This window comes from Rhinopithecus roxellana, chromosome 17 (assembly GCF_007565055.1).
Source record: "Rhinopithecus roxellana isolate Shanxi Qingling chromosome 17, ASM756505v1, whole genome shotgun sequence".
Taxonomy (NCBI): domain Eukaryota; kingdom Metazoa; phylum Chordata; class Mammalia; order Primates; family Cercopithecidae; genus Rhinopithecus; species Rhinopithecus roxellana.
Window position 1 is genome coordinate 81,904,184 of NC_044565.1, and position 72,089 is coordinate 81,976,272.

A 72,089-nucleotide genomic window follows, 5' to 3' on the forward strand; every position below is an offset into this window, starting at 1 on the left:
TGTCTCCTCTCCATTTATCATACCTCACATCTTACACATCAGCAGATCCTTCTGGTTCTACTTTCAAAATACATCCAGAATCCATGTGCATCCTACCAACACTACTGTTACCATCCTGGGGCAAGCTACCATTTTCTTTTGCCTGAATTATTGCAAAAAACTCCCAACTGATCTCTTCACTTTCACCCTTCTGTTACTACAATCAATTTGTAATATGGCAGCTACAGTATCATTTAAACATAGTTAGGTGACATCACCTATTCAAAACTCTTTCAGTGGTTTTGAGTAAAAGCTAAAGCCCTTAAAATAGTCTTCAAGGCCCCATCTGATTTAATATACCACCTCTACTTGCCATTCATTACCTTGTTAACCTAATCTCTCATCCTCTATCTGCTGTATCCACTAGATGCCAGGAGTATCTCTCTTCTCTCTCAAGTTGTGGTAATCAAAAATGTCTGCAGACGTTACCATATGTGACCAAAAGTCGCCCCTGACTGAGACCCTTGCTTTAACCCAAGGAGTAAGGACTACAGGAATCTTGCTTTTTCTTTGAGTTGTGAAGTTCTACCAAAAGCAGACAGCCCACCCCATAGTGCTTGTATTCCTCAGGTTTTTGGTGTTTCCCAGAGCGTCAGGTAAGCACAGGCATTATGAACTGTTTCACCATCACATGCCATTCACTTTCTGTAACACTAGCTGTATCCTCACTGCCTTTAACCCAACCAGGCCAGATAACGAATAACGAATTCACATTATTGGGGGCCTGTTGCTTGAAACCCCTCAGAGTATCAGTCGCCATTATCAGAGTCCCAGCTGTTAACAACACAACCAAATTTACTTAGTTTTCGCACAAATGAAATGCATTCAAGATTAGTAGGTGGCTCTCAGAATTTCCTAGGAAGGCAAGAGAGGGAAGCTGAGTGGTGGCTACATAGCCAAGAGCAGTGCTGAAACCTCAGGAGAGGAATGTCCTGGTGAAGACCACTTTGTGCTGCCACTGGGTACAAATGCCATAGCTTGTACGTGGGTGCACCTGATACCAGGGGCCCAGGTTTCCACACCCTAGCTGGAAAACAGATTTTATGACTTCTGCTTTGGAGAGGTGATTCACAGGGTGGAAAATTTCCCAAACATAGGAAAGTTGTTCAAATACCACTAAAGCTGCCAAGAAGTTGAACAATTGTATCAGACTACTGAAAAAATTAAACCAGAGCATATATTTTCCTTAACTTACTGTTTCTTTTTCTCAGGTAGTGAACATAAGAAACAAACTGAATTTCTACAAATAAGGGTGAGGTGACAATCTATGAATGCTTTTACAAAAAAAGCAAATTTCATTTTCCATCATGTTTTGAAGGATACTGGCTTAATTTTAATTCAGTTATTATTCTCACTGTTGGTTTACATAATAAACATATAAAATGTATTGCAAATACAAATTATTTTCATTCCAATGGAGAAGAAAATTACAGGCTCAAAAATCAATTTTAATATCAAAAGAAGTTACATATAAAGGTTTTTACATTTCCGAAAATCTGATAGTTAAATATCCCCAGTCTGGTATTGATTGTGATACACTTAGGTGAACCCCTGAAAACTTTTATTTTGAAATTGAAGTTTTTGCTCAGAAACTGGGCAGAACTTTTCACATTCTGACAGAATATAAAACTTAAGTCTAAAAAATATTCGGTAACTTTTTTGTCAAAAACATTAGGCACTTTAGAATATAAAGCAGAAACTCTTACCAAGTACGTGTACCCAACAGCCACACCTCCTGTCTTTGGGGGAATTTGGTTACCTGGAGCTCTGTGGGTACTATATGAATCCTAGAGACAGCAAACTTCTGCTGTACAGCTAACTTACAAGGGCCTGAACCCCGCTGATGGCAGCAAGCCTGCTATAGTCCAGGAGAGTGCGACTTCTTATATTTACATATGAACGCATCTGTCTTTCCAAGGCTAACTTTGTAGCATTCCACTGGTAGCAAGGAGCCAAATGGTGACATTCTGTCTAAGAACTCATGGTTCCTGGCTTCGAATGAAGTTGACACTGTCTTGGATGCACCAGTTTTTTCTTCAGGATTCAAGCACTTTTTAATTCCAGGTTCATCTGTGTGACTGTCCTTGGAATTGAAAGGGATGCTGCTCTCTTTACAATCTGTAAGGCGCCTGTGGTGATCTTCACTAAGCAACAATACAATGGTTCCGCCAACATGAAGCACTCTGTGACAAAAAAAAAAATGGTAATTGCTATCTTTCTCCCTTTCTAGACAACAAACAATCCCACTTCATTTAAAATATTTCGTGTTTTTAATTTGAAATTTAATTTCATCCATTTAAATACAAGGATTTTTGATAATTAGGTAGTATCTTCTATAATGTATATTCATTATAGTAATTATGAAATCCCTAGTACAAATCTGCTTTAATTATCTATTTTTACTCCACTTAAAAGGCAAGCCTCAAAGTAATTTGTAGTCACAGTCTAATAAATGATTATACAAAGGAAAAGGCGAATGACAGAATCTGAAAGACTGCATGTATTAAAAGCAGTAGGCTGACAGCAGAAGAAAGTTAACAGGAAAGAGTTAGGACACGAACAAAGAAATGGCAAAGGAAAAATCAGAAAAAGAAGGGCAGATCTTGAAATGTCAGCTTTTTGAGGAGAATGCATTTACTCATTATCAAACTCTGTGTAGCACTTATGTGGAAAAAGTGATGAAAACACTTGCCTGTGTCCCGCACACAGCCCTGGAAGTTGCTAAGAGATCACTGAACATCTCTTTGGAAGACAGAGGCAACTAAAGGGAGTGAAATGCTACAATCAAGGCAGGCACGAGGGGCTTGGGAACATGAGGTGGGTCCCAAACCCGGGCATGGGAGAAAGGGGAGCATTTCCCAGAGGAAGATACCTGTGCTGTGAGTTAAAAGATAAGCAGGAATGAGCCAGGCAAAGCGACGGCAAGCGGCTGCAGCAAGGGAGGATGCTGGAAGCAGAAAAAGCAGCAAAGATGGGAGGAAGTGGAGAGGAGGCAGCTCTGAAAGCAGCTCAGTGGGTGGGTGAGTCAGAGCGGGTGGGAGGTGGAGGGAGGAGGGGAGTAAGGAGTTCAGCTTGGAATTTGCTGATGTACCTAAGGAACATATAAGTGTGGATTCCACCAGACAGCTGGATACACAGCCTGGAGTAATGGAAAAGACCAGGCCTTGAGGTAAATGGTAGCTAAAGCCATAATGGTGGATGGGATCATTTGGGGTGGCAGTACAGGTTGAGAAGAGAAAATGGGACAAGAAGCAGAGATTTCACGTTTCAAAAGTGACAGAGGAGAAGACCCATGAAATAGACATCATCAGAGAAAATCTGGACAACAGTGATGTCACGGAAGCCAAAGAAGTACAGTTTCAAGAAGGAAACAGTTTCAACAGTGTTAAATGCTATAGGGCCGGCATGGTGGCTCATGCCTGTAATCCCAGCATTTTGGGAGGCTGAGGCAGGAGGATCGCTTGAGCCCAGGAGTTTGAGACCAGTCTGGGCAACATGGCAAAACATGTCTCTACTAAAAAAACACAAAATCAGTGAGGTGTGGTGACGTGTGCCTGTAGTCCCAGCTACTTGGGAGGCTGGGATGGGAGGACTGCTTGAGCCCAGGGGGCAGAGGTTGCAGTGAGGTGAGATTGCACCACTGCACTCTAGTCTGAGCAACAGAGAGAGACTCTGTCTTTAAAATAAAATAAAAAATATATAAATAAAATAAAATAACAAATGCTATAGGACTAATAGGTGATCAGGATTATGAGAAATCATCAGTGACCCCAGGGACAGCAATCCTAGCTGAAGGCAGGAGCAGATGCTCATCTGCCAGGGTGGAGTGGGACTGGAAAGTGAGGAAGCAGAGGTGTCAAGTGTGGACTATTATTTCAAGAAGTTCAGCTGTACAGGAGAAGAAACAGTGGCAGCTAAAGGACCAAGAGTTAAGTGGAATCTGCCTCATGCCCAGCAAAAATCTAAGAAGCTTAGGTAGCATTCCCTAGTCTAATCCATCAGCAAAGCTACACAATTCTGTCTCTAAATTGTATCACATATTTGTCTACTTCATTCACAGTTTGCCGGGACCACAGCAACAATCTGGTAGACAGGTCTTGTTTCCATTCTTGTCGCCCCTCCCACTCTGTCTTCCATTTCCACACAGAAGACAAATGTAAATTCTCTGCTAACTCCTCAGTTGCTCGCACTGTACTTCAAATACATTCTAACCCCCTTACTCTGGCAACCAAGGTTCCTATACAATCTGACCCTCACCTACCTTTCTGATGTCACAGCCTGCTTTCTTTGCTTACTGACCTCCTTCAGCTGCTCAAACTCACCAAGCTGCTTCTCACCGTAGGACATTTGGACTTGCTGTTCACCCCGCATTTATCACTTATGCTCATCATTCACGTCCCACAGTCAAATATCACTTTCCCAGAGAGGCCTTTCCTGACTACCTAGCTAGGGTAACCACTACTTTTCTCTCACTCTAAAGCAAAACATTTTGTTTTATGTCCATCACAGTACCAGTCATGATTTGATATTATCCAGTTTGTTTACTGATTAACCATCTGTCTTCTCACAATGAATGGGCAGAGACCTTGCCTGTCCTATTCACTGCTGTAATCCGCAGGGCCAAGTACATGGAAGTGCATAGGAGATGCAAAGACTTCCAAACGTGTCTGGGGAAGGGATAAATGAATCTCCTGGAAAGAACCAGATGAGTAGGCAGATGATTTTTAAAAATGAGAAGTGGGCAGAGTGTGATCCTTGGAGGAAGGAACTGAGAGGATAAACTCTCGCAGGAAGAGGGAAACCTCTTCTACTGAGCAAGGAGGAAGTGGATGGGAAAATGAGTACTCCTGAAGACATCAACTGAAATAACTTTTTGGGGCAACAGTTTAGCAATAATGTATCAAAAATATGAAATGTGCATAACCTTTGACCCAGCAATCTCACTTCTAGGAAATTATCCTAAGAAGACGTAATAGTAGAAGTGGTAGTAGAATAATAGCGATAATAATGGTGATATAGCTAATATTTATTGAGGATTTAATATGTGCCAGTCAGTTGGAAATGCTCTGTATTATATATCATTTAACCTTCAGAATTATCTAAGTATGTTCTATAGCATTGTCATTTTGCAGATGAAGAAACTGTGGTACTGTGGTGCTTGGTCGTACAGTTAAGTTTGAAAAACCATGCAAGGATGTTCAAAGAATAGTTTTTTATTAAAATAAAAAACTGAGGATTATCTAAATATTAATCCATAAGCACTGGTTGCATAATGGTACATACATATAATGTGGCAACCACTGAAAATTATAATGTATATGATAACAAATGATCAGAAAGGAGATTCATGACACTGCTGAGTAGAAAAACAGCAATGTTACAGTATAGTAAGTTAATGATAATCCTATTTATGTACAGTAGAAAACATGTATCTTTTTGTACATATATACATGGCAAGATGCCTAGAATTTTCTCTATCTAAAACACATGGCTCATATTTTAAATTGGTGACCCATTATTTACACAGCAGGCTCTTGACATGTTATCAAATGCCCAGCTAAACAATTTAATATCAACTGAACTCTTATATTCATGTTCATTCATAACTATATGCATTCTAGGTTCTCTTCACCAATTTAGACGATCAGAAAAATGCATATCCATGCCTCATTGTTTCAGCCTCTCAAAGAAATGCTTCCATTGAATTATATTCCCTTACATCATTAGAAACCATAAGATGAATACTTTCACATTTTCATTTCACAGCTGCTATAGTTTGGATGTTTGTCCCACTATACCTCATGTTGAAATTTGACCCCCAGTGTTGGAGATGGGGCCTAATGGGAAGTGTTTGGGTTACGTGGGCAGATATCTCATGAATAGAGTAATGCCCTCCCTGTGAGGGGCGATGAGTGAGTTCTCACTCTATTAGTTCTAGGGAAAGCTGGCTGTTAAAAAGAGCCTGGCACCTCCCCCTTCTCCCTCTTGCTTCCTCTCTTGTCACGTGATCTCTGCACACTGGGCTTGCCTTCTGACATGAGTGGAAGCAGCCTCGGGCCCTCATCACAAACTGAGCAGATGCTGGCACTGTGCTTCTTTTACAGACTGCAGAATCAGTAATCAGTGCAGTAAACCTGTTTTCTTTACAAACTGTCCAGCCTCCAGTACTCCTTCATAGCAACAGAAAATGGACAAAGACAACAATAAATAATAAAGGTGTTGCCCATTCTATGTTATGGAAGGTTCCTTATGTAACAGAATTTTGTTCTGTTGTTTAGTAGCTGAGTGATCATAAGAAAGTTAATCTTTCTGTGCCCCAGATTCTCATCTGTTACGTGTGGTGGATTAACACACAGAAGGCAGGTTTTTTTTTTGTGAGAGATGGAAGCAAATACATAAAATTTTGCTTCGGACCACTGAAATATAGGTCACGATTTCATACATTCAAATCTCAGTACATAATAGAAAATTAGTATTTTTTCTGAATAAAATTTATAAGATGATATGGATAACATTTATTTCAATTATAAACTTCTGACTTAAAACCCTTAGAAAATTAAGCTACAAAAACTCTGGGAAATGACTACAAGGCCATCAGACCTTAACTGAAGAGCTATGATGTATTTCGGTTAAATGCCCAGTAGCTAAAAAAATTACGAAAATAAATTCAGTAACTTACCTTTCCATTTCTTGTAGAATGCTTTTGATGTCTCTTCCTAACTTAAACTTTTTCCCAAATGGAATGTCAGAAATAATAATATCAACACTTTCTGAAGGCAATGGCAATTCTGAAATACAGAAATCAGAGAATCCTATTACAGTAAGGTCAAATATTTACAACCTAAATAATGAGAAAACTGAAGTACACAGGATTATTTTTGCATAATAAAATTTAAGGTTGCTAATACTGTTTTAAAGTAATTACAAGATCCCAAAATGCTTTCATAATCACTAATGATAAATGATAGTTATTGTCGTCTGTTCGTCAAAGATTGGTTTTTCAGATACAATAAAATGTTAAGTTAAGCAGAATTTTAAATTAACCAGAAAACTCAATTCTCTAAATATACAGCTTATATAGAAAGCTGCTAGCTTCACTAAGTTGCCTAGAAAAATCTTCTACAAAATTATATTCTACAACTTTCATTTCCTGTTTTAAAACTGTACATTTAGATCTACTTGTTTTTGAGGGAGATGATCCATAGCTATGATTGTATTTTTAAAGGAGAACTTGGAAGGTTAAGAGTATCTATTAAGTCCTAAGACTAGAGAAAAGGCTATATAATCAATAATCAACACAATGATTTATCACTAAAAATTATAGTGTCTGATTATTCTAAATTGCTTTATTATCTTAATGTTTTCTTCTCAGAAGTTACATTATCAGAAGGTTACAAAGACTCTACCTTAACATCCACATCTTCTGGATGTACTTTCCACTTTATTTTACTTCTCATCCATCTCCTAAATTAAGTTAAATACTCATAAGACGGATGTCCCAGTTTTCCTTTTGAATAGTACCTAATTTTGCAGAAATGTAATGAAATTTAAATAATCTTCACTAAATATCAAAAGTTTCTGTTGGTAGGAAATTCAATAAAAAATGCTTTGTAATCTGGGAAAGTCTAATGACTACTTGCTAGATCTCTCCTAGTTCTAACCCTTATGTGGGGTTAACAGAAGAAGAGTAGATTGTTCAAAAAAAAGTAAGAGGATAATATTCTTTTAAGCTGAGACAGGAATTCCTTTTTTCCAAGTTATGTTTTAACCTCATGGTTTTAGGGTGTTGATATAGTACACATCCATTTACAAAATGATTAAAGACATATATGGACAATGAAGGCAACCATAGTTCTCAAATGTTTTATTTATGAGGAAGCATGTAGTAATTTACTTTTGAATTTAATCCCAAGTCTGTCTTTTGCCTTACACTACACAGAAATACAGTACCTACATATGAGTTAGCTGCCCATTATGTCCAGGTTTAGTAACACTAATTTTTTTCTTCTGAGTCTCCATTTTTATTGGGAACTTTGCTGCTCTATATTATATAATATGCTAAACTGCTTTAAATAATTTTAGAAGTTGAATACATAAACTTCATATAGATAGAAGAGAATAATTTTTAAAAAAAATCTCCAGAACTAAGTTGTGTCATCTTCCAATAGAGCATAACATAAAGCTTTTGTTGATGTGGTTGAGAGCATAAGCTCTGGTGTCAGACAGCTTGCATTTGGCTCTGCTGTTCACGAGCTCTGGGACTTTGGGAAATTACTGCTTCAATTTCTTCATCTGTAAAATGGAATAAGAATATGTACCTCAGCAGTCAATAAAAGAGGTAATATATGGAAGACATGTAACAGGGCCTGGCACAAAGTGAGCACTCAGTAACTGTTAGCTGCTTTGTGGTCATTATTTATAATGTCCCTCTCTGATGTCAATGGGAGATGACAGCCAGGTGGAAACCAGTGCACCATCCTTCAAAAAAGCTTTGCAGAACACAGTATCCCCTTCTCTCTCATTCTTGGGCATCCAAGGTTGAGGTAAGGCAACTACTTCCAGGTGGGCCTCTCTCCTACTCTCCTCTCCTCTAGCAGTGGTTCTCAAAATGTGGTCCCCACGGCAGCAGCATCAGTATCGTCTGGAAAGTACAACTTAGTGCGTATTAGAATCAACTGAAAGGTCTTTATAAAACAGATTGTTGTCCCCACCTCCATAGGTGTAGATGCAGATACTCCTAGAATCGTGAGCACCTGACCCATATGACTCAACATACAGTAAAATCTTTTAAATTATTAGATGCTCTGAATACTGCTCGTGAACAAAAAATTTGCTTGTAACTAATGAGCTAAGATTCTGAAATAGAAACATAGCTCAAAACAAGTAAAAATCATCTCTTTTTTACATCTCTGCAGGATGATTCAAGAACATGAAAAAAAATTTAGTTTTAAAATACCAGTTGTTTTGAAGAAAAAAAACCTGCCCTATTTTTCCTACTTCCAGGAGAAAAATGGGTAAAAATTCCCTAAAACTCAAGATTATGGCCCCAAGATACTTTCTTCCAAAGGGATTTATGGGCCTTCAAGATGTCTTTTCATGCATATATTTAAACTAAAGACCAGGTTCACTGAGCACTTTTATAAAATTGAGCATATCCTTCTTCCTATTTTTGTTTCTTGTTCTTTCTGCTGTTTATTCTTTCTATTGTCCAGGTTTATAATATATTCATATTCTGTCTCCTAGCAGTAATTCCCATAATTGTTTAAACTTAGTTCTACAGTTAATTTCATCCTTATCACTAATCATTTTGCCTTTATTTTCTCCATTTCTCAGCTGATTAATCTCTTCATCCCTGGATTAAATACTATTCCCCATAAGGGCTTAGTTGTGAAATGTTGTCTGAACTTTTTCATATTTCAAAATGTTTGGCTTTAAGATGATGTTTTGGTTAGGCATAATATTTTTGGGTCACACTTTGCTTTGGTAACTTTGTAAATAACCACTCTTCTATTGTCAAATGCTCTGTAACATCTTCTTTCCATTGTGGCCAAAATATATTTTGAGGTTTATTGCATTAGATTATGACCTTCTCTTGTTTGGTTGTTGAATTTGTTTTTTTGATGATTACTATCCTTTTTCTCATTTCAGTAAGTACAAGAGGGCGTAAAGCTTTCAATGAAATTTCGATCTGCCGTCTTAAGTAGTCCATAAACATTAGTCTTAAACATGTAAAATGTAGTCTGGCATCTGGATTGAGTCACCATACAATTTACAGACCCAATGAACATTTCTGAGAAGCGAATGCTAGAAATAACTATGCTATTTTATATGAAAATCATATGCTTGAAATATTTGAAATATTTACTATCCAATAAACTGGCTTATTATGGTGGCCCTAAAAACATCTGTGCAAAATGAAATTTTTAAGTTTAACAAAAGACTATTTTTTTTTGAGAAAAAATAATTTGCCTACAGTGCTAATATCTGAACAAGTTCTGGTAAATGAAGTATACTTTCAGTTCAATTTTTTCATATGGGAAGGGCAAATATTTCAGCCCTCCAGTTCAGTCCCTCCACTGACAGTGCCTTTGACAAATATGTTCACAATACAAAACGCAAATTACCTCTATTATTTTTTTAATTGTTTTACCAAATTTAGATGATACAAAGTTAAGGCCTTCACAATTTCATTCCATTCCATTCTAGACAACAAATTTACCCAATTACAATAAGGAAAGTCATCAGGAGATTCTTTCCATACCATATCCAAAGTAAATTTACAGAATTTCATAATTAAGTCTTCTGCATTGTTGAGCTTTCAATAATTTGTTCATTTCTTCCTTTGGGTTTTTAGGAAAAGATGATCAATGTCTTCCTGCTGCCAGCTTTGTTTTTAACAACTGTAATTCACCAAAAAATTCAAACCTAATGTATTTTGACACTTCATTTGTTGAATCCTTTGATTACAGATTTCTAGTATATTCTGAATAAAATGCCATCAAAATTAGGCAACTTTTTTTTGGTAAAGTTTACAGCACTATCCTAGGACACTTTGGCTGATTTATAGAGCAATTCTTTGAAGGCTTACACTTTAAAATCCAACTGATGGACAAGCAAAGAAAGTGTACTGCTATGCAGAAGTATTTTTTTGCATTCAGTCATCTTCATCACAAATAGGTTGCAGTTCAGCTATTCTGTGTATATTTTAAAAAGAAGGCCGGGTGCAGTGGTTCACGCCTGTAATCCCAGCACTTTGGGAGGCCAAGGCAGGTGGATCATGAGGTCAAGAGATCAAGACCATCCTGGCCAACATGGTGAAACCCTGTCTCTACTAAAAATACAAAAATTAGTTGGGCGTGGTGGCATGCGCCTGTAGTCCCAGCTACTCGGGTGGCTGAGGTGGGAGAATTGCTTGAAGCCAGGAGGCGAAGGTTTCAGTGAGCTAGATTGCGCCACTGTACTCCAGTCTGGCGATAGAGTGAGAGTCCGTCTCAAAAAAAAAAAAAAAAAAAGTGGCCAGGTATGGGGTGGCTCACACCTGTAATCCCAGCACTCTGGGAGGCTGAGCTGGGAGGATCAATTAAGACCAACCTGGGCAATACAGTGAGACCCCATCTCTATTTTTTAAAAAAAGAACATTAGCCAGACATGGTGGTAAGCGCTTCCTACAGTCCCAGCTACTTGGGAAGCTGAGATGGGAGGACTGCCTGAGCCCAAGAGTTCGTTCAAGGCTGCAGTAAGCTATAATCAGACCACTGCACTCTAGTGGGTGACAGAGCAAGTCCCTGTCTTAAAAAAAAAAACAAAATTCAATTATTTTGACAAATGTCTATTTCAATGGACACTGCAGCCTGTTGGGAGATAATTATGATTTATACAGGTGTAACATTAAATTTCAAGTGCCTTTCTGCTCCATAGGTTTTAGTAAGAATATTAATTTTTAGCATGATGTTGTGGCCCACCACAGTAATGCATAAACACACAGATGGGCAATGCCAAACTGAATTTACAGTAGCATTCACAAAGAAGTTACATCTGACAGAAAAAAACCCTATGAAATTTCTAAGAATTAGGGTAAAAAGGAAACAAAGCTACTACTGGAATTGACTTAACTGATTATCTTTCTAAATCATGTGATGATATTGATACAAAACTGGCAACACTTAACTGTCTGCAAAGATCTTCTGCGAATGAAGCCAGCACACTAACAGTACCAGCTTCATTTTGCTTAGGTACATAACAAAAGTCACAATTGAATGTGAGCAAAATAAATTTACAAGAAGAGCCATTTGATCTAAAAGGAAAGTCATACTTCACAGAGTGATATTTTAAGTGCATTTTCTTCAGTTGCATGTGATAAATAGTTGGCTTTGGGCCTAGCATTCTTAGAATTACTAAGTTTTTATTTTTTTCCTTCAACTTTTAAGTACCAGGGTATATGTGCAGGGTGCATGAGTTTGCTACAGATCAACCCATCACCTTGGTAATAAGCCCAGCATCCATTAGCTAATCTTCCTAATGCTCTCCCTCCCCTCCGGTCCTCCCCGACAGACCCCTGTGTGTGTTGTCCCCCACCCATGTGTCCATGTGTTCTCATCGTTTAGCTCCCACTTATAAGTGAGAATATGCAGTGTTTGGTTTTCTGTTCCTGCGTTAGTTTGCTGAGAATAACAGCTTCAAGAGCCATCCATGTCCCTGCAAAGGACAATATCTTGTTCCTTTTTATGTTTACATAGTATTTCATGGTATATATGTACTACATTTTCTTTATCCAGTCTATCATTGATGGGCATTTGGGTTGATTCCATGTCTTTGCTATCATGAATAGTGCTCAAGTGAACATACGTGTGCATGTATCTTTATAACAGAATGATTTATATTCCTTTGGATATATACACTGTAATGGAATTGCTGGGTCAAATGGTATTTCTGCCTCCGGATCTTTGAGGAATCACCACACTGTCTTCCCAACGGTTGAACTCATTTATACTCCCACCAACAGTGTAAAGGCATTCCCTTTTATCCACAACCTCACCACCATCTGTTTCTGGACTTTTTAATAACCGCCATTCTGACTGGCATGAGATGGTATCTCATTGTGGTTTTGATTCGCATTTCTCTAATGATCAGTGATGCTGAGCTTTTCTTAGTATGTTAGTTGGCCTCATGAATGTCTTCTTTTGAGAAGTGTCTGCTCATGTCTTTTGCTCACTTTTTAATGGGGTTGCTTTTTTCTTGTAAATTTGTTAGGCCAAGGTGGGTGGATTGCCTGAGCTCAGGAGTTTGAGACCAGCCTGGGTAACAAGGTGAAACCCTGTTTTTACTAAAAATACAAAAATTAGCTGGGGGTGATGGCGTGTGCCTGGAATCCCAGCTACTTGGGAGGCTGAGGCAGGAGAATTGCTTGACCCTGGGAGGCGGAGGTTACAGTGAGCCGAGATTGCACACTGCACTCCAGCCTGGGCGACAGGGCAAGACTGTCTCAAAAAATAACAACAAAAAATTTGTTTAAGAAACTGAGTTTTAAGGTAAATGCTTGATGCCTCTATAAACAGACTTGTTTCATTTGGTCAGTGATATCACCATGGTCTTCACAGTAGGACTGTAAATATCGACAAATATTGACTCAATTATATGTTCATCAGCTGTCTTAAGAAATAGAAACTCAACGCTTTTTCATTAAAAATGCATTTTTAAAACCTTATTGCTTCTGAGTTTGTTATAAAATAGAAGTGTTACCAAACAATAAAAAAGGACTTATACCATATAATAAATGATAAAGCTTTTGCAGCAAGAACATGTGAACTACTCTCTATGTTGAACTTATCCCCTATTTTCTACATATATTTCATATACACCTACCCCATCACTTTCCACATTTCCCTCTGATTTCCCAAATGGGCAGCCTGGCAGCTTCATGAATCTTGCAGTATATGGCACGGGCCATAAGACACCTGGCTAGAACACCAAGGCCAAGCCAGCAGAGGCAGGACAGGCAGCACAGGAGAAAACACACCAGTATGAGAGAAAATGCAAACACCACATTATGGGGTGCTTATGGGTGTCCTGAAAAAAGCATGCCATCTTACTACAAGAATGGAAACACTTGAGAACAAAGCACAACTGTTGCCAATAACCTTGTTATAAATCTACACTTAAGTGATGTGTGACAGGCTACAGAATGCCTAACCGGAAGGAAAGAAAATATTTCCTGTTAGCTATAATTTTGCCATTTTAATTAAATCATAAATGTGTTTCTTTTGCTCAAATATGTTTATGTTATAGTTTCTTATACTGAGAATGTATACATATCTGCAGATTTAAAAAAGCCTAATGACTAATTGCTATTTCCTAAGATAACTTATAATTCATTTGATTCCAAATTTTCATAATGACTAAAACTTAGGAATAAATACATACGATTTCTTCATGTTGAAAGATTGTCTCAAAAAAAAAAAAAAAAAGGAGTCTCACCATGTCACCTAGGCTGAAGTGCACTGGCACAATCTAGGGTCACTGCAACCTTCACCTCTTGGGTTCAAGCGATTCTGCGATTCTTCTGGCTCACCCTCCCGAGTAGGTGGGACTACAGCCACCAAGCCTGGCTAATTTTTTTGTTTCTGTATTTTTAGTAGAGACAGGGTTTCACCATGTTGGGCAGGCTGGTCTCAAACTCCTGAGCTCAACTGATCCGCCTGCCTCAGTCTTCCAAAGTGTTGGGATTACAGGCATAAAGTCCCTGCACCCGGCTAAGATCGTTTCTTTTTATATTAGTTGAGGGTTATAAAACAAAGTGAATGCTTATTAAAAAGGTAGAAAAAATAAAGTCATTAAAGCACACAGAAGGTGAAGATTGTGATTTTGCAGAAATGTAAGTCATAATGGGAATGAATATTACTAACTTCCTAGATATACCAACATACCAATGCTTACAGATGTCTTACTAATTCACGCTGTGTGTTAGACACTGTACTCTGTGTGTTTACGTAATAAATCCTCATCACAGCTTTATGGAGTGGCATTATAATCTTCATATTACAGATGAGAAAATAAAGAGAGGTCCGGTTTTTCTGCTGAAGGCCACACAGTGGAAAAATGATGGTGGAGCTAGGATTTATACTTGGTGTGACTCTTAAAGTCAGTAAGTGTTCTTAATTCCTACAGTAAAAAGGCATGAGATCCCTTAAGGGATTCGTAGATCTCAACACTCTAAATTGTATTTATAATTAGAGCTTTTAAAAACCAAATTAATGAAGAAAATAAATGCTTTTATCTAGCCTGAATGTCTACCTCTAAAGTAGGTGCAATAAAGGGCTAATTATTAGTTAAAATTGGCCCCTGTATTAGCAAGACATATAGTTCCTCCGAGACTGAAACTTAAAGAGGTGATGATGAAATAACCTGAAACCGGTGTTTTATTCTTTCCTTCAGAAAGTTATCCTAAAAACAATTCACAGAAGAATCATCTACAAATGATGTAATATGAAAAAGTTTCTCTCAGTAGTAAAGAAAGGTAAATTTAAGCAAACCTATCAAATGTGTACAGTTGAAAAAATTGTAATAAAAATTATAATGTGTGACCTGTTTTAAGGTCCATTCTCCTCCCTCTGCCTTCCCCTGCTCCTAGAAGTGCATGCTCAACCGCTCAGGCACTGGATCCCATCCTTTCTTAGGGCCTGGATATAGCAGACAAGTGATTCTCCTCTCTCCTCCGTAATGCCAAATTTCTCCTTTTCATTTGATTTTTCTTGTTAGTGAGATCAAACATTCTAGATACAAAAAAATTCTAATTTCTATCTTCAAAAAATTCCCTGCTTGATCCCCAATATCCTTTCTTTCAGTTACCGCCCCATTTCTATGCTCTCCTTATTAGCCAAACTGCTCAACAGAATGCTCTCAACTAGTTGTCTTCAAGTTATCTCCTCCCATTCTCTCAAGAGCCCCTCCAGGGAAGCTGCCCTTGACTTCTGCAGTCATCAGGCCTCATCGTACTTCAACAATGAGAAGCAGCTGACACAGCTGATCTTTCTTTCTTCCCCGGATTCTTACACTCTTACATCACTGGCTGTTCCTTTACCAGATGCTCACCTTCCCGAAGTCCAAGCATCTGAGTACTCCAAGGTTCAGTCCCCTTTCCCTTCTCTACTTAAACTCACTCCCTAGGAGATCTCATGAAACTAAATGTTCTCTATACCGGTGATGCTCAACCTCTCCCCTAAACTCCAGATTTGGATACTGAGGTACTAACTTGACATCTTCATTTAGAGTCTAATAATTGTGTGAAATTTAACAGGTCCTAAACTCTAACTTGATCCACCATCCGTCTTCCCCACCTCAGTAATGACAACTCCATCCTCTAGCTGCTCAAGCCAGAAAGCCTAGAATGTTCTCTCTCATACTCCACATCCAATCCGACAACAAATCCTGTTGGCTGTCTGCCAAATATGTATCTGACCTTCTCTCAACACCTCCTTGAATACCACCTTGGACCAGGCCACTGTCATTTCTTACCTGGATTATAACTAGAGTTGCAACCGTATCCTAACTAGTCTCTTTGTTTCCATCCTTCCCTCACTAAAGTCTAAGAGAAATCCTTTCAAAAACGAAGATTTATGCAGTTATCTGGTGCCACAGAGAACCTTTAAAACACATACACAAACAGTGGAGAACTTCCATTTTTTAAATGAAATCTTATAGAAAATGCCCCCTAAAGTGAAAATACATAAAAGTGGAGCTGGGAGTGCAACAGCGGTCCAATGGCCAACTCAGTACTCCCTCCCTCATGCCTACAAGGTGCTTTGGAGAACGTAAAGGGATTGAAAACTCACTGCTCTGGAACAACTTATGAAGCAATTTCAGTTTTCTTAAAGGTTTCAAAGAAATAGCATTCTTAAAGAAATTAGGGATCATGAAAGCCTGCAGTCTAGTCACCCCTTAGTTTGCTCTAGAAACTTGTGTCTCCTGCACAGAGTCCTATTAAAAATCTTAGCAGAACAGTAAACAACTATGAGATCTCAATCAACAAGACAATTTCTTCTTTGTGGATGCTTTTCTGTGCTTTTATGCAAGTTATCGTAGTATTTTCTTCTGTTGATACTCATCTTTACTACTTTTCCCCTACAACAAAATTTTTAAAATAATATTATATTCCTCCTGATTATAGGTTTGATATTGAGAACTATCTACTACCTATCACTGTCAACAGAATACAATGTTCTTAACTGGGAATTAAATGCACTCATGATTTAAGGGAGAGATATATACTTGGGGAACAGGGAATAAAACAAGGAATAGTTTTTAAAAATAGTCTAAATACCATGGACCTCAGGAAGATATTATTATTATTATTATTATTATTATTATTTGAGATGGAGTCTTGCTCTGTCGCCCAGGCTGGAATATGGTGGCACGATCTCAGCTCACTGCAAGCTCTGCCTCCCAGGTTCATGCCATTCTCCTGCCTCAGCCTCCCGAGTAGCTGGGACTACAGGCGCCCGCCACCACGCCCAGCTAATTTTTTGTCTTTTTAGTACAGACGGGGTTTCACCATGTTAGCCAGGATGGTCTAGATTTCCTGACCTTGTGATCCGCCCTCCTTGGCCTCCCAAAGTGCTGGGATTACAGGTGTGAGCCACTGCACCTGGCTGAAAATACTATTTTGATTGGCCTCAGTAGACTTGATTCCTAGTCACGTGTGTCACTGCTGGACTCCCCTTCATTAAACAGGGGGTAATACTTTCCCTCTACCTCACAGGGTGACCAACTGTCCTGGTTTACTCTAGACTTTGCTGATTTTAGCACTGAAAGTCCTGGTTTAGCAAATTGGGATGGGTAGTTAGCTTACTCCTATGTATCTCAGGGATACTGTCTAATGTGAGGCAATAATATTTCATATAGTTTATTCAAAAGAAATTCAAAGAATTATTACACTGCTTATTTTATGGCTATCTTAATTGATCACTGGTTCTGATATGAGAAATGGTTCAGATGCAACAAATACTTTTTTTTTCTTTAACAAACACATTTTAAGTCATGCTTTACATGCTTATTGTTTCGCTTCCCAATTATGAACCCTTTGAAAATAAAACAGTTACACTATTAGAAGTAAACTGAGTATTAGTCCCACAGATACATTACAGGGTAAAACCAACCTTTACATAGTGAGTCTAGTTTTGTATGATTCTAAATATATTTACATTGTTCATTTTCTCAATTGTTTTGCATTTTTAGTAGCTTACCTATAACAGAGACTTTAAGTAATTCGATTTTATCCTCAAGGCCTGCAGCTTTCAGATTGTCCCAAGTACCTAGTAACTGTGAGTCGCTGACATCAGCACCTACATAATACACATCCTATGGGGAAAGAAAGACTATTTTAAGCATAAATAAAATTATTACACATTTTATGTAGTTAAGAAAATCAACCTGCATTTTCTCAAATGATGGAAGTGAAATTAGTAGATTTTAAATTAAGGTCAAAACACATTTAGGGTATTCTTTTAAAATGATAATATCAAAAAATGTAAAGTTTTTGTTAAAATTTTTAAAATCTGTGAATATTTTACAATGACAAATGTGTAAAGAATTTGAGGATTAGTATAACCTAGGTCATGACTAATGATTAGAATTCTGTCATATTTTCCTAAATTCATAGTATTTAAATAAATAACATAGCAATATAATTAATCCTTCACAATCTATTTTGAGTATAGTGAATAACTCAAATAATTAAAAAGAATAATCCCAAAATAGACACTCTACTTGTAAATTATTGGTGATTATACTATATATACGGACTAAAGTAGATAAATTGCTTGCTTTACCAAACTTCAGAACTCACTGGCCATTCTTTAGCAGCTTCCAAAAGTATTGTTCCAAGTCCACACATTGGATCTAAAACAAATGCACCAGCCTGCAGACAGAAATATTAATTTGGTATTATTAAGACTACCATAGTAGGTATTATAAAAGAAACCTAAACTTGAGGAATCAATATTTCAAGAAGAAAGGTTACTTTTTACACTTTATTAAGAATTTCAGGTAGTTAAAGCCCTAATGCAGGAGTGTGTTCGGCAGGTTTATAAATTAGGAAGAAGGCCATTCTGGCCAAAGCCCAGTGAGTAAGGAGGAAAAGGTAGTGAAAGCCCCAGAGAGGGAGCAAGGGGATTCTGTAAAGATGGGCTGGGTTATGCTGCATGTTGTAACAACCCCCAAATCCTAGAGGTTTAAAACAAGTAGCTCACACTGTATGCCCATATTAGGGCACCTGGGGCCTCTGCTCCTCACTCTGGAACCCAAACTGACGAGCAATCATCATCTTGAGTGCTGCCATCACTCTGGCAGAGGGAAAGAAAGCATGACAAATTGTCCACTGGCTCAGAAAGGTGCCACCTGAAAGCGATGCACATCACTTCCACCAGCATTTAACTGGCTAAAGCATGTTAGTCACATGGCACACAGTGTCAAGGGGCCAGGAAAGTATAATCCTATCTGTACCTGGGAGGAAAACAGGAAATTGGGAGAAAAAACGACTTACTCTCACTCTGAAAATCACAGCATGCCAGATCTCGTAGGTGGTGTAAGGATTCTGGTTCTATTCTGAAGGATGGGAAACTATTGGAGGGTTTGAGGACAGGAGTCCTATGACATTACATTTCAGAGGGATCATTTTGGCTATTCTGCAGAGGACAGACCATAGAAGAGTAAGAGTGCTAGAGAGTCCAGTCAAGAGATGATGGTGGCTTGAGTTAAGAGTAGAATTGGTGGATGTGGTAAGAAATGGTTGGATTCTAGACATATTTTAAAAGGTGGAGCCAAAAATGGACGGGATGTGGAATGTTAATGAAAGACAACAGTCTGGAATGCCTAAAATTTTTGAGCTGAGCAACTGGAAGAATAGAGTTGCCTATTACTGACATGGGAAGAGTTGGGGAGAAGACACTTTGCGGGAGACAGTATAGTTCTGGCCTTGTTAATTTTGAGATACCTCTTAGACCTCCAAGTGTGAATGTCAAGTGAGTCACTGCACATGAATCTACAGTTCAAGGGAGAGGTTCAGGCTACAGATAGGAATTTGGGAACAGTCAGTGCCAGTCAGCTTATAAATGATATTTAAAGCATCAGAACTGGATGTGATCATCTAGAAAGCAAGAGAAGTTTAACAAGAGAAGTCTATGAATTGGCCCCTGGTGATCTCTCAAGTTCAGATGTTTGGAAGAGGAAGATCAGCCACACACACTGAGAAGCAGCTCATTCCGATAATAGGAGCAGAACCTAGAGTAGTGGTCCTGAAACAAAGTGAAGAAACTGCTTCAAGAAGGAGAGTGATCAGTGTCGGAGTGACAGGCGGGTAAGTGAGACGAGCAGTTTCACTGGAGTGTTGGTGATGAAAGCCCCATGGAGGCTGCTATATGAGAGAATGGGAAGAAAGGAGGTAGAGACAGCCAATGTAGATAATTATTTTAAAGACTTTTTCTGTAAAGGGAAGCAGAAAAGGGGGTGGTGGCTGAAGGGATGTATGGCTTCAGCGGAGGGTTTTCATTCTTTTAAGTTGAAAGATATTTCAGCAGGTGTACACGCTGATGGGGATGACCCAGTAGAAGGAAACATTTCTAAGTCTATAAGAGGGAATGGAATCCGGCACACAAGTATTAGCGTGGAACAAGGACAGTTCCCTTATTGTAACGACATTAAGGCAGAGTATGTAGGCATAGATTCTGGTATGTTGGTAGATTTGGTGAGGAGAACATGTAGAGGTTCTCTTCTGATTCTATTATTTAAGTCAAATAAGAAGGAAGGGAGTTTGAGAATGGCGTGAACCTGGGAGGCGGAGCTTGCAGTGAGCAGAGATCGCACCACTGCAGTCCAGCTTGGGCGATAGAGCGAGACTCCGTCTCAAAAAAAAAAAAAAAAGGAAAAAAAGGGATAAAAAGAAAGAAGAGAGTTAAAAGTATGGGCAAGGAAATGACTAATGACTATAATGTTCAAACTTTTTAAAATCCAAGCTGTGAAGGAGGGATGAGCACAGGTGGTAAGAACAGGGGTTGGGTCAAATGACTAGAGGGCCCTGTGGGGTTAAAGATTTGTGTTCGGGTAGCAGAGGAAGTAAATAGGAAAGAGGAGGTAGTTAAGAACAAGATTCCTGAAACTGAGATTTCTGGAAAAGATACCCTTCTGGGTATGACAAGGTCTAGGATGTGACTACAACAGATGAATAGGGAAGCCAAGAAATGAAGAGTAAGATTACTGAATGGTTACAGAGACCAAAGAATCATGATGCAATAATGGCCTGTACTCTTACAGGAATGAGAGGGAGAGAGCTCTGACTGGGGTGATCTGATGGCATGTGCTTCAAAGGCACTGTGAGGTTCTGGGCAGAAGGAAGAAAATAATTGTCTAGAAGGGGCAAGAAGGAGCAAGCAGGAACGTACCCCACTCTCAGGCCCAGTGGTGCTCGAGATAGGGGAGAAAAAACATCCACCACTTGATATGTCTACAGAGGAAGCAGAGTCCTGAGTGGACAGCCAGGTTTCAGCCACAGCCATATGGTACCTAATGGAAAGAAACAAAATGTTCTTCAGGAGACAGAAGCCTTCCCTGGTACTAAATTTTAAAGAGGGTATCATACAAATCCTCCATGAAGGGGCAGTAAGGAGCACAAGGAAAAATTTAAATGTAAATTTTGTTGTTAAATTGTTAATAGTATGAGAACCCATCTTTATTAGGATCTCAAATGTGCCATACACTATGCTCCTTCTCTCCCATGGTTTGTGTTCAATGATATAATCTGACCTAAAGTATCTTTAAACGGCTTTATTTTACCTTAGGACCTTTTCTTGCCATGACACTTGTAGACACAGGCTGAGGTAGAGAAGTATTTCTGCATACTTTTAACAACAATTAAGATTTATAGAACGTGATTTCCTTTGTTATGATATGTAGGAAGGAGAACAGTTTATAGTACACATGATAAATAACGAACATCCCATTTTTAAATTTCATTTTTAGTGGCACAGGCCTACCCAAGACTGAGCTGTCTGTGTACTGCTCTGGGTACTAAGCTCCAAGGAGGGAAATGGATCAGGTTGGATACTGGGGTCACTCAGACTGTGGGTCACTACCACATTCCCTCCAAAAGAACTCTACTATGCCATTTCCCAGGTTCTTTAACAGACCTCCTTGGCCTGTGGTCACATTGAGAGACACATTTCTTACTTTTTGTAGTCCCAGGGAAAATTCACAGTAAGGAAAAGTTTTATCAAGCATTATCTTTGGATATTTTTGATCATTTACTTTTGACTTTCCTGAAAAACATGTTTATATTAAAACAAAGGTAACATTTCAAATGTGTAGGTGATTATGTAAATTTATATTTAAATATAAACTGGTGAAACCACTCGCAGTTTGGGAAAAAATTAACCATACCTCTTTCTTTATACTAAAAAAATCTGAACTAAAGATTTAAACCAAACAAACAAAGAAAATCATGGGTTCTGGGTACCTGGTAATCTGAAAGAGGCTCCCTCTTCCACTCTCAACTTTAAGCTTTCTGCTTCTGCTGAACCAAGTGATGCTCGGACCTAGAGGCAACTAGTGCTAAGAGAAGCCTGAGGTTCCGTCACAGTCCCAGAAAAAGGAACGTGTGTTATGGGACCTCCCTGCTGTGGGTTGTGTAGTGATTAGAGAACAGCAGTGGAACCCCGAGGGGAGAATCAGTGGAACTAGGGAAGAGCTTGGTCTTCAGAGATCTATGGACCCAAAGAGAGGTCAGTGACTAGAGAAGTTTCTTCCAGGTATCTCAGCAGGACTGACAGATTCTCCTTACACTGCTGAGCCTGGGGTGCCAGAGATCCATTTACCTTTTACCATTTATAGGATTCTGGCCATTTAAAATACTTAACAGTCACATTTTAGCCTCAGCAAGCTAAAACAAAACACACAAACAAACAAAAACCAACGGTACATCTGAAAAAAAAGGAAGAGGTCCCTCAGTAGTTTTAGAGTAAATACGCAGAATAATCAGAACACACACCTAGTAAAATAGTATTACTAATTACTGGAGGACACAGATCAATATTTGAATAAAAGAAGAGCTTTCAGAGATACTCAAATGTGACACACATACCTTTATGAAGCTAAAAAGCCATGATATTTTTAATCTAAAAATATAAATAAAATACAGCATGTCTCTGTGACTCTTGTTGTAATTTGGAAGATAATGCTCAAGAATAACTCAAAATGCAAATATAAAGAGATGGAAATCATGTCAAAAGGATAGGAGACTTGGAGGATAGAACCAGGAAGCTTAACACGTTCATAATAGGAATTTCAGAAGTAGGAAAAAGAGACTAGTTTAAAGTTAAATTCGCTAAATAGTCGAGGCAATAATTAATTAATGGAAGAAAAAGTGCTCAGGCCGGAGAAGTAAAAATAAATAATTTTTATAATTATTATATATTCCAAATAGTAATTATAGTTCTAGTTATTAACTATAATTTTAGTATTAATAATTATAGTTATATTTATTATTACCAAAATGGCAGCTAACACTTAGACACTTTCTGAATGTTAGGCACTGTTCTAATCACTTTATTAATGCTAATTCATTTAATCTTGTCATGATCCCATGAGATATTACTCCTCTTTTCATTTTGCAAATGAGAAACTGAGGCACAAAGATGTTAAGTATCCTGCCCAAAGCTTCCCAGTCAGTAAGTGGTGGCCAGAATCTAAGACTCACCAAGGTCTGGGCTAAATAGAAAACATACACATAAGCATGTTCTGGTGACATTCCTGGGCTTTAAGGTTAAAGACAAACACCTTACAAGTTTCCAAAAACAAGGAACCACGTAGTTACAAATGAAGAGAAGAGAAAAATCCCACTGGCATGGTCTGCTCATCTGTGCCACCGGAAGCTAAACGACAATGGAATAGCATCTGTAGACCTTTGAGAGAAAAGAACTGCAATTCAGGAATCCTATACCCAGCCAAGATAGATATACCCAGATAACAGGAAGAAATTTGAAGATACAAAGAAATTCTGACAGTATATCACTAAATACCACATTTGAGAAAAACACCTAAGATAAGACTTTACCCAAGCAACAAGTAAACCAGAGCAGAAGCCTCAAACAGGGCAAGACAAATGATTAGCAAGTAACTTGATCAAACTAGCAAAAATAAGAGAAGGAAACAAAGTGTGAGAAGGTAGGAATAGAATAAAAATAGGAAGAATATAATCAAGTCTATCTGCCACAACATTTACTGAATTCTCTCACTGAAACACCATCAGAGTGGGGTAAAAATAGCTGTGTGTTTGTAAGAAAATATGTCAAGCTGAAAAAAAAAGCAGTGGCAAAGAACTATTAGGCTGATGCAAACAAAAAGGAGTGAAAATATTAGTAAGACAGTGAGACTTAAATTTAAACTTAACCAAGATAAACAGGACTTAAGTAACAAAAGGCACACTTCACAATGATGTATTGACAGTCACGAACATGTATATACCAAGTCACACAGCAGCTGAATAATTCAACGACTCATAAAAATGCAAAAACTTAAAAAAATACAATATAATGAGATTTCAAAAACTTCTTTCAAAATGGAGCAGAGAAACACACGGTAAGTAAAAATAATGGAGAACATTTCTTCACTAGAAGATAAAATCATCTTATGTCCATAGAACATTTACAAAAATTGACCAATATCTTGGTCACAGAAAAAAACTTAAAATCTAAGAATCAGAGGTTTTACAGGCCACATTTTCTAACTGTGACACAAAACATTAGAAATAATGAAATGTAGCTAACTTCTGACTCAGCCTTTTCAGAGCCAAAATACTCTCAGAAGTTCAACAATATATAGAAGCATTACTGCAGCAGTTTGTAAGTATAATGGCAAAAAGAAAAGAAGTTAAATAAAAAGCGTTAAGAAAAGAGAAAGCAAGTAATACAAATATCCATCAGTAAGACACTGTGTAAGTTAATTATGAAAATAACTTTGCTATTAACAGGAAGGAAAACATTTTTCTTACCTTAATGTCAGCGAGAGATGCCATTGCCCACGCTATGGTAGATCGCAGTCCAGCTGTCTTGATGTAAGCTCTGCTGGCTAGAGGAACCCTACAAAGAAAATAATCTGATTATATATTATTACACACTGAACAAGATATAAAAATGATGTACTTGTCCAAATCTGAGAATCATTTAAACATATTCATCCAACATACACTCAAGTATTCCCTAAGTTAGAGAATGTTTCAATCTTATTACGAAAACTCCTCCTCTAATGGGGCACCTTGTCGGTATACCCAGCTAGTGTGGAATTTCAGAAAGTTAAATTTTTAGACAACTGAAATTTACACTCTCATGTATTTAATGTATAAAAATGTAATTACACATGAGGAAAATCTTTCTTATACTTCCCTGTCTTCCCATACAGAGTAGACCTTTTTTTGCTCTCTGAAGTCATGAAGGGGAACGTACTATTTTGTGATATAAATGTTGTATGGGAAGTAGAACTGAAGGGATGCTAATCCTTAAAATCTGTTTTCTATAAAAAGTCCCTTTTGTAGGTCTGTTTTTTGGTTATTTGCATCTTCCCCAAAAGATGAAATGAAACATGACATTGCACTGTCTAAAATAATTTACTGGATGATGGGCCAAACCAGACATCTCCCAAATCAGTTCACTGGTCTCCAACAAGCATCGCTTCACACTTTATCCTCCACCTCATCAATGCCACCATCACATCCATGTTTCCAGATTTGATAGCAATTTTCAAAATGTCATCTATCATTTCTATCTTTCCAATGTAATGAACAAGCAGAATCTCCTTGGAAATTTCAACTTTCCAGGCTTTTCTAGTTCACTTCTACAATTTGTTGGTAAGGTATGAAGACATGATATCAAGAATGTGTGCTGGTTTGTTTTGGGGTAGGCTTGTTCCAAAGCCATCAAGAGAGGTCTTCTACGAACTTTACGGAAAGCCACGATGTTCTTCAAACCCTCCTTAAAGTTGTTCAACAGAATTCTAGGTATGTGAATGTTAAACATTTATTTCTTTCATAATTTTGTTTCTCATTTTTCTTTGACTTTAACTTATTCTGTTTTTGTATTTGTTGCAAGCCTCTTAAAATCTTAGAACTAAATGACATATCCCTTTAAAATAGAACGGTAATTGTATACTTACTATTACAATGAGGAAGTTCTACATGGCAAACCCATGGGAGTTTGGCTTTTTAATAAGGTTTTTTCAAGAAATAATTCACATTGTAAACAGTACTGTATATATACATTTGGAATCAGGGATGTAAACTGGCAGGTAGAAACACTATAAAATATTTTGGCCAGTGAATTTTGCTTCTGCAGGGTGAACTTAGCAATTATCTTGCTATAAAACACAGTTTGCATTCTAGATACCAAAGGTATAATACACAGTTTACATTCTAGATGCCAAAACTATAAAACAGAGTTTGCATTCTAGATACCAAAAAGGGAGATGCAGTATGGAAAACCAGCTTTGTCCATATATATGAAAAAAATGCTCTTATAAGCAGCAGGAATTTATATGGAACCTTTCAAAGTTTTAACAACTATGTATATATTTTTGCTAATAGAAGTTTTGATGGGACAGAATTCTGTCAATATTTGACAAAAGTGAATGTTCACATTTTGCTTAAACCTGGGCAAAATTATCTCATTATTTCAACAAAAGGGCCCTATTATATCAGCATAATACAATTATTCAGAAGAAGGCATGTTCAGAAATAAACTCCTTAAAAATAAAAATAATGCTCTACTTTCACAGAATCTAGCTAATGTACACGGTTCAAAAATAAATGTGGTTTTTGATCTTCTCTGCATGTGTGCATTTTTTTATTTTCTTGTACACCTTGTACCACCAAGACAAAGACGTCCTAATCTATATCTCTAGCCTAGACTTGTTACCTGAACCCCCCAGATCTTTATCTTCAAATATGTACTTGAACATTTTTATGTGGAAGATAAGTAGTACAAAGTCAACAGGTATAAACTGAATACACTCTCCTGGATTTCATATATTGATATGTTTCTTCATTTTCTTGTGCCACTTACTATCCATATATTGGGTACCATAATCTACCTCTTCAGTCTAGACTTGTCACCTGAATTCTAGATCTGTAACTTCAAATATCTACTGGGACATTTTTCAATGAATACACTGTTTTCTTTCGCTACATTTTGTATCTCAGCGAGTAATACCAGTATTTACTAATTGTTCAAATCAGAAATCTGAAATTATTCTAGACCCCTTAACTATTTTTTGATTTCATGGCCTTTTTGCTACCTCCAAGAGTTTAAATCCTCTCATTCTCTCTTTTTATTTTTCTTTCATTCAAAAATATAGTTTTCTTGGTAATATTTTTGAAATCAGAAATCTGATCACTTCACTCTTCTGCTTCAAATTCTTATTGCTTTTAGGATAACATCCAAGCTATTTAACATACTTACAAGGCACTTCATGGCTTGTTTCTAATTTTCTACCACTTTCTCTATGTCCCAGCTACACTGAAACTACCTGCCATCCCCCATGTAAATCCAGCTTCCTTACACCTTGTGCCTTTGCACAGAGATTCCTTGCCTGTAATATCCTTTCCTTCTCTTGCCCACATGATATACCCTTTCTTATTGCTGGCAAGTCTCCTCTTAGGGACAATCTTTTATCTTTTTGCTCACAGGTCCTCAATTAGAGTTAGGTTCTCTTTCCTAACTCTAGTCAAGCATTCATCACAGATCTGTGCTACCACTGGATTGAATTCCTTGAAATTAATACTCATCCTTTTTCGTCTTTGAACTTTGGGCATCTAGCACAATTTTTTGCATACAGTAAGTGTACAACTGACACTTCAACTAAAATTAATTGAACTCATCTTACTCCAGTAAATGTCTCTCCCCTCCCCTCCTACTTGAACTGTTTCAAAAATAAAAAAGTTGAAATTTATTTAGTGCTTACTGTATCCTAGAAACAGTAGCAAAGATTTTCATGTGGGTTATCTAATTCCAAGGATGAAGCTATAAAGTAGGTACTATTATTTTCCTGATTTTATAGCAGAGAAATATGATAATTTGTCTAAACTTGCAGAGTTATAATAATTTGTGAAGACAGAATTCAAGTCCACAGTTCTTATCTGCTATGCTATACTGTAGTAGGTGATGCGTATAGTGTGGCACCAGCTATATAACAGTTAATGCTTCATAGGGGCTATTGATATCCAAATGGTTTTTTTCTTTAAAGAAAGTAAAGCTCAAAATATGAACAATGTCTTTAGGAACTTGGGACAAATTTTTATGTGATCCTCCAACTTCATGGCTGCTCTTTGTTTCATCATTTCTGACTTTCTTCTGTTGTTAGGGTCACCAGGTTGCAGTTTCTGATATCCACTGTCACTTCTCTTGTCCAGTGCTATCTGTTGTGCAAGTCTTCATGTCTCCGTTTCCATGTCCCAGCAAATTGTTCTTTTTAGCCAACACTCATCACTGAGACTGCTTCCTTCCTACACTGAGGTAGTCAAACTGACTAAACACAGAGCATCTATTGTAACCTCATTTTCAACCGGTGCTCACTCAAGGTCTGAGTCTGAATTTTCAGATACATTATCTTTTATTTGTAAACTTTAAGGTACATTATTATTTGAAATGCCATGGCATGATGTTTTGAATGTTTCTAGCAAGCATTAAAATAATTTTAAATAATCAAATACCTTTTAAAAACATTAAGGTTATACTAGTTAAATAAAGAGCACAAAATTTAGCACTTTTATATATAATAATTTAAAAATGAGTTATATTATTTGGTGGTAAGAATCTAATTAATACCACACTCAGCACTGCTAGGGGTGAGATAGTCTTCCTAAATTTTTTTTGTTTTTTTGAGACAGAGTCTCGCTGTCACCTAGGCTGGAGTACAGTGGCGCAATTTTGGCTCACGGCCACCTCTGCCTCCCGGGTTCAAGTGATTCTCCTGCCTCAGCCTCCTGAGTAGCTGGGATTACAGGCACTCACCACCACACCTAGCTAATTTTTGTATTTTTAGTAGAGACAGCAGTTCACCACATTGGTCAGGCTGGTCTCGAACTTCTGACCTCGTGATCTGCCTGCCTCAGCCTCCCAAAGAGCTGGGATTACAGGCGTGAGCCACTGCGCCTGGTATCTAAGTAAATTTTTTAGACACTTAGGCTCACTTTTTGGGAGTCAAAATATTTTTAAAAATTAACTACTTTATAAATTTAAAAATGCACATATTTTATATTTTGCTTGTTTTGCTAGTGTTTCCTACTTTCGTCTTGGTGACCATCAATAATTATACTTATTATTATAATTGCTGAAATATGTCCATCTTTTAGTTTTCTCCACCCTGTCTTTAAAATTGTCATAGAATTTTAAAAAGCCAGATAGGCAAAATTGTTAAATTAAAGGCGCTGGAGTAGGGCAGCCTAGAAGCCTTTTAGGTACAGTTATGGGGCTGTGAAAATCATTTAATAATAGAACTAGATATAATTTTCAGTATTAATCATGTAATCAGTAGATTACCATGATCAAATATTTCCCAGCTCTAACTGGTCAGTTCAAATCACATCCACTAAGTTCCATGAAAATATTTTATTGTCTTAAGCAAAGAATTCAAATGCTTTGGCTTTAGCCTTCTCTGTTATATCAATGCTTCATTCATGCTATAAATAAAAAACATAAGTTCTCAATTTAACAATCTGTCCTATGGGACAAACTTGAAGCTTAGAATATCTACCTGAACATAGGAATTCCCACCACAGAGTAAACGTCATTTAGATGTATAAAGATCTGAAAGAATAAACACAGAAGTTAGAATGGAATAAGAAACATCATTACCAAAGTATTGACAATTTGAAATTTCCATTTTAAACTTACATGACCTATGTTTTAAAAAGAAACTCCAAGGCCTTATTCATCCTATCTAGAAAAAAAATGTTCTATAATCTTTTTTTTCTTAAGCAGAAGGAAACTAAATTTTAAGTACATTTCATAGAAAAATTCGGAGGTCAATTTGTTATACAGGAGAGTCATGTTACAAACAACTCAAAACCAACTTTCTTCCTAGAGATTCTCAGAATTATCATAACTGGACCAGACTTCAGTATTTTGCGTTAGAGAAGATTTTCTAAATCCACCCGAATTCTAACCTCAAATAGGATGTGAGGCCACACAGGGCTATCAGAGGCTGCAAATACTTTCAGGGTAACAGAAAACTTTGTTTAGGTCAAATATATGGCAGCAAGGGTGCTCTTTTCTCTATAGGTAAGTTTCTGTCTCTCTTTATTTTCTTTCTTCTGTTAGGTCCAGAAGAGTATTTAAGTGCCTCACATTATAATTAGTAGTCAACACAAATTTTAAAAGCTAGAATCTTTCTTTTGTAGTCTGATAAGGTTTACAGAATATTTTAAATGCTGTTTTGAATCTCAAGAATATCTGGTCCCTGATAGTCTCATTCCAAGATAACTTTAAATATTAGCAGCTTAATCAGAATTATTCCAAAATTGATTACTTTCATCAAGAAAAGGCTTACCTGGAGTGATTCCATTTGGTCAATTTAATTACTTGATTAACTGATACATCACAGCTAAACTTCCCAATTTTATACATTATGCATTTTAGCAAATTAGAATTACTTTCTATTGACAATTTATTCTAAAGCTATGACATGTTTACATATTGAATGTTATAAGAATAGCCTCTCCCACTATCAATGTTTTCCTATCAATTTTGCAGTAGGAAATTTGTTGAGATTTGATTCTTCTGTCAATTTTTTAGTCATAAACTTTACTACATGTGATTTTTGTGTTTCCAATTTTGTGTTAATTATTTCTATCCATAATAGCTATTAATTGCATTAAATGGCTGATAGAAGTTGAATTTGCTATATTTATTCATGAGATAATCTAAGAGAAAAACGATTCTGAGACAACGAGATAGACTCAGGGAGATGGGGACAAGAAAGCCACAGAAAGGAGATGATTAAGAATTGGAAAGGGGCAGGTAAGAGAAAGATACTTGTATGTCAAAACATTCTTGGGATCAAAATATTTAGTATGACAAACAATAAAAAATATATACCAGGTATTTTTTTTAAAGTGAAAAATGTCAGACAAAAGCAAATCTAAAAATAAAACAACAATGTTCTGATTTGTCCAGTTATTACTCCATTTAAACCTACATAACAAGTGATAAATTTATGAATTAATCATGAAAATTATTGGTTACATGTCAACTTTACAAGATGGCTTTCAAAAAACAGCAAAGAATATTTTTTGTTTCCCCATACAAATAGTTGTTCCAACTAAAAATAGTGTAACCTTATTAAATTAATTTTGGAAAATAAAAACACAATCCCATATCCACAACAAAGCCACTATTAACATACTATTGAATTTTGTGCAGGACTTTTGTTATCATCAATTTTTAAACATTAGCTAAAGTTTTTTAAATCATAGATTGTGTGTATTATAGAGACTATAGAGAACATCGCTGTAACCTCATAATAATAAACGTTTTTTCTTCAACTGTGACCAGATAACTTCATTCCAAAAAATCTTTTCTTGGAGTTTGGATAAGACATTTTCACAGTGAAAACTGCCAGCAAAACTATCTGTTCTATTCTACTACTAAAGATAAAATGGACTGCTGGATCCCTGTCGATATACTTTTTACAACTGCAAAATAAAATGGAAAGGTATGATAATACAGGACACTGTCTTTAAAGAATTAGGTTACAAGTATATAAAATAAAACAAATACTCATTACCTCTAATTTTGGATTCCTCAAATCTGCTTTCCATCCGAAGTGTTTCATAATAGCAATTCCAATTACTTTTCCCACCTCCTGGAAAAGTAGCAAGTTAAAGAAAAGAATACTAAAAATGAAAATTTTAAGTTTAAATGTAAGCAAAACTAACAGAGTAGCCTATAAGAAAATCAAGTCAGGCTATCTGACAGTAATTTAGAGTTCTGATATTAAAATCGTACATGAAAGTGTTTTCTATTCCAGGCAGTAAGGCTGTATTTTACCTGCCCTAGCCCCCAATACACTCCATGGCATTAACATCTACTCATGCATAATCTCTATTCTTGTAATTTTAGGCGTATGAAATAACTAGATTATAACCTGATAAATATGATCATTCTGGGTTTCAGGAAACAGATGCAAGCTGAAAGATAACTATTTCAGCTACTATAAGCCTATGTGTTTAAAAATTACCAGATTAGTATCATTAGACTCACCCTTTAGGGTCTGACTGATTTTAAGGTTGATAAAGTATTCAGACCAATGGCCTTTAACATCACTGAACTTTGTAAGGGCCAACTGATGAGGTTTGGTGATGGCCAGTTTGTGGTGTTCGCTCTTCTCTATATTGCTGAGACCTCACGTGCATTTGCAGTCTAGGTCCTGGTGATAATCCCATGTACAGGACCTGTGCAGAGTAGCCACTGAATAAGCACAAAGCTGAACTGAAGAGAAACCCCAAAAGCTGAGGACTATGGTATCAGGATTTCCAAATACAAAGGACATCTGTAGATTTAAGGAAATTTTTAGGCACAAAGGATAAGAAAGTAATTACTTGGAATGGCATACCATTCCTCTTAAACATAAGAACTAATTGTCTGGGCCTAGTTATTCGTTCTGTGAGAGGTTTGCATCTCATTTTCAATCTAAAGAGTAAGTAATTCTTGGAAAAAAAATGGGACCCACAGGCCAGGTGCGGTGGCTCCTGCCTGTAATCCCAGCACTTTGGGAGGCTGAGGTGGGTGGATCACTTGAGGTCAGGAGTTCAAGACCAGCCTGACCAATGTGAAACCCTCTCTCTACTAAAAATACAAAAATTAGCTGGGTGTAGTGGCGCACACCTGTGATCCCAGCTACTCAGGAGGCTGAGGCAAGGGAATCACCTGAACCTGGGAGGGGAGGTTGCAGTGAGCCAGATCATGCCACTATATTCCAGCCTGGGCGACAGACTCCACTTTGGGATGCAAGCATACCTGTGCAGTGAAGGCCTTTCTAATAGTTCCACTGCAGCGACAAGATACTCTGAAAGTCAAGTCCTTTTGATTATGAGTATCAATTGCTTTCTCTATGTCATTCTGAAATTCTTCTTGAAAGTTTTCGCTTTTAGTGGTAACATCTCTTTGCTCCAGAGTTTCTTCTTCTATTTGTTTTTCCAGCTGGCAGTCCCTATTCTCTTCTATCTTTTGCATTTGTTCTATTTTTAATTTCTTTGCAATGATGATTTCATTTTCTCCCACTTTTCTTTTTAGTTGGTTATCATCTCTCTGAGAAAGTTTTTCCTTTTTTGCATCAAGTTCAAGAAGATTTTTCCAGATTGAAATGGCATTCAACCAACTTCCTGGATCTTCATTTATAAGTCTTTGCATTTCGTTAAATAGTTTTCCTAAATAAGAAAAATCTTGTTGATCCTATATTGAAGCTTTAAAGACCATCTATTACAATCATCACCCCCAAATTCCATTACCTTTATTTCTTTGGATTTTTATTAAATTAATAAAATTTTATGGAAACACACTATAATATAAATTGCTACATGAATAATTTCACTTTCATTTGGAGTTTATATTCCATTTACCATAAGAATATTGTGCAGAATAAAGTTCATTCTTATATTGCATATATAGCATCCACATTGTGTTAAAATTCCTATAGAATTACCATATAATAACCTAGAAAGATTATTTGTGCTATGGTAATATATGTATCTCTCCAACATATACATAGACCTAGAGTGTATATCAATCTTTGAAATAATGGTGATCTTGCCTATAAAATTTAAGTTTTTATAAGAAAAGAATAAATTGAAAAACTCAGCTCAGAAACAGAGGAGCTGAATCTTGGGCCCGTTACATTTTAGCCCACACCATATTAATAAGTATATTATAGTGTGTTTCCATAAAATAACTCGCAATCCATTCACAGCTTAGCATACTGCCAGTATGCTCAGCAACGTTTAATCTTCTCTTGATGAACCAGGGTCATCAAGATGATCCAAAAATTACTGCAGTTCCTTAAAGATGAATGTGTGTAGAGTACTGGGAGGAATTATATTTACCCCACAGTATAATACTTTGGGATATGCTTTAAAACAATTTTTTCTGCTTGGTCTTGATTTCTTGCCATTTGCATCTTTCTTAAAATAGTTTATTATAGGCTATAAATACATGATCTCTTATGTAATTCAAATTGAAGTTTAAGGCAGCATTTAAACCTGCAGTGTCTGACCATGTTTTGTTGTTTTTATCAAGATCCATATGTTGTTTCAGTAGCATATTTATAAAATTTAGAGAGTGGACAAGAAATCTCTTATGCCCCCTTTACCTCTAATGCTTGATAAGTGCGCATAAGTTTATCAAAAACATTTAAGGTCCCAGAAATAGAAATTTTTACTATGCAGTATTTGTCCAATTATATCACACAGTTAAAATTTACAATATGATGATTTTCACTGATTTACTATTAAAATAATGCATTTTGGATTATTGCATGTTTCTAAATCCAAATAAATGCAACTGACCATATATATCTCTAGAGAAGGTACCTGATCATAATTCTCAAAGAAGAAATGTGGCTTAGGACATTAAAATCTCATAAAAAAGGCAGCACGCAGGTTGCAAAGAGAAGAAATATTCTACTACAATCGGGTGATAATATTCAGGAAATACAGAAAAATACACAACTAATGATCCCACACATGTTAATGAACATTAAAGTGTAAAACGGCTACATATTAATTATCAAGCAGAAAATGTTGGAGTACAATGTGTCACGTGGGTAAAAGCAACACACATATGGATATGCCATACCTTTACTTACAGAAGAAATAAGTGGAAACTGCTTTTTAATCAGCAAAAATAATCTTTCTGCAGATTTTAATTTCTTCAACATATTCAAATCAGAACAGGTGGTGAAAAAAACCTTTCCTGAAATATATTCAACCTAGAAATAAAAAAAACAGCTTTCAGTGTAGTCCAGTATCAGTGTAAAAATGGTATTTTTTCCCCTCTTAAGGTACAGCATTTAAATTAAAAATAAAAATAACCACTTCTGAACTATCTACTATTTGTCAGGCTCTGTACTAGGAACTCTGAATAAGTATTTTCCTCCTCACCCTTATAACAACCCTCTAAGGTAGATCCTATCACCACCAAAAGTAGACAAAGGTATAATGTACTAGACAAATTAGGTGTCTAGCCCAAGGTGGATATTTATTGAAAACTTACCTGTAGGCTACCAGGAAGCATAAAACATATATTTTGAATAATAGACACACACTGACATACACATTAAAACATAAGATTTATAAGACAATAACTTGAATTAAACCCAGAAGAAAACTAAAAAGTTTTAACATGATAATGCATTGACAAGTTGTAAGTACACTAAGTAGAAATGAATATGAAAGCCGACATTACAAAGAGTCTTCGGAAAGAATCCTGTAAGGTTTGGGAAGAAGGATTCTAATAAAAGAACAAGGGGCAGATGCAGAAGTGGGAATGAAAACCTGGATGAAGTAAACTGTAAGCAGCATTTGCTGTATTATGCTGATTGATAGTGTCAGGTGGATGGATGATGTAGTTTAGGCCAGCTTGACAAATGGTCATGAAACTCTGAGTACCACGAATGGTAATGGTCAACTATTACAGACTTTTGATGAAAACTGTGACAGCACTGAATTAGCTGACAGAAAAAATTACTTTACAAGAGGCATAAAGGACTGAGTGTAGAATGTGATGCTAGAGGGAGAAGGAGGTTACTGAGGTAGAAATGACGAGATACTTGGCTGCAGAAACTGGATAATGAATAGAAGCAAGATATATGCATCAAACAGAAACAGGTTTTGGAGAAAGGATGGATACGTGGCAAGAGAAGGAAAATGAAAAGAGTACTGACTCACAGGAAGCCTAATATGCTGTGACAAATGGTGCTCAATACCAATGGAATCTTAACTCTTTTAGGGTCAACCCAACCCTCTTAAGTCCAGGATGGATGTGGGCTCTCTTGGAGCTCTCTTTTTAGCAGCGGCCAACAATTGAATAGCACGGTTCTAAGTAATCTCCTAGAACGCGGACACTAGGGACTGTTGGGTTTCTTGTGTGTTAAGGCAGCTACCATCCATGGGTACTTGAACTCCAAGGGTTTTTGCTTGTTTCGGATCTGACAAGATCTAACTAAACTCTTGGAATGGTAATTTCTGGGGTCGCTACTCCAGGCTGATGAAAGAGAATCTCTCCCGAAGAAGCCCTAGATTGGCACCAATTAAAACTCAAATAGCTTACAGCAATGCAGCTGACCAAAATAGATGGAGGAACAGACAATGACACTATGGTAGGAAGCAGGGAATGAAAAGAACATTTAGGAATCAACATATAAGGGAATAGTGAAGTAACCAAAACCAGAACTTCTGGTTTCTAGAATTTACTTCTTTCTTATTACATAGGTGACATTTCCCCAAAACTAAAGTATATACTTCAAAATGCTTAGAAACTTGAAAACAAAGTTTTAAAAAGTAAATTATCAAAAATTCATAAGTTAGCTGACATAAGAATACAGTTGATACTAAAGCCATCACAGAACAATTTAACTGATGAAATCCTTTGCCAAGATTCTGGGGGAACAGAACTAAATATTTTACAGAAAATGTACGGTTTTAAGTTTCAAATTCTGTAAACAAGTAAAATGATGCAAAGATCTAGACCAGTGACTTTAACCTAGGTAGCCAGTGATCTAGGTATTATAGTTACTTAATTGTACGAAGATCTTCTTTTCTTATTCAAATATCAAGGGAAGCATTTTATCTGATGAGCTTTCTCTAACATATATATATATATAAAATATATTTATACTTAAAAAATGTATATTTATATTTAAATATATATATATTTCCCCCCGGGGCCAGTGGTTTCCAAAAAGAACATGACTCTTAAGTTAATTAAGAGGACCCAAAAAGTTTATTTAGAACATCAGATCCTAAGAATAGTATATGTTAGTGCAGTAAAATGCCAAATACATTCTTGAAACCCCAAACTGCAACATTATTCTAAGAATTATACATTCTCAAAACCAAAAGCACCAACATTATTCTACGAATTATCATAAGGCCTACATTTCTTTTAGAATAAACATGTTATCAGAAGTACAGCAGGTCCTTGAGTAACACTGTTTTGTTCAACATTGTTTCATCATGATATTGATAAGAAAAAATACCAATTCCCAGCCAGGGCTACTGTCCAGGTGAACCATGTCTGCATGGGTTTTCCCTGAGTACCCCAGTTTCCTCTGACATCCCAGAGTGTGCCTGTTAGGTCTCTGGTATGTTTACATGGTCCCAGTGCAAGTAAATGTGGGTGCGTGTGAGTGCGCCGGGCAATGGGATGGCATCCTATGCAGGGCTGGTTCCCACCTTGTGCCCTGAGCTGCCAGGATAGGCTCTGGCCAGTGACAACCATGGAATAACTGAACTGCAATAGATGGATAAATAATTATCCTACTTCTTTTTATCAATCTTTCTTAAATGTATGTATAACTTATTTATTTCAATGTTTAATATTAGAAGAGTTATTTCAGCATTTACTATTAGAAGTGTTCTAAATAACCCCTTTATTTAGAAGTTTGTGAAATTTTTGTGACCAGAAATATACTGTAGGAACTCTTGTTTATTTCAATTAGCCTATGGTAAAAAATGATTTAATTACACATCCTTTTGCTTGAAGTCACAGTTTCCAGGAACCTACTGATGACATTAAATGAAGACTTACTGTAGTTTAATAAATTGTAAAATAGTAGTAACTGTGAGAATCAAATAATCCTATCTGTGAATGCACTTAAACAGTTCACTCTTTGTGAAGATAGGTATTATATCTTAAAACAGTAGGGAGAATTAATTTTGGTGCTTATGATTTCAAGAACTGCTGAAGCTACTAATTCTCTTTCTCTTTAGTTTATTTCTTACAACTATTCATATTTAATTACAACACTCAGGGAGAAATAAGGCATTTGGAATATTTCGTTCTCATGTTTCTCACCTGAAAATTTATTTACATATACGATCTGTTTTTTTCTATCTAGAATTAAATCATAACCAAGTGTCTAAAAACACCTGGTTTTATGTATAACACTTCCGAAGATGAAATAACAGCCTTCATTAAGTAATAACAGCTCTATTTTCTACTAGATTATCTAAGCATTATTTTTCCTTTAAAATTCATGGATTCAAATATAACACCAAGATTAAAAGTTTAAATCTAGGGTGAATGTGGTAGCTCACGCCTATAATTCCAGTGCTTTGGGAGGCCCAAGTGGGAGGACTGCTTGAGCCCAGGAGTTTGAGACCAGTCTGGACAACACAGTGAGACCCTGTCTGTACAAAAAGTAAATGAGTTGGGCATGGTGGCATGTGCTTGTAGTCCAAGAGGCTACTTGGAAGGGTAAGGTGGGAGGATTGCTTGAGCCGGGGAAATCAAGGTTGCAGTGATCTGTGATCATGCCACTGTTCTCTAGCCTGAGTGACAGAGCCTGATCCTGTGGCAATTTCTTTTAAAAAGTTTAAATCTACGCAAAAACATATCATGATATAGGGAGGTACCAAAGGTCTCCTAATTCTACAGAGGCCAATTTCAGAACTAATTTGAAAGTGCTAAGTGATGAGTTAATGTGGTGTTTGAGTTTGTTTTGGTTTATTTTAGAAGAAGGAATTAAAAAATATGTTTCACTTAATTTGTAAAAAGGACATTCAGCTGGGCATGGTGGCTAATGCCTGTAATCCCAGCACTGTGGGAGGCCAAGGTGGGCGGATCACTTGAAGTCGGGAGTTCAAGACCAGCCTGGCCAATAAGTTTAGTAGAAACCCTGTCTCTACTAAAGATACAAAAATTAGCTAGGCACCTGTAATCCCAGCTACTTGGGAGGCTGAGGCAGGAGAATTGCCTGAATCTGGGAGGCGGGGGTTGCAGTGAGCCAAGATCACACCATTGCACTCCAGCCTGGGCGACAGAGTAAGACTGTCAAAAAAAAAAAAAGAGGCATTCAATTTAAAGCGAATGCAGAGAATCTTTAAGGCAACCTTATGCAATTATTCCATTAAATGAAAATAACTATGAAATAACTTGACTTTCTGCTTAACTCGACCTCACTACCCTCAACTGTGATGACAGCATTAAAAAACAAAAATTTACGTGGCCTAATCAGGACCTGTGTTAATAGTGTTTGATATGTGAGTTTACAAAGACCAATGAATCCACTGACAGGACTTTTCTGGTGAACTGATATTAGAGACATCTCTACAACATTCAATTTTATCTTAAAATAACTGTTCCTACTATTAGTCTTACAATAAATAGCAGTACTTAATACATTAAACATCATTATAAAGTAAAGCTTAATTTTTCTCAATATATTAATTTCTTCAAAGTAGTCTAAGTGATACGTGTTTGTAGATACGTAAATTAAATATTTAACATCATCCAGGGACTTATGAAGAAATCTGCCATACAACCAGAGGGGAGAAAAAAACATCAAACCTGAATCTAACTAAGTTCTAGATACAACTTACAGGATTTCAACTTGTAGGAACTACCGAGGATAGAGGAACATGTTAAACTACACCATGGAGACTCAGCATACTATTTTTTTTCTTTTTTTTTTTTGAGATGGAGTCCTGCTCTGTCACCCAGGCTGGAGTGCAGTGGCGTGATCTTGGCTCACTGCAACCTCTGCTTCCAGGGTTCAAGCAATTCTCCTGCCTCAGCCTCTTGAATAGCCCGGACTACAGGTGTGCACCACCACACCTGGCTAACTTTTTGTATTTTTAGTAGAGACAGGGTTTCACCATGTTGGCCAGGCTGGTCTTGAACTCCTGACCTCAGGTAATCTGCCCACTTTGGCCTCCCAAAGTGCTGGGATTACAGGCATGAGTCACCGCACCAGGCTAGATTTAGCATACTATTTTGTTTACTTTTGTATATTTCTGAAATTCTCCATGATAGAAAGCTAAAAAGAATACACAGCAAATTTTCCACTGCAAGTTGTGTGTTGGAGTTACCTGGGAGGGCAGCACGTTTTCATGTTAAAATGGTAGCACCTGGGCTTACCAGCTGCCCTGCTCAAAGAAAACCTTTTGGGGCTGGCACCCAGAAATACTCATTTTCAACTAGCTTCCCCAGTGATTCTTATGTTCACCAAAATTGGAAAAACACTGATTAAAATGAAGTGATTACTTTCTTAAACAATCATTGTTGAATTAATCTGTTTTGTAAATTTAGATTTTAGAATATTAATTTCCTTGATGTGATCCAAAGTTTCTAACACTCTCTTGTCACTAAAAGAATGTTTTAAGTATTACTATACAACTCATTGTATGGGAACTAAAATTTATTGAGCACCAACTATTTGCTAGGCACCATGCTACCTGTGCTATTTTTGTTTCAGTGATTGCATTAATCCTTTAAAGTAGCTATCATCTCTATTTTACATCCAAGACAATTGAGGCTCAGAAATTTGAGTAATTTGCCCAAAGTTACATATCTACTACAGAAATATATAAGATCTGCACACAGGTCTTTTGATTCTAAAGCCCATACATACCTACCATGGTGTTACAGAAATAAACTACATCCAATGTTCCAGGGCAGATTCCCACAGTAATTTAGCCTAGTGGTAAAGCACACAGGCTTTAAAACTAGAAAGGCTCAGATACAAGTCCCAATTTTCTCTTTTTTTGTAAAATATGGAGGTAAAAGTCTATCACATAGGAGTCTTTTGAGGATTAAATCATAACATGCACATAACTTCTCTAACATTTTAAGTGCTTAATGTTAGTTGTCATTACTGTTATTTCAGGATTGTCTTAACTTTGAGAGTTCACTTTGTATCAGAGCAACTGAGGTGGAATTTCAGAGATTATTTGTTCAGATCCCATTTCCAGACCTATCTATCCTTCAAACATACAAGAGCAGAATATGGAAATTCCCAAGTCTACTGTCATTTAATTACTCTCACTGTCAAAAAGTTTTCCCTATATTTAATTGAATTTTCTTCCTGGTAATAAAGTTTTCCCAATTTCATTTGTCTTTAGAGAAGATGGAGAACAAGCAGAGAGTCTTTCCTTTTTCTAATAAACCTACATATTCAATTGGGCCAAGCCATCTCTCTTTCACACCAAGCACTCTAAGTTAGCATTTGAAAAAACAAGCCAGTGCAGCCCTATGTCATGGGCCTGGTTTAAACATGATTATATGCTCATTCTTGATTTCCCAGCTCAGGTTTGAATCCCATCTTTGCGATTTTCTAGTTGCGTGATTTGAATAAATTATTGGACTTACCTGTGCTTCATTTTTCTCATCTGTTAAATGTGGAACACCTACCTTATAGGGCTGTTGTGAAAAGTACGCAAATAAATAAATGTAGGGTAAAGATCTAAGAACACATGCCTGACACATATTAAATGTTCAGTAAATGTCAGTAGTTACTATATATTGTTGCTTTTTTAGATTAGCTACATTCAATACTCTAAATTCTGTGACCCAAAACACAGGTGGCAGGCAGTCTAATAAAACTGACATAATTCTTCATGACTCCAACTCTTCACTGCAGAAACTCCTTTTGTGGGCTTCCCACACTGTAGGAGCGGCCAGGGTGGAGGGGTTAATTTCATTTAGCAAGCTCTCCTTTTTCAAGAGCACATCAAGATACCTTTTCTATTATACCTTCATCCTCTACTTTCAAGAAATCAGTTTTCAACGTTCTAAAACCTAAACCAATGCTTAAAAACTTTGTTCATTTCATGGAAATCAACAACAGATAACCATGAGGTCCGCAAGAGTATATTATTTTTCTGGCTGCTATTTACTGCCTGTTTAAAGTGTACTTTGCATACGCTATATCATTTAATCCTCACAACAATCCTATGAAGTAAAATACGATCAGTCAAGAAACTAACAAAAAGTCAGGTAACTGAACTTGGAGATCATCTTTGCATTTAAAGAACGAAGGGTTCTAACTCTGACAGGCCAGATTCTAATTACAGGCACTACTAAGTACTTTAAAGAACGCAGGAAATAACTTGCCTCCACACCTCTCTTAAAAACTTGAGCCCTGAGAAATGAGGAACTGGATTTGCTATGCAAGGAAAGAAAGGAATGGTAGCTTCCCTCGGCCGTAGCGGAAGCGCCTGCCAGTCAACCTCGGGGGGCGGCGACCTTCGCGTGGAACAGAGAGGGGCGCCGGCGTCGCTTTCCCGCGTCCACGACTGGCCTCGGGTGGGCAATGGGGCAGGGACAGGGCCGCCCACCTTCCCAGGCGCGCAGCGAGGCCGACTCACCTCCGTGGCCGCCAGCCGCGCCCGCACCTCGCGCATCAGGAACGGCTCCAGGCCGCGACCCGCGGTGCAGAAGAATCGGGCGCCGGCCTCAGTTCCGGACCCCGGCTCTCCACGCGTCTCCGACATGGCGGCTGGGGCGCGCCCCCGCGGCTTCAGGTCACGTGGCCTCGGGCGCGCGCGGCTCGCTCCCGGAGGCGCGCGCAGGGGCGGGTGGTGCCAAAGGCGAGGCGGGGAGGGAGAGCCCGGGAGGGTCGTGTCAGCCCGCCGTGGCCCCTATGGGTCTTCCTGGTTGACCATATGTCCCCTCCTTCATTAGGCGCACCGGAATGGGTTAGAATCACAGGTGGAAGGGCTAGAATTGATAATTCAGTCCTGTTGCCTTTTTTTGTAGATTGAGGAAATTAATGCCCAGAGAGGTCAAGAGACAGTGAGTTAGCAGCACAGCTGAGGCTGGAGCCTAGATTTCTCCCTATGTAACATAATGCCTTTTCCTCCGTTCCTCCCAACTCCGTCCTCTTCCTGTCTTTCATTCCTTTCTTCTTCTCTTCTCATAGAAGGAGCCCTGGTCTGTTTTCACAAAGAATTGGACCAAACCTATGAATCTCCAGGACGGAGAGCAGAAGTTCCTGTTCTCTAACAAATGTCTGCATTCTGAAACAGCTCATTTCTTGCACTGCTTATTAACCATCCAATCATAGATGAATGAATGTGCCATCTAGTTTTGGGCACCTGATTTGAATGGTTCTCCTAACAGTATTTGAGGGCCTTTTTCTAAACTCTGAATTTTAAAATGGAAATGAAAATATTACTTGGGAAGCATAGACAGAATCCATGTTACAAGATAAACACCATGAAATTTGCTCCGTAGCTGTGCATTGAGTCAGTTATACAGAAATGATAAATGCATGCCTGTCTCTGACAAGGGGCTCTCTTGTGCTTCAGAATGGGATGCTAAGGTGAAGAACTGATACTCCCTCACCTCCCCGACACTCCCATCCCCCCGCACCCACCCCCAGCTCATGCTCTACTGGGCCCTACAGTAAAAATTCTTCATGGAGTCACATCACATGAGCTTTTCCAAGGTTCAATCCTAAGACTTCTCAGACGCTTCTTTTTAGTTTTTATTTTTTGAGACAGGTCTCCCTCTGTCGCCCAGGCTGTAGTGCAGTGACGTGATCTTGGCTCACTGCAACCTCCACCTCCTGAGCTCAAGCGATCCTCCCACCTCAGCCTCTCCAGTAGGTGGGACCACAGGCGAACCCCACCACACCGGGCTAATTTTTGTATTTTTTGTAGAGACGGGGTTTTACCACATTGGCCAGGCTGGTCTCGAACTCCTGAGCTTAAGCGATCCGCCTGCCTCGGCCTCCCAAAGTGCTGGGATTACAAGCACCTGGCCCTCACACACTACTGTTTTGATGAATTCTTTTCTTGCCTTCAGACGTATGTTCTCCTTTTCTGGGCTACTGCCATAGCTCATTCCAACTTCTGTATACTTTGGGGTTCTGTCAAGTCTGTCTGGGGAGGACAGGAACCCTCTTTAGTTCTCTCTACATTCTGTGCCCAAGATGTAAAGTATGCAGATAGGATGCATTCCATTCAGTTCAACAAATACTGAACACCTACTCTCTGCCAGTTACCACCCTGTCTTGAGGATTCAAAGATGGGTAAGCAAGGGTTTGGACTTCAAGGGCTTAAAGGATGGTGAAGTTGAATGACTTCCTGAGGACATACCCAGGAAGATATGACGGCACCGCCAAAGAGGAGGCAGAGAGGGCTTCCTGGACAAAATCGCTCTTGAGTCCAGCATTGAAGGATGTGTAAGAGGGAGAAGCAGCAGATGAAAATGTCTGAGACAGTGTGTGGGAGGTGGGGAACAGGAAGGCCATGATAGAGGTTAGGTGTTATTAGAGCATAAAGTATATGAGTGGAGTTGATAGAGATGTGGTAGAGCCGTGGGTGGGGGCCCAGTTATGTCAGTACAACCAAAGGCAGCTGAAAAAATAAAATGACCTATTCAGCCCAGCACCGACCAGCAGTGTGCTCACCTGGGTGAAACCACAGCTGAGCTGAGGCTGCAGTCTTGCAGAGCCAATCAATCTTCCCCTTACATTCCGCTCTTTCTTCTGATGACTTTTCCCCTCCAGGAGCCTTTGGTTAGCAAGGTCAGGGGCAACTCTTGTTTCAGATGTGGGGGTCATGTGCATTTGTTCCTTTTGAACTGTGCTGCAGCTGTACCAATGCCCTTCACAAAATGCTTGCGATGTGATGGAATAGGGGGAGTTCTGCCTCTTTAGGAAGAAATTAATTCACTTCCTGCTAAGAGAGTTGCCTGGAATTCTCTCCCCCATTACTCAGATACTCTTTTCTCCATCATCTCTTATCATTTAAAAAAGTATCTTCTGAAAACTATGGATCCCTGTAGACAAATTTAGCATATCCAGCTGCAATTTGCTGTTTGAATATTACATATTTCAACATGTAGGAAATTGGAAGTCGGCAGGAACAATTTTAGAATGGACAGACTTTTAAGTGGAGGTGTTCTAAGAATTTAGGACAAGACTATTTGCTTCGAGATAGCTCCCTATTTTGGTGCCATTGACAATTCTTTTAGTTCTTAAAGGTGTATGATGTATATTCTTATATATTAAAATGAAAGTGCTATAGATTGTGAAATCCTTGAGGGTGGGATGACTTCATCTGGGCATCTGTAGCGAGAACACTGGCTTGCCAGTGGTGGCCTCTCAAATGTATGCCAATAAAAAGTAATTAAATGGAAGGGCAACTAAGGAGGTCCCTCTCAGGAGACCTCCTTAGGCTGTAACTGCCCTATCAGCAGGGGCCTTTGCAAGCAGGATACCAGAATAAAGGCAAGGTAGTGAGGCCAATGAAGTAGAGAAGTGAGGGCATGAAGGGGATAGGAGGACCCCCAAAATAAACTTCACAACTTTGCTTGCTACTTCCTCTCTTCCTCATTATCTCCTCTTCCTCCCTCTACACTTTATAAATAATGTTTCTTATCCAGGAATACTCCTCAGAATTACCTGAGAAGTCATCAGTGTCAAGCTTGCCACCTCACTCTCCTGTATTCCGGTATAGTTGAGTAGGGTTGGTGACAAGCCTTGGCCTCTTCTCTCCATGAGATAAAGAACTGTTGCTAGATGCCAAGCAATTCAAGTGCTGACTTCTTCAAAATGCCCACTACTTCCCTTCTCCCAGGCCTTTCCTTACATGGTTCCCTTTGGCTAGAGCGCTCTTCTCTTCCTTTCTTTATTTTTCTTTGAGGATAGGCTAGAATGCCACATCTTCTATGGTGCGCTTTCCTGCCTTTCTTGTACGCTTTCACTTATGCAATATTTTATACTTTTATCATTTGTTTATTCATTCATAAATACTTGTTGAGTTTGTGGCAAATGTGCCAGTTAAATGTTCCAGCGTTTGAGAAACTTTCAAATCAATGGGAGGTAATGGTGACAGGGCTGAATTGCTGAGAGCAGTGTCATATATGGGAATAAAAGGAAAGCCACTGGGCCCAGCAATGGTAGCCACTTAGTGAAGTTGAATAAACCAGCTTATTCTGAAGCTGAGTAAGCCTTTGTCATGTTTTTGGTTTCTTATCTTCCTTTGAATACCATATTAGTCTATTCTTGTACTGCTATAAAGAAATGCCTGAGACTAGGTACTTTATAAAGAAAAGAAGTTTAATTGGCCCAGTGTTCTGCAGGCTCAACAGGAAGTATGGCTGGGGAGGCCTCAGGAAACTTACATTCATGGGCACAGAGGAAGCAGGCTTCTCTTAGATGGCTGGAGCAGGAGGAAGAGAGAGGATAGGGAAGTGCTCCACACTTTTAATAACCAGATCTCGTGAGATCTCACTCACTGTCATGAGAACAGCAAGGGGGAACTCCACCCCCATGATCCAGTCACCTCCCACCAGGCCCCTTCTCCAACACTGGGGATTACAATTCGACATGAGATTTGGGCAGGGACACAAATCCAAACCATATCTCTGCCAAGTCTGGGGCATCATCCTTCTGATGAACCCCACCCAATTCCTGCTGGTAGAGCCTCTTTGCTAACCAGGGCATAGTCATGTGATCTAGACATTACCAATCAACCTCATATGACTCAGAAATGAGCCATGTAGGGGAAAAGGCTCTTTCCACAATTCATTTTACTTTCCTGGGGATACTGTTGGGGTGTCTGACCTTCAGGAACAGCCTCATGAATAGGATTGAGTTCCCGAGGCAGAAGAGGAACTGCTGGGGTGGTGGTAGTAGGGGCAGCAGTTAGTTTTCTGGTCAGGTCAGTTTCTGAAAGCTTAGCTTCCAGATTGGTTTTCCAGACTGCCCAACAAATGAGTCACAGACACACACGCACGCACGCATGCACGCACACACGCTTTACTTTGCTTAATCAGTTAAAGTTAGCATCCATTTCTTGCAACAAGGAATCTTGATTGATACAGGCACCCACTCTTCCTAGGTAGGAGCAGCTAACTTGGTTTGCTTCTCTCCCTGTGATTCGTATTAGCCTAGTCTCTTCCCCCATTCATTTGTGAGCATTGCACTGTGGCGGTATGATGAACTCCTGCCACGCAGCCCCACAGAGTAACTTGGAAAGAGTAGGATTTTATACATTTTATGGAATTCCATTGTATTATGGCATTGTGGTAAAACCACAGATACAGACACATGAATCTGTCAGACAGACACATTCCAACCGAGTCAGTATAGGTTGTGAAAAAGAGAATCTACATATTTTTATGGCAAATGCAAACCATTTAGGAAAAAACTATTGGTCACATACTGATCCTTTAGACCACTTACGTACACAAAATAATCATCTTGAATGGTGCTTCTTTGAACATACACTCAAAAAGGAGAAAATTCAGCAGAACATTGCATGGTATATGTAAATACTGTCCGTAAAACAGTATTTGCTAATTAGTGTTTAGAGCACTAGTTTTAATATAGAATCAAAATTCAAAAGATACAATCTTTACACTCTGATCTAGAGAGAAAATTCTTTTTTTATATGTTATCTTTGCTTCAGATCTATAGTGCATGAAATTACTTTGATATACAAATACAGTTGACTATTTCCAATGTCTTTTCTGAAAAGTGTGGCATGTATTTAATGCATATTTCAAGACATGAGGCTGTTTGATGTGATTTTGTTTAAATATATTTTGAGCTCATAAAACTCAAAATATAGACCTTATGATGCCCCAGTTGGAAGAGAGTGTGGACATTATTTCTTGGATATATATGTTGAATGAATGAATGCCTAAATCTGCAATTTTCTTCAATTTGCTTGAATCAGCTATAGTGACCAAATAAAGCCATTTTCTTTTTGCAGTTATGTTCACCTCCCTCAGACTATTGTTTTAATATTCCTTTTCTCTTGCTGCATTTATGATAATATTGACTATGAATTATTTTCCTTAGAGGTTTGCTATTACCTAACTTTTTCTATTTCTTAGTGCAAAGAAAGCCCCAGAAATGTCCAACACTAGCTAGGATACCTATGTTTGGATATTTATCCTTTTCATTTTCCTCTGTGTCTTATTCCATTTTAGTAGATGGTCATTTATTTTGTGTGTTTTCTCAGTGGTAATTGAAAAAAATAATTACCTCAAAACTCAAGCAGATGTGATCTGCAAATAAAAACAACCAAGGGTTAGCTTTTATTTTCTCAAAAACACAAATAGAGCACCTTATTTTATTATGAACGTTATTTGGCAGAATAGAATCTGAAGAGTTTATTAGAACATTGGCTTTATTCAGTCAACATTGCTACTGTCATTAGCATGAAGGGAAAGTAGACTATGGAACAAGCAGACTTACTTATTACATACTTGTTTGTTTGTTTTTTCTTTTTGTTGAAGAGTGATAATTACTTGCTGCCCATGGATATCTTGCACTATTTTGGAAAATGGATTTTAGCACCATTGAAAAAGTGTTCTCTTTCTTATCCACACGTAATCAGGCTTATCCTCTAATGATTTTCTTTTAAAAAGTCTGAAATCTAATAATTAAAAATTACTATTTATATTCATATTTAATGTTACAATTTTTGTGGTGAGTATGAACTACTTGGCTAAACAGAAAAATAATATAGATACAAAAAAAGCATACAACCTGAAGCACTGACTTAGGCAATCATTTCGTTCTCTCATAAAACATCTTTGAAATAAGACATGCCTGAAATTATTTGATGCCAGTTGAGCTTTCAGATCACAGACAGGTAACAATATTTGCACCTTCAATCACTATGTATGGCTTTGGTGCTGCTCTGTCTCTCTAATAAATTTAGATGATATGGAACTTCTGTCTCATAAACTTCGAAATCGAAATGTAGCCAGGTTAAGAAAAATAATTTTAAAATCTGGTCCTGGAATTCATCTTAGGTACAAAATAAGACTGTTTAAGAAATTTTTTTGATGGGGTTTAGTGAGGCTCTGAAGTCATAAACAGAGAAATGTAGAGATAATTAAACTGTTCTGCATAAGAAGTCAAAAAGAGGTAGGAAATACCCTACCTGGGAGAAAGATCAGATAATGGGGAACATGCGGAACAGCATTGTGCAAAGCTGATACCAGTGAGGATGAGCTGGCAGTAGGAGATTCCCTGTGGGGTGTTGGCTGAGAACTTCTAAGAAGGATGTTCAGTGCTCAAATTTGTTTCTGGCACTGCCAGGTTAAACCATCTTAAGTGGTCCAAACTTTCAGTAAAATAAACAAACAAAACACAGCCAGTTGCCTCAAATAGTAGGAGTGAAAGTACCAGGGTGATGCACTCAAAGTAAGGTGCTGTGATGAGGAAAAGGAGTTGCATCCTCCACATGGGTTGTGGAGGTCTTTCAATGCAGTACATTCAGCAGAAGCAGGAAGTCAGTGTACAGGCTGGTAAGGGGCACCTAAGCATGTGGTCTGTCATCAGGGAATGCACAGAGAGGGGTGCTGGGTCATCATTGCCGTAGGATGGGGGTGCAAGCCAATTTCAAATCAAGATAATCCAGTTGACATCAGAGTTTGGCTGAATTTATTCCTCACGGACAATAGATTTTCTATAAATCAAACGTCTAATGCTTAAGTGCTTACTACTTATTGTTGATAGGTGTGGACAATGCAATCTTGGGCCAACTCGGGGCAGATTAATTAATGGGGATTATAATCAGGGGTTGGGCCTCATATTCTCAATTTTATATTTTATAATTTCCTATAGGTTTTCCAGCACTTTGGGAGGCCAAGGCAGGTGGATCACGTGAGGTCAGGAGTTTGAGACTAGCCTGGCCAACATGGTGAAACCCCATCTCTACTAAAAAATATAAAAATTAGTGGGGCGTGGTAGTGCATGCCTGTAATCCCAGCTACTAGTGAGGCTGAGACAGGAGAATTGCTTGAACCCGGGAGGTGGAGGTTGCAGTGAGCCGAGAGCTCTCCATTGCACTCCAGCCTGGGCAACAGACCGAGACTTCATCTAAAAAAAAAAAAAAAAAGTACTAACTTTGTACCAGCACATTGATTCATCATGTTAATCAGAATTGATTGAATCTGTTACCTGGACATTGTACGTAGATTGCATCGAATGATGTATTGGCTGTCTACATTAGATGCCGATTATAGTGTAGATTTTCCAGAGTTTTTGGGCTGGGCACACACACTCTAAGTTGGCAGCTTTCTTTTTAACAGTGGTGGTGAGCTTCTTTAAATAACGACTTCCTAAAGTTGTGAAAGAGTGTGTGGACGGGGAGGAGAGAAGTGCTGTTACAAAACCCCAAGGCTTCTTGTCTGTGGGCTGAGCACACCCGCTACAGTTTTGGAAAGATGGATTTCCTGGAAGACGACTTTGGTACTGAGCATTATCTAGTAAATAGAGTCCTAAGACACAGAAGTCTATAACAAATATTGGAAATTATTGTTAATCCAAACAATCTCAGATATATTTGACATCCGTATGTTTTAAATGTATAGCCCAGTTATGTCAAGCAGAGTCATGTACTGCATAAAGACATTTTGGTCAACGATCAACTGCATATATGATGGTGGTACTGTGAGATCATTATGGAGCTGAAAAATCCCTATTGCCTAATGACATCATAGCTGTCATAACTTCATAGCACAACATGTTACTCATATGTTTGTTACAACATGTTGCAAACATGAGTTATGTGTTGTGCTATGATATTATGATGCAGGTATAAACAAATCTACACAGACTGCATTGTCAGTCATAAAGAAGTATAGCCCATACAATTATGTACAGTGCATAATATTTGATAATGATAATAAATGACTATGTTACTGGTTTATGTATTTATTATGCTGTATTTTAAAATCATTATTTTAGACTATACTGCTTCTACTTATAAAGAAAAAGTTAACTGTAAAATAGCCTCAGATGGGTCCTTTAGCAGGTATTCTAGAAGAAGAGATTATCATAGAAGATGACTGCTCCATGTGTGTTATTGCCCCTGAAGACCTCCCAGTAGGATGAGGTAAGGAGATGAAAGACAGTGATGTTGATAATCCTGACTCTGTGTAGGTCTAGGCTGATGTGTGTGATTGTGTCTTAGATTTTAACAAAAAAGTTTAAAAACTAAAATAAATAATTTAAAAAATGGAAAAAACTTATAGATTATAAGGATACAATGATATAAATAAAATATTTTTGTATAGCTGTATAATGTGTTTGTGTTCAAGCTCAGTGTTATCAAAAAAGGGTTGAAAAGTAAGACAAATTTAAAAAGTTGATAAAGTAAAAAAGTTATGCTAAGATTACTTTATTACTGAAAAAATTTTTATATACATTTAGGGTATCCTAAGTGTACAATGTTTATAAAATCTATAGCAGTGTACAGTAATATCCTAGGCCTTCACACTTACTCACCACTCACTCACTGACTCACCCAGAACAACTTCCAGTTTTGCAAGCACCATTCATGATAAGTGCCCTATACAGGTACCATTTTTCATTTTTAATACAGTACTTTTACTATACTTTTTTCATGTTCAGATACATAAATAGTCACTATTGTGTTACAACTGCTTAAAGGATTCAGCATAATAACATGCTACACAGGTTTGTAGCCTAGAAGCAATAGGCTATATCATATAGCCTAAGTCTGTAGTAGGTTATACTATTTAGGTTTGTTTAGTATACTCTATGATGTTTGCACAACTATGAAATAGCCTAATGACACATTTATCAGAGCGTATTCTCTTCATTAAGTGATGCATGAATGTATTTGCTATTTCAAGCTGGGAATACATCTTATTTTAAAATGTTATGTACATTATTGAAAACTGTGCTAGATGATAACTTGATTTGGAAATCTCTTGCTCTTCTTCAAGTTATAGTTGGCCTTCTACCCAAACACCATCAAAGTGATATTCAAAAACTTGAGAAAAAAATTATCAATAATAAGATAAATCTGATAGGGGCAAATGCAAGGGAAAGACTGGTTAGGCGCAAGATTAATCCCAATTTAGCTGTTATAACCCTAAACACTAAGAGTGGACCATGAACTGATCACAGATTGCACATTTGTTAGCTGTTATTTAACATAGTATTTTTTCTGACATTTATTATAATTATTTATTTATTTATTTATTTATTTATTTATTGTTTGAGATGGAGTTTTGCTCTTGTTGCCCAGGCTGGAGTGCAATGGCACAATCTCAGCTCACGCAATCTCCACCTCCTGGGTTCAAGTGATTCTCCTGCCTCAGCCTCCTGAGTAGCTGGGATTACAGTCATGCACCACCACATCCAGCTAATTTTATATTTTTAGTAGAGACGGGGTTTTTCCATGTTGGTCAGGCTGGTCTTGAACTCCCGACCTCAGGTGATCTGCCTGCCTTGGCCTCCCAAAGTGCTGGGATTACAGGCGTAAGGCACTGCACCCAGCCAATAATTTCATTTTTAACATGGATATGAAATTAGAGAAGTTCAAGGAAAAAAATAACTAAAGAAAATAAATCTTACATGAAAGGTTAAAGGAGATGAGATTGTTTAGCTTGCTGAAATGAAGGCTAAGAAAAGCCTTAAATATATTCAATTTTAAGAATAGGTTTGTTAGCCTGTTTACAAAGAGGATGAGAAGAAAGGCTCAGGCTCAATCCCTCAAAGCTTTTTTAAACCTTCTAAGTTCCAAGGTCTCTTTCTGGCTGTCTGGTCTGCTGATTTCATTCCCATGAAGGTGTCATCTGGGTGTTCCAGAGTGAAGCAACTGCTTGTTTACCACTTGTTTATCACAGTCTAAGCAAGGTAAGTGTCCCCAGATTAGGTCGTAAAGGGTTAAATTAAAGAACAAAGACAGATAGTTACTGATAAACTGGGCAATTATCTGCTTCCAAATATTTCAATAAATGAAAACTATCCTCTGTTCTCCCATAGGCTCTTTAGTCTTAGTCCTTGATTAGGACCTAGCATATTAGTTTTTTGTTTTGTTTTATAAATTAGGTAAAAAATACATTACATGAAATGTATCTTAATCTTTTTTTTTTTTTTTTTTTTTTTTAGAGACAGAGTCTTGCTCTTTTGCCCAGGCTGGATTGCAGTGGCATGATATTGGCTTGTGCAACCTCTCCCTCCTGGGTTCAAGCGATTCTCCTGCCTCAGCCTCCTGAGTAGCTGGGATTACAGGCGCCCACCACCACACCAGGCTAATTTTTGAATTTTTTTAGTAGAGGCGAGGTTTCACCATACTGGCTAGACTGGTTTCAAACTCCTGACCTCAGGTGATCTGCCTGCCTTGGTCTCCCAAAGTACTGGGATTACGGGCATGAGCCACCATGCCTGGCCTGTCTTAACCATTTTTAAGTGTACAGTTCTGTAGTGTTGGCCGGTCTGAGAAATAAAGAGAAAGAGTACAAAGAATTTTACAGCTGGGCCTCTGGGGGTGACATCACATGTCGGCAGGTTCCGTGATGCCCCTTGAGCCGCAAAACCAGCAAGTTTTTATTAGGGATTTCCAAAGGGGAGGAGGATATGAACAGGGAGTAAGTCACAAAGATCATATGCTTGAAAGGGTAATAAAAGATTACAAGGGCAGAGAGGCAGAGCAAGATCACAAGGCCAGGGCGAAATTAGAATTACTGATGAGGTTCCGTGTCCTGCTGGGCACACATTTTCATTGATAAATATCTTAACAGGAAACAGGTTTCGAGAGCAGACAACTGGTCTGACTAGAATTCGCCAGGCTGGAATTTCCTAATCTTAGCAAGCCTAAGGGCGCTGCAGGAGACCAGGGAGTATTTCATCCCTTATCTTCAACCACATAAGCCAGACACTCCCAGAGCGGCCATTTTAGAGAACTCTCCCTGGGAATGCATTCCTTTCCCACGGTTATTCCTTGCTGGGAAAAGAATTCAGTGATATTTCTCCTATTCGCTTTCTGCAAGTAGAGAAATATGGCTCTATTCTGCCCGGCCCCGCAGGCAGTCAGACCTCATGGTCATCTCCCTTGTTCCCTGAAAATCACTGTTATCCTGTTCTTTTTTTAGGATGCCCAGATTTCATATTGTTCAAACACACATGTTTTACAAACAATTTGTACAGATAGTGCAATCATCACAGGGTCCTGAGGCGACATACATCCTCAGCTTACGAAGATGATGGGATTAAGAGATTAAAGATAGCCATAGGAAATTATAAGAGTATTAATTGGGAAAGTGATAAATGTCCATGAAATCTTCACAATTTATGTTCAGAGATTGCAGTAAAGACAGGTGTAAGAAATTATAAAAGTATTAATTTGGGGAACTAATAAATGTCCATGAAATCTTTACAATTTATGCTCTTCTGCCATGGCTTCAGCCAGTCCCTCCATTCAGGGTCCCTGACTTCCCACAACATAGAACGTTTTCATCTTGCAAAAATGAAACTATGCCTGTTGAAAAATAACTCTCCATTCATCCCTTCTCCAAGCTCCTGTTATGTTGGGTTTTGATGGATTTTCTTTACATATTTGTCTCCCCACATTAGATTCCAACTTACAGAATTTGCTCATTTTTTGTCCCCAGTGCCTATGACTTAATAGGTGTGTAATAAGTGTCTACTGAATAAATGTGAGCACGAACAACAGAATGAGTCTTTTCAAGTAGAGGTGTGGTAATGTATCTGGAGTTGGCTCCTGTTGGTGGGTTCATGGTCTTGCTGCCTTCAAGAATGGAGCCATGGACCTTCGCAGTGAGTGTTACAGCTCTTAAAGATGGCATAGACCCAAAGAGTGAGTGGCAGAAAGGTTTACTGTGAAGAGTGAAAGGACAAAGCTTCCACAGTGTGGAAGGGGACCCACGCAGATTGCCACTGCTGACTGGGGTCTCCAGCTTTTATTCCCTTATTGTCTCCTCCCGTGTTCTGTTTCTGTCCTATCAGAGTGCCCTTTTTTCAATCCTCCCCACGATTGGCTACTTTTAGAATCCTGCTAATTGGTGCATTTTCCAGAGTACTGATTGGTGTGTTTTACAGAGCTCTGATTGGTGCATTTTACAGAGTGCTGATCGGTGCATTTTACAGAGCATTGATTGGTGTGTTTTACAATACTCTTGTAAAACAGGAAAGATCCCCCCACTGGACCCAGGAAATCCAACTGGCCTCACCTCTCAGTGATAATAATAAATTGAAGATGTGACTGGCACTGTTTTTTGCTTTCTTAACCCTTCCCCTTTACTTCTGTTTTTAACAAAACCCAGATTTCACTCACAATGTGCCTATCCCTTACAATGATTCTTGGGTGGTCTGGTCTGCCTGCATGATATAATCATCCAGATAGCTTTTAAAAATATAGATTCCTGCTTTCCTTCTATGAATCTAATTTAATTGGTCAGAGGTGGGGCCTAGGCATTAAGAATTTAAAAATCTCCCGCAAGGGTAGATAATCATTGTCAAGCAATTGTGTTGTCTACCAGATATTTGCTTCCCAGGGTTTTGAATCCCCATGGATGGTCATGTTACCTGGTTCTGGTCAGTGAAACTTCGCTGGATTTTCTGGAAAACCTTTTTCTTTTCTTCTAAAAGGAACAGATGTCAGGAAACCCAATGTTGCATCACCTGCTTCTTTTCTGTCTTGAGTGCAGTTATGAAGCCTTATGCAGTGGTAGCCATCTTGCAACCATGAGGCACTTTACTAAGCAAAAAGAAAACAAAACAAAGCAAAACAAGGTAAGAATGGGAAGCAGAAAGGTGGACAGAGCCTGGACCCTAAATAACATGGTCGAACCCTGGGCATGCCTACCTTTTCTTGTTAAGTAAACAATCAATGTCGTTATAGTTTAATCCCCTCAAACCTTCTATTATTACTTGCTTACAAAAGCATTCTGATCTGAAACAAAGAATATACTGCACCAAGCTCATAGACTGAATGCAGATACATCCCTGGGATGAAATGGTTTTGAGAAAACCTGGCCAATGCTCTATAGCTATTTGCCCAAAGGTATAACAGTTATTACAAAAGTCTGTGCTATTTCTCATGAAACATTCCCTGAGGCCATTATCAGAAACAGACCAAGGTTGGATATATTATAATTCTTACTCAGTTTTGCATTTATAGTTTTATATTTGTAGTTATTAATATAAGTATGGTAGAAGGGCATATCTAATTTTTTAAAAAATAACATTCATGCATTGAACAATTAGTGAGCATCCACTCTGTGACAGGTACTGTTTTAGCTAAGCATACAGAAAACATCAGTAAACAAAAGAAAGATTCCTGTCCTTAAAAAATTCCTGTGGCATTTATATTCTAATTGGGGGTAAAGGGAGGCAAGAAAATAAAGACATGTGGTGTGTTAGAAGGTGAAAATGCAACAAACAAACAAATAAAAAACTAAAATAAAATCTGAGGAGGCTAAGGGTTATCAGAAATGTAGGAAAGAGAACGGTTTACAGTTTTAAGTCAGGTGGAGAGGGTAGCCCTTACTCGCAAGATTTTACTTTTGACACATCTTTAAATACTCGGATAAAAACATAACTGTAAAGAATCAAGTGATATAATCTTAAATACTAGTTTCATTTTCTGAATACATAATATAATATAGCCATATGTTCTGCAAAGGGCAAATAAAGTTTAAATTTATTAAACACAGATAAGGGAAAAAACTACGATCCTTGATTGCGCTAAGATAGTAAGTCCTCCTATCTACCTCATATTCTCATTAGACATTTCATGGTGCATAATTTTTGAAAGCTAAACATTGGTATGATCTTCTGCAGTTTGCATTTACAGAATAAAAACAATGGTTTTTTTTTTTTTGTAAATAATAATTTGTTTGTTCTAGGTACTGGCAATATGGTGGTGAACAAGCCTAAAGAGGCCCACGCTCGTGGAGTTAAAAGGGCATTGCAATGGCAACATGTTGCTCTTTGGGAACAGGAAAAGGATACAACCAGTAGTGGGCATTCCTGCGACCTCTGACAGGTGCCACTCTTGTTACTCTTGGCTTTCTGTTTTCCTTTGGTAGATTTAGAAGTAGTTTTGTGAATTCTCAGGAAAACCCCACAACCAGGAATGCCAACAGTTGGGAAAGAAGCAGATGCAAGAGTTAGTTTCTCCATAGAGTTTTCCTAATATTTTACCTCGATTAATTGCTTGCGATATTTATAAAAATCATATACATAAGTTATCAATTTCTGTGTAAAGTATTTTAAGAGGTTTTTAACAATTACTCTGAGACAATGGTAAAAGGCTAATTATTTAAAGAAATGCCAAGGCCTCCATAGTCCTGGGCTTGAATATTATTGATATTTAATTATTGTCATCTAAATATAAAGGTTCGTACGAGGAGCCCACTGGCGTAAATGCTTTACTAGCTCCCCCTTGGCTTCTTTTTATAGAAAAGTCTTTTTAAAATGTACTTGGGGATGGGGAATAGAACAAACACCAAAAACCAAAGAGAAGGTTATTCTTTTCTAAAAATAACCATGACGGCGGACACAGATTCACCTTCAGCCAAATCACAGCAGTATATGGGGGTCCCACGTCTTCTTTAGGGCACCTGGTAGTCATATGATATTACTTATTTAAAAAACTTATGCAGAACAAACAGTCTCTAGAGGTGAGGGCCTTCAGGGGAAATTGTCTAAGGACAGTTGGTGTTTCATGGCTATGTGTTTTCAGTCCAGTTTGTTGTTATGAAGAGAGAAGAGAATAAAAAATGTTCTGTTTAACCTTCTCTGTGTTCTGTTTTCATCCCTGAGTTTTTATGATGGCCTTGTGGTCTGAAGTTTTATGATACAAAATGAAAACTGTTTATTTTACTCAGGCTTCAACATCTGACAGAGGCAAATCATCCAATCTCACATCCTAGATAAGGTGTAAACAGAACTTTGATAAGATACAACCTGAGGAACGAGTTTCAAAAATAGTAATCGCCACTGGAAACAGTTTTTTTATAAGCGTCTTCCTGTTTATTCCATTTGATTGCATTAGTACTAGCATTGCCTACAGAAATGAAATTTTATAATGTATTTTTTTTCTGTTCACACAGTTTGATAAATAAATGTCAGAAGGAAATCTTCATCAAATTTCAAGTTGCTTGGTGCTGCTTCTGTGATTTTGAAAACGAACACAGCTATATGTTTTTTGTGTTAGGCCCAATTCAATAATAATGTTTAGAATTAAAAGAATATCTTTTTCCTATACATCTTTGGAAAACGTGAATTAGTAGATAGAGTGTTAAAATGTAGGGATTCTAATTACTTTTGTTGGAATTGGTAGTATGATTTGTTAAAATACAGGTTTTAATATAACCAGTGTAACATTTCACAGAAAAATCATATAAGTCAAGCTATTAATTTTTCTCAGTTTACTTTGGGAATACTTCTAAATCATTGTGTGAATTGAAATGACTAGTTGTAGTAATTATTGAGTAGGCTTGTTGAGTTAATAGAACAAGTTGTTTTATGAGGACTTACAAGCACAAGAGAAAAAAAAAGCCTTAAGTAAAATCACAGATTAAAGGTTTAGGATGAACACATCTAACACATACGTAGAGTTCCATATGCCATGAAGACCATGAGGCACAAGGTCAGCCTTGAGCCAAACAGTCCTGTTTATAGAGATGACTCCTAATTAGAAATTTCTCACAATAAAGATTCAGAACCTTTTAAGAAACTTCACCTAAGATGAGTGTATTAGGCCGTTCTTGCATTGCTATAAAGAAATACCTGAGACTGGGCAATTTATAAAGAAAAGGGGTTTAATTGCTTGTAGTTCTGCAGGCTGTACAGGAAGCTTGATGCTGGCACCTGCTCAGCTTCTGGGGAGGCCTCAGGAAACTTACAATTATGGTGGAAGACGAAGGGGAAGCAGGCATGTCACATGGCCAGAGCAGGAGCAAGAGAGTGATGGAGTTGCGGGGGAGAGGGGGTTGCACACACTTTTAAATGTCCAGATCTTGCATGAACTGAGTGAGAACTCACTTATACACACTCTAAACCATTCATGAGAAACTGCCCCCATGATCCAATCAGCTTCCACCAGGCCCCACCTCCAACATTGGGGATTACATTTCAACATGAGATTTGGGCAAGGACACATATCCAAACTATATTAATGAGGAATGTATTTTATTCTTCCCTTCTAGGCTTCCTTTGTTACAGAGCTTATGGTTCTTGGAGTTTGAATGTTCAAATTAAAAAGTGTATCCAGAGACCTGTAAAGTAAACTTTCCCCACTGACATCATTAATTACATATTCTGTACCCAAGTTCTGCTCTTGAACCAGATCTTTGAGTCATGAGCTTTGCCAGGTTTTCTTCCCCTGCTTTTATTTCTGATGCCGGTATGAGTTTTTAAAAAAGGAGTCTCCTAAATTTTGGTGAAACTTTGCTACTTATGCTAAACAAAATTTAGAGGAGGCCTTTAGTTCGGACTGAGAGCCTGCATTAGGTCTGACAGGCCAAACCCAAATGGAGTCACTCATGCCGAAGCTCCACACCACCAAGCCGAAACTAAGTTGTTTATCTGACCTTCCCAGAAATAGAGAGCAAGCGATAATAGCCAAATCCCCAAGCAGGCCAGTTTTAGTCGGCATGATAAGGAAGTCCCTTCTGCTTTAACCTTCACAAGGAAAGTAACTTTGAAATGACTCATCTATTTTTGTTCTGTTTCTGCTTTTTTCAGCTCTTTTCTGTCTGTAAAGCCAACCTCCTCTGCTCAGCTCATTGGAACACTCATCCTATCTTACAGAATGAGGTGTTGCCCAATTCTAGAATCATGAATAAAAGCCAATTTGGATCGTTAAACTAAATTTGTTGTAATTTTGTCTTTGGACATGTTTGAAGTCTGGTAATCCTATTTTTATATCTTTTCATCCATGCTCAGAATGAGATATAGCTTTTTGACCTACACCATCATGGTTAGAGTTAAGAGAAAATATTCCTTACACTTCTATTTTAAAAATTGATTTCCTACCATAGAGGTCCTTCGTGCTAACACCTTGCTTTCTATGGTACTGATTATAAAAACTTTTCTGCCCCAACTATCATTTATGATAGTCATTATTAGGAGGCATTCAAAGAACTAAATAAAAGCCTCCTAAATTTGGATTTCTTTACATGTTGAACTCTATTCTCTCATTATTACAGATATCAGGCTCTTTCCTCTGTCCCCTCCCCAACAACATTTATTTCTATACATAGATATTCTCCTCTAGTGAGAAAATAGTAGATAGCAGTAAACTGAACTGACTGGTTCAGTGGCTAGAACAGGAAAAAGATAACATAAGAAAATAATCTCGTAGCACATTGTTTCTGGAGTCATGGTGGTTTCCAATTATTTATAGTATCCCAATAGATATGTAATTCAATAGTGTCTATTGAAAACTTGCTATGTGAAAACACATAGGAAGTATGCTAAGCTCTGTTTTCATTTACATTATCTTACTTATTACTCCCAGTAACTCTGTGATCAGGTGGATATTATTATTTGCCTCATTTTACAGATCAGGAAATTGGGGCAAACTGTAGTTAGGTGACTTCCTCCAAAGATACACACTGTTAATGGGCAGAAGAGAAAATAAGACTTTTGCTGTTTGGCCTCTAAGCCCAAACTCTTACCTGCTATATGACACTCTTTCTCTTTTAAGAGATGTGCAGCAAGTGCTTGTTAAAAACTTGTCGACAAATGTTCACAGTTGCATGGAGATATTTTACTTAGACATCTACATTCATTTAAATTAGCATCGAAGATCTGTATATGTAACTGTCACACTCAAAAGCACTTTCTTAAGATAACGCTTTTCATCTTCTTTGGTCCTTAATGTTTGTCTTATTCTCTAATATTGTGGCTAGGGTTATATTTTGGACAGCTGTGGTATTCGTGCAGTGAGGGTGGAATTAGAGCTTTACAGGAATTAATCTGATGCACTTTTTGGAAGATATGTAGACTCTCTAGGTGTAAAATGCTCTCTAGGTATAAAATGGTTGAGCTGGTTAATTTTATTGTTTACATCTTCTGTAGCAAGTGCTGGCAAGCTTTCCTTAAAGGACAGGTAGTATTTTGGGTTTTTCAGACCATATAGTCTCTGTCATAACCACTCAGCTCTGCTGCTGTAATGCAAAAGCAGCCATAGAAAATATGTAAATGAATGGGCATAGTTGTCTTCCAATAAAACTTTATTTATAAATATAGGTAGCCAGCTTGGAAGCTGGAATTTGCTGACTTGTTCTATTACTTTGTTTATTTGTTGTCTATCTCAAGGGTTCCCAACCCATGAGCCACAGACCTGTACAGGTCTGCAACCTGTTAGAAACTGGGTTGCACAGCAGGAGGTGAGTGGTGGGTGAGTGAGCATTACCACCTGAGCCTTGCCTTCTCTCTGATCAGCAGTGGCATTAGATTCTCATAGCACAATGCAAGGAATCTAGGTTATGTACGCCTTATGAGAATCTAGTGCCTGATGATCTGAGGTGAAACAGTTTCCCCTGAAGGCTATGAACTCTGAGTCAGACTGCCTGAGTTTGAATCTTGGTGCTGCCTCTTGTTCAGATTCCCTGACCTCTCTGTGCCTCAGTTTCCTCATCTGTAAAATGAAGTCTCACTTCTCTCTGACTACAGCTTCCAGCCCCCTCTTCCCTGAAGAAATGTCATTTATTATCATCAGTTTTACTTCTGGATTATTATGTATGTTCATTCACTTTTTCTGCCTTTGCTTTTTTAGATAAAACAAATTTTACTGAATTATTTGCTCATCTTAACCTCCATGTATCTGGCATTTTTTTTTTCTTTTTGTTACAGTCCTTTTTCTAAGGGTGTTTTTGCAGGAGGTCTTTGTGTGGTAAATCTTCTGAGGCTTTGCACACAAAGAATATCCTTATTGTCTTCTCATATTTAAATGATAGATTACTGGACATGAGATTCTACATTTAATGTTATTTTCCTGAAACACTTTAAAAATATTCTTCCATTGTCTCTAGTGTAAATGTTGGGAAGACTGGTAACAATCTCAACATTGTTCTTTATAGTTGAGGTGCTCTTTCTTTCTGAAAGCTTTACTCATTTAATCTCAAACTTTGAAGTGCTTCAGTTTTTTCCCATTGATGTCTGGATTTTGGATTTTCCTTACCCTCTCTCTTCTGTAAGGTCCTTGGCACTCTGAGCCTTTACAAACTGAGGTGTTTCATCTTTCATTTCAGTCATTAATTTTTCAAATATTTACTTCCTTCTGTTTACCTTGTTTTCTTGTTCTGGGACTCCTATTACATTATTATAGATGGTAACACTATTCTTATATCTTTTCATGTATTCATATCCTTCATATATTCCATCTGTTACTCCATTCCTGAATCCTTCTGGGATGGTTGTTTTATTTGGTCTTCCAACTCTCTATGGTAGTTTTCTGCTCTATACAAGCTGTCTGTCATGGTTCTTCACTGATTCTTTAGAATTCTTGTTTCTGCATCATGTAACCAATACATGATTTTATGCTTACCTTAAATTCCTAATCTCTTTGTTCCACGAATTCATCTCTGCTATGTGTTATGGTTTGTTGTCTTTTGCTTTACAGCACTTACGCCGTTCTAATGCCATTTTACTTCCAAACCTATATTTCTCTGGGGATATTTGCTACCTTGGCTTATAATGAGTATTTTGGGAGAGGAGTCCAAGCTCAGGCCCCAGTTTGCCAACCTCCTGGTGAATTTGGGATGCCATTTCTTCACCACCCTCTGGATCCCCAAATATCTCTTATGGGTTTTGTGTTAGCATTTTAAATGCACTCAATTCTCTCTAGCTGTTTTTTGTTTTACTTTGTTTGTTTTGGCTTAAGATGAGGTTCAGGATAGAATACCACAAGTGTCCATTCTTTATAATATTGCCAGTTCTCAAGCTATATCACTATTTTGAAAAGGATAGTGTATAACCTGGTCTTTTTCCAAGTTTCAGTAATTTGGATAATTGATGCTTATTACTCTGTAATCGACTTGACCATACCAATCACTGTCTCTGGGGACTGCTGACATGCCTAGAATGCTATATTGCAGTTCAGTGTGCCTGCAATATATAGATTTGGCTGAAATTTTCTCGTCTTGATGGGCTCAAAAGGGCCAATACTCTATTTGCAAGGGCATAATTCATGTACTTGAATGATGATTTTCTGGTTCTACCTTTAGTAATCCTTACCAGTCTTGATGATTTACTATGACAGGAAAGTCACATCTTACAATTTATGTTATTTTAATAAAAAGTTTAAATTGAATTTTACTTCCATTGATTTCTGCAAAGTCAAGCAATTCACTTTAGCATTATAAATTCTGCACCTACACCAGATCTGTCAAGCAATAATGATGAAGAACGATGCTGTTTCTGGTATTTTCATTTTCATGCAACTTCCTACTTTTCTAAGTCTTCTTGTGGGGAGATTTGCTTGAGAGTTTGATGGGGTGTTTTACCACCAGCCTTATGGCACTCACATAATATCTGTCTTTTGGAAGGAAAAAAATTGGATTTAGTCGTAGGTTAAATTGCATTTTTAAAAAAATAAGATCCTGTTAAGGTTCTGAATAATGGTTAATTTAATTGATAAAAGAAGTAGTGTTAAAGTGCTGAAATTAATTTTCAAGATGGCATATAAAATCTTTCTTAGAGGTCTTTAAATACAGGATATATTTTTATCTTTCTGAGGTGGCTGGCTTAGGAGTATTTTTAAAGATGGAAGGGTTGAGATGATATCTTTTCTAACTCTACTTGAGCCCTTTGAAACTGCTTTCCTATTTTAGCTGAAAAATGCACCTTTAAAAAAGTGCTTTTGTGCAATTGGTATTTTTCAAGAGGATGTAGGTAAAGATAGACATACAGCCTCGAAGGAATGATATGCCATCTGAAGTTTCGTATTAACCAATTTTCTTCCCCTATTGCTCCCAATCATTTGTATCTCCTCCTATTACTCTTTATTTTTGTCCTAACAACCCTTGACTCATTCTCTCTACTCCTCCTTAAACTTGGTATGGACTTTATATCTTTTCAAAGAGTTTCCTTCTATGTACACTCACTTCCCCCCACACCTCAAATAAACATGTCATAATGGCCTAGACGAAAACAAAAAATATTTCTGTGGAAGTGGCCCGACTTTTCCCGAGCTTTATCAATTATTGTAATACTCTCGACCCCTCTCTGCCCCCTCCTGCATCTCTCTCAGGGAAAAAGTGAATTATTTTCCTGATAAAACTGGGAAGTGGGCACGTTTGAGTGTTCGACAGGGTATCCCCTTCCATTTTCTCTTGAGACCCTTCTGTGTTAGGTCATTCTTGCACTGCTATAAAGAAATACTTGAGACTGGGTAATTTATAAAGAAAAGAGGTTTAATTGGCTCATGGTTCTGCAAGCTGAACAAGCATGACACCACCATCTGCTTTGCTTCTGGGGAGACCTCAGGGAGCTTTTACTCATGGAGGAAGGTGAAGTGGGAGCAGGCATTTCACATGGAGAAAGCAGGAGCAAGAGAGTGGAGCTAGGGAGGTGCCATACTTTGCAACAACCAGATCTTGCGAGAACTCACTATCTCCGGGACAGCACCAAGCCATTAGGGATCCACCCCCATGACCCAAACACCTCCCATCAGGTCCTACCTCCAACACTGGGGATTGCATCTCAACATGAAATTTGGAAGGGACATCCAAACGATACTACCTTCTCCTTCCATTTTCTCATGGGATCCAGTTGACCAAGTTGCCCCAATAGAGCATGCATTTTTTTCGCTCCTCCAAGCTGCAAAGTTGTTGTTGTTGTTTTGAGACAGAGTCTCACTGTGTCAGGTTGGAGAATAGTGGCAAAATCTCAGGTTACTCGGTGGAAAAGTTTACAGGGCAACTTGCCTCCATCTGTGCCCAAGGAGAAACTTGATTGTTCCAGCACTTCCTGCATCTGGGTGGAGAAGGCTTTCTAATTCTGAGGTTCTGTCCGTTTATTGAAATTACTAAGTGTTTGGATTTAAATCTACCATCTCAGCCGGGTGTGGTGGCTCACTCTTGTAATCTTAGCACTTTGGGAGGTCGAGTCAGGTGGATCACTTGAGGCCAGGAGTTCAAGACCAGTCTGGCCAACATGGTGAAACCCCGTCCCTACTAAAAATAAAGAAATTAGCCGGGCATAGTAGCGCATGCCTGTAATCCCAGCTACTGGGTGGGCTGAGGCACAAGAATCACTTGAGCCTGGAGGTGGAGGTTGCAGTGAGCCAAGATTATGCCACAGCACCCCAGCTTGGGCAACAGAGCAAGACTCAGTCTCAAAAAATGAAATGAAATGAAATAAATCTATCATCTTATTTTGTGCCTTCTATTTGTCCCACTCGTTCTTTTTTTTTCTTTACTGCCTTCTTTTGAATTTAATTATGATTCCATTGTCTAAAAATCTAGTAGTTTAGGAATTACATTAAACATTCTTTTAGTGCTTACTCTCAAAATTAAGAATTGCATTTATAATTATCAAAAATATTCATTAATAATTTATAAAAGTCTAATGTTAATAAATGTTTTTACCCTTCTACCAGATAATACAAAGAACCTTAGAATAGTTTAGCTCCATTTATTACTTTCTAACTTATATATTACTGTTGCCTAGTAATTTTGCTATAATATTTTAAACGCCATAAGATACTGTTTTTATTTTATACAGCCAATATTCTTTTGTATTTATCCATATGTTTACCATCTTACTTGTACTTTATTCTTTGCTGCATTTTGAAACTTCCACCTCAGATCGTTTTTCTTTTGCATGAAGTATATTCTTTAAAATTTCCTTCTGGTCTTCTGGTGGTAACTTCATTTTTGTTTCTTTTAAACCTAAACATGTCAGTATTTCCTCTTCATTTTTGAAAGTTATTTTCACTGGGTATGAATTCTACATTGGTATTCACTGATTGCCCCCACCTCCCTGGCCCCAGCATATTAAAAATACTCTACCATTTTCTGGTTTCCATTGTTGCTATAGTGAAGTCAGCTGTAATTCTAACTTTTGATCTTTTGAAGGTCTTTTTACTTGAACTGCTTTTAAGATTTCCTGTTAGTCTTTGTTTTCTGCCATTTGATATGATGTATCTAGGCGTGGATTTTTTTTATGTCTCCTGCTAAGGATTTACTTGTCTTCTTGGATTTGTGGATTAATGTATTTTATCAGTTTTAAATTATTCTTAGCTCCTCTCTTTGTTTAGATATTGCCTCTGACACATTCTTTCCTCTTTCTGAGGGACTCCAATGAAGCATATGTTACAAGCTCTCAATGTAGTCTCTATCTTTTCTTTTCTGAATTTTCTGTCCTGTATTTTAGAGTTTCTTTTGACACATCTTTCAATTCACTGATTTTCTCTTTATCTCTAATATAATGCTCAAATCATCCACTGAGTTCTTAATTTTAGATATTATATAATTTTTAGTCTTTTACTTGCTTTTGTTTCAGTCTTTTTTGTTGTTTTTCTTATTTTCTATTTAATTTTCTTTTCTTTTTCTTTTCTAACTATTATTTTAGGTTCAGGGGTACATATGCAGGTTTGTTATATGGGTAAATTTTGTGACATGGGGGTTTGGTGTACCGATTATTTTGCCACTCAGGTAATGAGCACAGTACTTACCCTCCTCCCATTCTCCACCCTCAAGTAGTCCCCTGGGTCTATTGTTCCTTTCTTTGTGTCCATGTGTACTCAATATTTAACTCCCACTTATAAGTGAAAACATGTGCTATTTGTTTTTCTGTTTCTGCATTAATTCACTTAGGATAGCTCCATGCACATTGCTGCAAAGGACATTATTTCCTTCTTTTTTATGGCTGCATAGTATTCCATGGTGTATAGGTACCATACTTTCTTTATCTAGTCAGTCTTTATCTAGGTTGGTTTCATGACTTTGCCATTGTGAATAGTGCTGCAATGAACATACATGTGCATGTTTCTTTATGGTAGAATGATTTATATTCCTTTGGGTGTACAACCAATAACGGGATTCCTGGGTCTAATGGTAATTTTTGTTTTAAGTCCTTTGAGATTCCTCCATTCTGCTTTCCACAGTGGTTGAATTAATTTACATTCCCACCAGTAGTGTATAAGTTTTCTGTTTTCTCTAAAACCTTGATGTCATCTGTTATTTAAAAAAGTTTTATTAGTAGCCATTCTGACTGATGTGAGATGGTATTTCATTGTGCTTTTGATTTTTGTTTCTGTAATGGTTGGTTATGTAGAGCATTTTTTCATATATTTGTTGGCTGCATGTATGTCTTCTTTTGAGAAGTATCTGTTCATGTTTTTGGCTCATTTTTTAATGGGGTTGTGTTTTGCTTGTTAATTTAAGTTTCTTATAGATTCTGGATATTAGACCATTTTCAGATGCAGAGTTTACAAATATTTTCTCTTATTCTGTAGGTTGTCTGTTTATTCTGTTGATACTTTCTTTTGCTGTGCAGGAGCTGTTTAGTTTATTTACCTCTCATTTGTCAATTTTTGTTTTTGTTGCAATTGCTTTTGGTTCCTCTATTATAAAATCGTTGCCAGGGCCTATGTCCAGAGTGGTATTTCCTAGGTTTTCTTCTAGGATTTTTATAGTTTTAAGTTCAACATTTAAGTTTTTAATCTATCTTGTGTTGATTTTTGTACACAGTGAAAGGAAGGTGTCCAGATTCAATCTTCTGTATATGATGAACCAGTTATCCCAGCACCATTTATTGAATAGGGAGTCCTTTCTTCATTGTTTGTTTTTACCAACTCTGTCGAAGATCAGATGGTTATTAGAATTTGGCCTTGTTTCTGGGTTCTCTATTCTGTTCCATTGGCCTATGAATCTGTTTTTGTATCAGTACCATGCTGTTTTTGTTACTGTAGCCTTGTAGTATAGTTTGAAGTCAGGTAGTGTGATGTCTCTGGCTTTGTTCTTTTTGCGTAGGATTTCTTGGCTATTCAGTCTCTTTTTTGGTTCCATATAAATTTTAGAATAGTTTTTTTTTTTTCAAATTATATGAAAAATGTCATTGGTAATTTGATAGGAATAACATTTATCTGTAACCTGCTTTGGGCAGTATGGCCATTTTAACAATATTGATTATTCCTATCCATAAATATGAAATATTTTTCCAACTTTTTGCGTCATCTCTGATTTCTTTCAGTAGTGTTTTGTAGTTCTCATTGTAGAGATCTTTCACCTCCCGGATTAGCTATCCTCCTAGGTATTTCTGTGCATGTGTGGCAATTATGAATGAGATTGTGTTGTTTGGCTCTCAGGATGGACTTTGTGGTGTATAGAAATGCTACTGATTTTTTAACAGTGATTTTGTATCCTGAAACTTTGAAGTTTTTTACCAAGTCTAGGAACTTTTGGGAAGAGACTATGGGGTTTTCTAGATGTAGAATAATATTATCTGCAAAGAGATGTAGTTGACTTTCTCTCTTCCTATTTGAATTCCTTTTATTTCTTCCTCGTGCCTGATTGCTCTGGTTAGGACTGCCAGTTTTATGTTGAATAGGAATGGTGACAATGGACATCCTGGTCTTGTTCCATTTCTCAGTGGGAATGCTTCCAGCCTTTGCTCATTCAGTATGATGTTGGCTGTGTGTTTGTCATAGATAGCTCTTATTATTTTGAGGTATGTTCTTTTAATGCTTAGTTTGTTGAGTATTTTTCTTTAAACATAAAGGATGTTGAGTTTTATCTAAAGTCTTTTCTGTGTCCATTCAGATGATCATGTGGTTTTCATTTTTAGTTCTGTTTTATGTGATGAACTGCATTTATTGATTTGTGTATGTTGAACCAACCTTGCCTCCCAGGGATAAAGCCTACTTGATTGTGGTAGATTAGTGTTTTGATGTGCTGTTGGATTAGGTTTGATAGTATTTTGAAGATTTTTGCATCTATGCATCAGGAATATTGACCTGAAGTTTTAGTTTTTTTGTTGTCTGCCAGATTTTGGTGTCAGAATGATGCTGGCATCATAGAATGAGTTAGGGAGGAGTTCGTCCTCCTTAATTTTTTGGAATAGTTTCAGTATGATTTGTACCAATTCTTCTTTATGAATCTGGCTGTGAACCCATTTGGTCCAGGGTTTTTTTCTGGGTTGTAGGCTTTTTATTACTGATTTGATTTCAGAACTCATTATTGGTCTATTCAGGGTTTCAATTTCTTCCTGGATCAATCTTGGGAGATTTTGTATTTCTAGGAATTAATCCATTTCTTTTAGGTTTTCTAGTTCGTATCCATGGAGGGGTTCATAATAGTCTCTGAGGGTTTTTTGGTATTTGTGTAGGGTTGTTGGTGATGTCCTCTGTCATTTCTGATTGTGTTTATATCAATCTTCTCTTTTTCTTTATTAGTCTAGCTAGCAGTCTATCTATAACAAAAAACAAAAAAACAAACAAACAAAAAAAACAAAAACAAAACCCAGAAAACCAATATTTGGTTTCATTTATATTTCGTATTTTTTTTGCATCTCAGTTTCATTAAGGTCACCTCTCATTATGACGATTTCTTATATTCTGCTAGCTTTGAGTTTGGTTTGCTATTGATTTTTAGTTCCTCTAGGTGTGATGTTAGGTTGCAATCGGAGATCTTTCTAACTTTTTGATGTGGACATTTAGCACTATAAACTTTCATCTTAATACTGCTTTAGCTATGTTCCCGAGATTCTGATATGTTGTATCTGTTTTCATTAGTTTTGAAGAATTTCTTGGTTTCTGCCTTAATTTCATCGTTCACCCAAAAGTCATTCAATAGCACGTTGTTTACTTCCCACGTAATTGTATTGTTTTGATTGATATTCTTAGTATTGATTTCTATTTTTTCAGCTTTGTATTTTTATTTAAAAAAATTTTTATTATACGTTTAGTTCTGGGATACATGTGCAGAACGTGCAGGTTTGTTACATATGTATACACATGCCATGGTAGTTTGCTGCACCCAACAACCCATCATCTACATTAGGTATTTCTCCTATGCTATCTGTCTCCTTGACCCCCACTCCCCAACAGGCCCTGGTGTGTGATGTTACCCTCCCTGTGCCCATATGTTCTCATTGTTCAACTCTGACTTAGGAGTGAGAACATGTGGTGTTTGGTTTTCTGTTCCTATGTTAGTTTGCTGATAATGATGGTTTTCAGCTTCATTCATGACCCTGTAAAGGACAAAAACTCATTCTTTTTTATGGCTGCATAGTATTCCATGGTGTATATGTGCCACATTTTCTTTATCCAGTCTATCATTGATGGATATTTGGGTTGGTTCCAAGTCTTTGCTATTGTGAATAGTGCTGCAATAAACATACATGTGCATGTGTCTTTATAGCAGAGTGATTTATAATCCTTTGGGTATATACTCAGTAAATGGGATTTCTGGGTCAAATGGTGTTTCTGGTTCTAGATCCTTGAGGAACTGCCACACTGTCTTCCACAATGGTTGAACTAATTTACACTCCAATCAACAGTGTAAAAGCATCCCTATTTCTCTACATCCTTTCTAGCATCTGTTGTTTCCTGACATTTTAATGATCGCCATTCTAATTGACATGAGATGGTATCTCACTGTGGTTTCGATTTGCATTTATCTAATGACCAGTGACGACGATCTTTTTTTCATATGTTTGTTGGCTGCATACATGTCTTCTTTTGAGAAGTGTTCATATCCTTTGCCCAGTTTTTGATGGGGTTGTTTCTTTTTTTCTTGTAAATTTGTTTAAGTTCCTTGTAGATTCTGGATATTAGCCTTTTGTCAGATGGATAGATTGCAAAAAATTTCTCCCATTCTGTAGGTTGCCTGTTCACTCTGATGATAGTTTCTTTTGCTGTGCAGAAGCTCTTTAGTTTAATTAGATCCCATTTGTCAATTTTGGCTTTTGTTGCCATTGCTTTTGGTGTTTTAGTCATGAAGTCTTTGCCCATACCTATGTCCTGAATGGCATTGCCTAGGTTTTTTTCCAGGGTTTTTATGGTTTTGGTCTTATGTTTAAGTCTTTAATATATCTTGAGTTAATTTTTGTACAAGGTGTAAGGAAGGGGTCCAGTTTCGGTTTTCTGCCTATGGCTATCCAGTTTTCCCAACAGTATTTATTAACAGGGAGTTTTTTTCCCAATTGCTTGTTTTTGTCAAGTTTGTCAAAGATCAGATGGTTGTAGATTTGTTGTGTTACTTCTGAGTCCTCTGTTCTGTTCCATTGGTCTATATGTCTGTTTTGGTACCAGTACCATGCTGCTTTGGTTACTGTGGCCTTGTAGTATAGTTTGAAATCAGGTGGCGTGATGCTTCTGGCTTTGTTCTTTTTGCTTAGGATTGTCTTGGCTATATGGGCTCTTTTGTGGTTTCATATGAAATTTAAAGTAGTTTTTTCTAATTCTGTGATGAAAGTCAGTGGTAGCTTGATGGGAATAGCATTGGATGTACAAATTACTTTGGGCAGTATGGCCATTTTCATGATATTGATTCTTTCTATCCATGAGCATGGAATATTTTTCATTTGTTTGTGTCCTCTCTTATTTCCTTGGGCAGTGGTTTGTAGTTCTCCTTGAAGTGGTCCTTCACATCCCTTGTTGGTTGTAATCACAGGTATTTTATTCTCTTTGTAGCGATTGTGGATGGGAGTTCACTCATGATTTGGCTCTCTGTTTGTCTATTACCGGTGTATAGGAATGCAATACACCAATTGCACATTGATTTTGTATCCTGAGACTTTGCTGAAGTTGCTTATCAGCTTAAGGAGTTTTTGGGCTGAGACAAAGGGTTTTTCTAAATATACAATCAAGTCATCTGCAAACAGGGACAATTTGACTTCCTCTCTTCCTATTTGAATACCCTTTATTTCTTTCTCTTGCCTGATTGCCCTGGTCAGAACTTCTAATACTATTTTGAATAGGAATGATGAGAGAGGGCATCCTTACCTTATGCAGGTTTTCAAAGGGAATGCTTCCAGCTTTTGCCCCATCAGTACGATATTGGTTGTGGGTTTGTCGTAAATAGCTCTTATTATTGTGAGATATTTTCCATCAATACCTAGTTTATTGAGTTTTTTTTTAGCATGAAGGTGTGTTGAATTTTGTTGAAGGCCTTTTCTGCATCTATTGAGATAATCATTTGATTTTTGTAGTTGGTCCTGTTTATGTGATGGGTTACATTTATTGATTTGCATATGTTGAACCAGCTTTGTATCCCAGGTATGAAGCTGACTTGATCATGGTGGATAAACTTTTTAGTGTGCTGCTGGATTTGGTTTACCAGTATTTTATTGAGGATTTTTGCATCAATGCTCATCAGGGATATTGGCCTGAAATTTTATTTTTTTGTTGTGTCTGCCAGGTTTTGCTATCAGAATAATGCTGGCCTCATAAAATGAGTTAGGGAGGGGTCCCTATTTTTCTATTGTTTGGAATAGTTTCAGAAGGAATGGTACCATCTCCTCTTTTACCTCTGTTAGAATTTGGCTGTGAATCCCTCTGGTCCTGGGCTTTTTTTATTGGTAGGCTATTAATTACTGCCTCAGTTTCAGAACTTGTTATTGGTCTATTCAGGGATTCCACTTCTTCCTGGTTTGGTCTTGGGAGGTGCATGTGTGCAGGAATTTATCCATTTCTTCTAGATTTTCTAGTTTATTTGTATAGAGGTGTTTATAGTATTCTCTGATGGTTGTTTGTATTTCTGTGGGGTCAGTGGTGATCTCCCCTTTATCATTTATTTATTGTGCCTATTTGATTCTTC

At 37.6% G+C, this 72,089-nt stretch overlaps 1 protein-coding gene across 8 annotated transcripts; it reads right to left on the reverse strand.

Annotated features, from left to right (window-relative positions):
* Positions 1–1,466: 1,466 nt before the first annotated feature.
* Positions 1,467–42,092, reverse strand: THUMPD2 (THUMP domain containing 2). Of its 8 annotated transcripts, none has more exons than XM_030921665.1 (11): positions 41,930–42,092; positions 34,429–34,551; positions 32,586–32,995; positions 31,830–32,020; positions 31,354–31,431; positions 29,323–29,375; positions 24,572–24,659; positions 18,380–18,451; positions 17,778–17,892; positions 6,719–6,827; positions 1,467–2,222 (listed from the first exon to the last, which is right to left on the reverse strand). In XM_030921665.1, exons 5-11 carry the CDS (start codon positions 31,399–31,401, stop codon positions 1,898–1,900), a joined length of 810 nt encoding a protein of 269 aa, XP_030777525.1. In that variant the 5' UTR covers positions 31,402–31,431; positions 31,830–32,020; positions 32,586–32,995; positions 34,429–34,551; positions 41,930–42,092; the 3' UTR covers positions 1,467–1,897. The 8 variants fall into 8 exon arrangements, 7 of the variants coding, with proteins under 7 accessions (XP_030777525.1, XP_030777524.1, XP_030777522.1 ...); XM_030921664.1 differs by having other exon boundaries at positions 34,419–34,551; XM_030921667.1 differs by lacking the exons at positions 1,467–2,222; positions 31,830–32,020 and adding exons at positions 13,402–13,493; positions 17,178–17,183 and having other exon boundaries at positions 6,756–6,827; positions 34,419–34,551; positions 41,930–42,086.
* Positions 42,093–72,089: the final 29,997 nt, after the last annotated feature.

Coding starts and splice junctions, on each gene's coding strand:
- THUMPD2 (XM_010364150.2), bottom strand. CDS start 42,055: ATGTCGGAGACGCGTGGAGAGCCGGGGTCCGGAACTGAGGCCGGCGCC. Junction 31,432..32,585: donor GAAAGGCCTTCACTGCACAG/GTATGCTTGCAT, acceptor CTACTTTTCCAG/GAGGTGGGAAAAGTAATTGG. Junction 17,893..18,379: donor AAGCTGCTAAAGAATGGCCA/GTGAGTTCTGAA, acceptor CTTTCCCCATAG/GATGTGTATTATGTAGGTGC.